General features: G+C 41.0%; 3 protein-coding genes across 3 annotated transcripts; 1 reads left to right on the top strand and 2 right to left on the bottom strand.

Annotated features, from left to right (window-relative positions):
- Positions 1-15612: 15612 nt before the first annotated feature.
- LOC124283407 lies at positions 15613-17474 on the bottom strand. Its single transcript, XM_046719458.1, has 2 exons — positions 17206-17474; positions 15613-16322 (listed from the first exon to the last, which is right to left on the bottom strand). Exons 1-2 carry the CDS (start codon positions 17381-17383, stop codon positions 15613-15615), a joined length of 888 nt encoding a protein of 295 aa, XP_046575414.1. The 5' UTR covers positions 17384-17474.
- Positions 17475-38089: 20615 nt separating this feature from the next.
- Positions 38090-53233, top strand: LOC124283387 (L-lactate transporter-like). Its single transcript, XM_046719438.1, has 11 exons — positions 38090-38475; positions 39700-39889; positions 40610-40736; positions 41492-41631; positions 42879-43002; positions 44058-44185; positions 47754-47871; positions 47982-48104; positions 49772-49981; positions 50731-50830; positions 51339-53233. Exons 1-11 carry the CDS (start codon positions 38187-38189, stop codon positions 51392-51394), a joined length of 1605 nt encoding a protein of 534 aa, XP_046575394.1. The 5' UTR covers positions 38090-38186; the 3' UTR covers positions 51395-53233.
- Positions 53234-53326: 93 nt separating this feature from the next.
- On the bottom strand, positions 53327-66795 carry LOC124283388 (carbonic anhydrase 7-like). Its single transcript, XM_046719439.1, has 7 exons — positions 66303-66795; positions 62976-63131; positions 58650-58813; positions 58050-58142; positions 55995-56064; positions 54524-54675; positions 53327-53621 (listed from the first exon to the last, which is right to left on the bottom strand). The coding sequence occupies exons 1-7, from the start codon at positions 66538-66540 to the stop codon at positions 53469-53471; spliced, it is 1026 nt and encodes a 341-aa protein (XP_046575395.1). The 5' UTR covers positions 66541-66795; the 3' UTR covers positions 53327-53468.
- Positions 66796-72089: the final 5294 nt, after the last annotated feature.

Raw genomic sequence — 72089 nt, 5'->3', positions numbered from 1 at the left:
TTCATATTTGACGATGCCGGTTGATATCTCGACATACCGACAGACAATAGGGTTTTTTGAAATGATTTCACAGTTAAATTCCTATGCAAAATTTAAAAAAACTTCATATGCCATAATGACGTTATGTTTATACAATCCGCAAGTGCAGCTGATTATGTTACTTATTCTTCTATGCTGTGGTGATGTGCACCCAAATCCAGGCCCACTTGCTTATCCTGACTTATAAATAGTTCATCTGAATGTGCGTAGCTTAAGAGAAAAAGTTGATTTAATCCAGGCAGAATTAAGTGACTATGATGTTATATGTTTAACAGAAACATGGTTGAATGTCACAATTGATAACAATAATATTCTTATCCCCGGTTACCACGCCCCTTTTAGGAAAGATAGACCATCAAAAGGTGGAGGTGTTGCTATCTATGTGAGAGAGAACCTGCATGTTATACATGCTGATGAGTTGTCTCCCTTAGGTTTAGAAGCGATCTGGGTTAAGTTGTGTGTAAAAACAAGAGCTATTTGATTGGAAACTTTTACAGAGCAGATAAAAGTGATCTTTATTGGGAACTAGTCCTCCAATCAATTGGTAATGGCACTGACATGGGCATAGATACTATTATTGCTGGTGACTTTAACATCAATATACATAACCAGACTAATAACATGATTGACAATCTTCTTGATACATATGATTTACAGCAACTTATCACAGAACCAACAAGGATCACCCAAACGACTAGTACTTTAATTGATTTAATCTTTGTTTCAAACCCTAATTGTATTCGCACTTCGGGTGTGCTGGTTCTTTTTTTTGTAGTGATCATTGTCCAGTTTATGTCTCTGTTGGGGGCTCTGATTCAACGCCTTTAAAATTTAAAAGGAAAGTATTTTATTATGATTTAGCTAATACTGAGGGAATGAATCGCGGCCTTAACAACGTTGACTGGGATTCCATCTTTAGATGTAATGATATTGATTTACTAACACATGAATTTGTTGATGTTTTGAGAAATATATGTGATATTTATGTCCCAAACAATGTGGTAACAATAAGACCTCGGGACAATCCATGGATGAATAGTGCTATAAGAATACTTATCAGGAAAAGAAATAGACAGCATAAGAAAGCAAAGACTCGAAATTATGATAAAGACTGGCAAAAATTTAGGCTTTTACGGAACAAAGTAACGGCAGCCGTGAGAGCAGCCAAATTGAAATATATTTCTGATTTAGATGATAAGATCAATCAGGGGAGTAATTCTAAATTTTGGTGGGCTTTAGTGAATAAGTATATAAAATCCAAAAAATGGAGATTATAAGAAATTTCCTTCGATTATTCATAACGATAATATGTTTAATGATAGTAAAGATAAAGCAAATATATTTAATGAATATTTTGCTGACCACGCACAAGTTGACTATCCTGATAAGGAGACTCCTACACTTGAATGTAAAGTAAAGACTCCACTTGCGTCTATTGTATTGACTACACAAGAAGTAAGAGACATCCTATTATCAGTTGATATTTCCAAAGCGAGTGGACCAGACAAAATAGGTAACAGATTTATCAAAATGATCGTGCCATCCCTTTGTACTCCTCTTACAAATCTATTCAATTTATCCCTAGAATATTGTAAATTCCCAACAATATGGAAGGAAGCTATTGTCATTCCTATTCATAAAAAAAGGTAGTTTTAATGAATGTAAAAACTATAGACCAGTTGCTCTTACCAGCTGTTTATCAAAGGTATTTGAGAAATGTATTTTTAAACATGTGTTTAACTTTTTTGTAGATAATAACGTATTAACGAATTTGCAGTCGGGATTCATGCCTGGGGATGGAACTGTATACCAACTGACATACTTGTATGATTTTATACTACATGCATTAGACAATGGCAAAGAAGTCAGGGCAGTTTTCTGTGACATTAGCAAGGCTTTTGACAAGGTTTGGCATAAGGGAATCATAGCGAAATTAGAAGCTTATGGTATTAAGGGTAAGTTACTTGATTGGTTTTCCAGTTATCTTGACAGTAGATTACAGAGAGTAGTTATAGACAATTCCAATTCAGATCTAAGGAAAGTCACTGCTGGGGTGCCACAAGGATCTGTCCTTGGGCCATTACTGTTTTTAGTCTACATAAATGATATCATTGAGGGTATCAGTAGTAACATTCGTCTTTTTGCCAATGATACTTCGGTATCTGTTATTGTTGATAATCATGTTGTTACTGTCGCTTCCTTAAATAATGACCTAAACAGGATCTCTCACTGGGCTGAACTATGGCAGGTTAGCTTTAATCCTGGTAAGACTGAAGCTGTTTTATTCACTCGCAATTCCTAAGCTTAAAATGCATGGAGTAGACATTACTGAAGCCGGCTACCATAAACACCTAGGAGTAACCTTGCAATCAGACTGTAAATGGAATTTCCACATTGGTGAATTAGTTAAAAAGGTTCGTCCATTGGTAAATTGTCTTCGTAGTTTTAAATATAGATTATCTAGAAAATCATTAGAGCAAATGTACAAGTCATATATATTACCAACGTTCGATTACTGTTCGCACCTTTGGGATAACTGTACTAAAGAACAAGAAAAACTTGTCGAAAATCTACATTTAGACGCACTGCGGACGATTTGCGGGGCAGTTAGAGGAACAAATCATGACTTAATATATAAGGAAACTAACTCTATGCCCCTAGTTGACAGTAGACAAATTAGCAAGTTATCATTATTTTACAAAATGGTTCATCATATGACACCAGTTTATTTAACTGATCTACTGCCCGAAAAGGTATCACAGTTAAGTGACCATAGATTAAGAAACAGAAATAACATTCAAACTATAAGGTGTCGTAGTGACTTGTATAGCAACTCGTTTTTACCTGATACAATACGACAATGGAATGATTTGCCTGAGAATATGTACGATATTGAAACCATAGGCCAATTCAAAAATGCATTCCAATCATCTAAACCACCCAATTTAAATATATTCGATAAAAACTTTGGTACACGTTTCTGCCAAATTATCCACTCACGCCTCAGACTTGGGTGCAGTAATTTGAAAGCGCACATGTTTGAACGGCACATTTCAGTTGATCCATTCTGTTCCTGTGGTCACCCCTATGAGGATACTTTACATTACTTCTTTACTTGTCCTAATTATTCTAACATCAGACATCGCATGTATTTTTACGAACATGGATATAACTTAAATTCTGTCCTAAATGGTAATCCAAACAAAAATGTACTTGTAAATTCTTTCATACTACAATCTGTCCATTCTTTTATAATAAAATCGCATAGGTTTGATAAATGATTAATAATGTTTAATACGCAGGTTGCTTGCTTTCCTATCATGCTGCATATTATTTAATATTTGTTTTATTCATGTATCAATGAAATGGAGAGGTATTCAAATAAGCCATTACGGCTTGTTTACCAATCCTTGTTCAATATATTTTGAATAAAATATGTTTACACTAGATAATTAGTTATATTGTCCACACACGGGCGAACTGGGGCAAAAAGAACCCAAATGAATTCCTTCTTAAAAACTTCATAGTGTAACTAATTAATTTGGTCATCTACAATAAAAGGTGACTAAATGTTTAATTTTAGATAACGTTAAATAATTTTTTAGAGTAATCACTACACAAGTTCATATCACAGATGATTCCAGAGACAAATAGTTTATGAGATTCTAGTTTATGAAAAGCATTCAGTTCCAAACAAGCCAATCTGTTCTCGAATGCTCAGGAATTATTTATTACCACTTACATGGCAATATAGTTTGAGATGTCGATTTTTATAAGGCTCAGGACGTTAACAAGGGGTACGCTTTGAAGTTTGGGTGTTATTTTAGCACATGGTGGTAGATGGAAGTGAACACATCGCACACGGAAGCCGACCGTGTAACAACATGAATAAAACAATCATATGGTGAACACATTTAAAAGGTCACTGATCCAAAGCAATTTCCGCGCACTGGTTGTTGCTTTTGTTATTGTTTTTCTCCCCTGAGTACCTGGATGATATCCCAGTATTTTCGATGGGTTCGTGACCTTTGCTGCGCCACCCGCATGCGCAATTGATCGTATAGGTATAGATTGATCAACAAAAATGAAATCTTTTTTAATCGATAATATTTCCATCTTCATTTTTATTATAACAAATGAAAACAGTTTGAAGTTTAATCATCTGCCAGTGGTTAAAAACGTCAGGACTGAAAAAAACGAATTCAATGTATGTCTTTATAGTTTGTCTTATAATCGTAATTATTTTATTGTCATATTTGTATGCATTTTGAAACTTAATAAAACGCATACGATCTGCTTATAGTTATAGCGTATTTATAACATGACTGTAATATCTAGACATTTTATAGAATGCCAACATGAATCATATTTCACACACGCCCAAGGTATGACCTAGTGTATGTTGTCTGTCTCATTACGCTACACGGCGAAAACAAATGATTCTGTTGAATGCTACCACAAATGAATAAAAACAAAATGCAAATATTAGAAATAAAACAGACTAAAGTCTGCAACAATGTCAGGTTATTACCTTGTTCGAGGAATGTATCCATCAATATCCACATAGGTTTAGTCCCGATTTTGACAGCCTCAAATTTGACAGTGAAATTTCTCACTTCTGTAATTGATCTAGCCAGTTGTCCCAATTTTGACAATGAACTTTGGTACACTTGTCAGCTCTTCTCGTGCCCGTTTTTTTACATTACTGGTAAGGATATAGGAACCAATAGAGCTTTGGTCTGGATGTGTATGCTGTTTGCACCCTCTTCTGACAACAGTCCCATCTGCTGTTGTAGTGACTGAGGTTGTTTTCAGGCACTGACATCTCCGTATAATGGTACCATTCCTGTTGGCAGTTCGTCTCAGATACCTATATCCATCCAGCAACAATTCTCCACCTGGTCTCCTACCATCTAACTTTGTACCTTTCTCAGCCATGATGAAATACGATAAGAAAATGTGATGTATATGTGGGCATATATACTTTGCAAGTAATTGGTAAAGCTACTTCTCCCATCCTGCTCATGTCGTAAACTTTTCTTAAATATTGCATTCATACATCTCAACGGATAATTCTGCTTCTCGCATCCTTTTCTCTCAGTTGATTGTGGTATTAGTGTTCCAGAATGTTACTTGTTCTGTACTTCTCTCAGGTGATTGCATTTACATAACTATCCTTAATTGGTGCAGCTAGTTATCCCAGGTTTGAGAGCGAATCAGTGACCAAGACGCTGTCAAAAATGGGACGCTACCTCCACATAAAGGAACAATATATGCCATTGATCTGCAGCTGACAAAGAATCCTGTTCCATGTCAAGTGTCTTGTAACAGTCTAGTATGCGAAAAAGGGATACATCGATTCAGTTTTTTTCACATTGGTGTATAATCTCATTGGTCATCCAAGATCGCACACATGGCAACTAATTGCATGATGTCCGCCATTCTTTTTTAAAAGAAAATTTAAAAAGGAAATTTAATTAGCCAATAATGAGCAATCAATCCACTTGTGTTTGGTCATCTCCTCCTCCACCCTCCCCACCCACCCGTACCATTGTCTTGCTAATTAACATGGTCTGGTGATCCTCTTACGCCTTAAAAAAACAACTTGCCCGACTGGCAAAAGAGGAACACCCCTATCAACTTACTGGCGGTTAATACATTGAAGGAAAGATTTGTTTTTACACAGGTACTTTACAACACGGTGTTATCAGTATAGATTAGTAAATCTACATACATAAACACTACCTTTTGACAAATCCGCTGTGCAAGATAAAAGTAATTAATCAATCAGCGTGTTATCGGTTAATCCTTTGATCAATGTTTGTTTTGTATCTCAGCTGATAATCCGTCTTGCTGCACTTCCATGAGCATATTACATAACATGTAATACATTTGTCACATCAGACCTTAATTCATAATGCTGAGTATTTACTCCAGACACAAGAATTGCGAAATGGGAACCTTTGTCGGGTAATCTGACTGGTATCACCATCATACCTGTTATAAATTCATTAATTGACCATCAAGTGAATGATGACAAATAACATGTGTAGGTTTATACCACCAAACACTGGTTACAGCAAAGAGGGTAGTAATCGCTGAATTGCATGCAATGTTAATTGCCTGAACAAATTATGGGCCGACACTGTTTGGGGGATACGAACGGAACTTCATTGTTGCATAAGAAATACATATAAGCATTGGATGTATACTGAAGTTAAAAATGTATATACCTAAGTAAATTTTCATTTGGAAAAAAACGTATGGGCCGACACTGTTTGGGGGATACGAACGGAACTTCATTGTTGCATAAGAAATACATATAAGCATTTGATGTGTACTGAAGTTAAAATTGTATATACCTAAGTAAATTTTCATTTGGAAAATAACTTATGGGCCGACACTGTTTGGGGGATACGTACGGAACTTCATTGTTGCATAAGAAATACATATAAGCATTTGATGTGTACTGAAGTTAAAATTGTATATACCTAAGTAAATTTTCATTTGGAAAAAAACTTATGGGCCGACACTGTTTGGGGATACGAACGGAACTTCATTGTTGCATAAGAAATACATATAAGCATTTGATGTGTACTGAAGTTAAAATTGTATATACCTAAGTAAATTTTCATTTGGAAAAAAACTTATGGGCCGACACTGTTTGGGGGATACAGACGGAACTTCATTGTTGCATAAGAAATACATATAAGCATTTGATGTGTACTGAAGTTAAAATTGTATATACCTAAGTAAATTTTCATTTGGAAAAAAAACTTATGGGCCGACACTGTTTGGGGGATACGAACGGAACTTCGTTGTTGCATAAGAAATACATATAAGCATTTGATGTGTACTGAAGTTAAAATTGTATATACCTAAGTAAATTTTCATTTGTCATAAATATAATATGTAATAGACATCATATGTTTACATGGCATGATTAAATATCGAGGTAAAAAAACACAGAAATAAGATTAAATTGGATCAGTCACTTTGCCATCTATGCATTAGAAAATCCGAAAAGCATACACTGCTGGTATACTTTATTGCAATCAGACAGGAACTTCCGGGGGTATTCTCAAATAACAGAATCTGATGAGTATCCACCCTTCCTAATGTCCCGCTGTTTGGGTGGGGTCTTCCCACTTACCCAACTCCTATTGTTTCAGTAGAAGAAATTACTGGGTGTGATAATCCCCTTTAATCCCTTATTTTGTTCCCTGTGAAAAAGTATCCGGGACCAAATGAGATAAAATACTACTACTTTTGACTCAATGTTTGGCTATATTTATGAAATATATACACAAGTTATCCAGTTATACAAGTTATCCAGTTATACAACTTAATACAAATCATCAAATCAAATATTACATCTATATTTCACAGCACAGCTTTCACACTTAAAACCAGTTAAATGTGATACTGAGTCAATGTATGACAGTTCTGGCACCAGTTGTTAGTTCGCTCTTGTACATTTCCAAGGCATGGTTCAGTTCAACATATCTTCTCTTCCTAGGTGAAGGTCTGGCACCGTTTCTTTGCTGTAGAACATATGCCTTTACCCAGGCTTGTCCCTTCTTAAAAAAAGCTGGAGTGACTTTCGGCAAACACATCACTCACTTTACGATGCCACCATTCTACATGATTTGTTGTCCTAGGACCTTCCATTCTGAAATGGTTCCACATTTCGCGGCCATGATCACTTTCCACCCTCCTGTTCTTGATACTAAACTTACAGCCCCTGTAGACCAAGTACTGACTGCCACGTCCATTAGAAATGAAACGAGTGTTTACTTAAACGTTTGCCATAGTGCAATGGAGAAACAAGGAAATCACCATACTTTATAATACTTGTCATTGGCATAGTTCACTCAATTAAAATTCAATTTGTAACAAATGGATACCGACAAGCTTGCAGTTTGGTTTGGTAATTAGACTCTTGGCGAGAAACATCAATCGCTCTGGATCAGTTCCCATCTAATTACATGGGGATATATAATGAGAAGAAGCATGAAAGTGTACATTCGATTTCGAAATGGCTAATGCTCAACTTGAACATAAGTTTATTCCTACACCTCGTTGGTGCAATATGACGAAGGCCAAAGACAACCCACGAAGAAGAAATACCGATACCTGGAACGTCGTCTTCAAGAACTGAGACACCAGTTTCAAAATGGAATGTTAACTGTTAGACAGTTTGCTGATTCAGCGTCTCTTCTTTCACATCTTTAATATATTTATAATGTACTTATAAATGTGTATGTATATTTAAAATTTTGTTATATTTTGAAACATTTCATAATATGATGTAATATAATTATTTATAATTCCTGTCAAATGTAGCATGTTGTAACATGGTTAAATAAAATCTGTCTCCCGTTACCACTTGTGGCTTACGCCTTCTGTGTTTTTTATGTGTTTTATATTTCAATGTATATATGCTAAGTGAACTGAGACTGAAATAAAACACTATCTTTATACATATATTTGGCTCGTTTTCTCATTAGGTGTGCTCTCATTCGCATAATCCGGAATATCCTCTTCTATCAACACGTAGGCCTATCATTGTCTCTATAATCCAATGTTAATTTGCTAACGGACGGGACATCAACATTTCTCCTAACTCATCTGTTTGGACCAAAGGTCGATAGAGGGGAGTTTCCATGTATATTCTCACGCCGTTATCAAGATAAAAGTTACTACAACCAGGTGAATAGAAGTATATATGCATAGTGACAAGCAGCAAATTATCAACAGGTCATTCAGCTAGTAGCACATCGTTGGGGCCAACCGGAGAGTAAAATCAACAAGTCTAAATCAATCAACATTCAGTCAGCTTGTTTATCCTGAACGTTGTACATCGAAATGCCGCTCTATGCAATAAACATGGAGTTGTTATCACGTTAGTGGTATTTCGTTGTGTATCCCCCATACTATTTACTGCAGTATAACTGAGATCTGCTTCACTTTGCGAATGACCAATCTTTTGAAGTTGATTTAAGTTCTACTTTAGTAAACTGCTACCTAACAGATTGATCTCAGATTAAAACATCTCATTCCAAATTCGTGTTTTCTATTTCAGGTACTGAGAAATACTGAATTTTTACGTATTAGATATAAATCTATCGATACCAGTTTGACGTGTCTGGTCATGAGTTAACTAACATAGTGATTATATATTTTTGACCATTACATGTGTCATTCACACGTCATTTATGCCATTGTAATGTTCTCTGATCCATTTCATCATACAGCATTTATTTCATTCAATGTTTTGAAGCTCATATGAAAACATGAAAAATGTTACTTTTCCAGTTCCTTTTGAAGAGTGAAATTATTTTTGTTCCTCAAGTGTTCCAACCAATATAGTCATTATGGTTACAAACGGCCTGATCTTAATACCTATCAAATTAGATGTTATACACGCGTGCCTGCACACCCACCCACACAAAACATCCGTAATTTGTGAATTCTGTTCGGACGATAAAGAAATATCTAATTTGATAAGAATCACTATATAAATTATCTTCCCTTACTCTGAGAGAAGCATGGCATTATTAGTTCATTTTTGAATAATTTTATCTGCATAAAAGAAGGTAATATGAAAAATGTGAAACAAACTTCCTTATACTACCATTTCACTAACATTGCGATATTGACCATGGAATAATGTTAAGTTTAGTTTGTTTTCAATGTCATAATATGTGAGGTTCCTCATTCACACATACATACAAACTGACAGCATAACACAAAACAATATGCTACCAACCCAATGTAATACAATACAAGTTTCACCGCCTGTGCACACCACACTGTTGACGAATCTCTCAGGTGTGTTAGAGCGATAATAACATCGCGACATGATTAACAAACCTACAGCTGAGCAGATTTTAATAACTTACCTTTTTAATAAGAAAAGCAAGATTTATGGATGTCAACTTCGTTATTGTGAATAACACGAAGTTTCGGAGCATATACTTGCTTCTTTAAGAGGCATAAAAACTTGTTAATTAACAAGGCAGTAGGCCTTGTTAATTGGTGACTCTTAACTGCCTTGACTCACTCATCAATCAACAAGGGATCAGGTCCTGGGGCGTGCAAAGAACAATAATTTACCATCACCCACCAGTTATCTCCCCTTGTGGACATTTCCACAGTTGTAAATTTTTGGAAATCTCATATTTCCAAAATTGGACTGACTGACTGACTGAGTTTGGTTTTACGCCGCTTTTAGCAATATTCCAGCAACATCACGGCGGGGGACACCAGAAATGGGCTTCACACATTGTACCAATGTGGGGATTCGAACCCGGGTCTTCGGCGTGACGAGCCAACGGTTTAACCATTAGGCTACCCCACCGCCCCTCCAAAATTGGAAATGTCTTGGAAACATAATCTCTCCGAAAATTGGAAATGTCTTGCAAACATCATCTTTCAAAGACATTTCCAAGCTTTTAAATGTGGACTTTTTTTCCAGTGGATATTGCTGGAATATTGCTAAAAGCAGCGTAAAACTATACTCTGAACTTTAAACCAACATTCAAGCTCCATTAGGATTTTTTGTTAGAATTTAGCAGCCAATGCTTATCATTTGAGTTGTACCCTGGCTTTGTGGGAGACTGACCTTGATGTCTGTCAAGGTTTATATTTTGCAGACCTGATTAATAGCGAGTGACTGAGTTTAGTTGTATGCCGTTTTAGCAATATTCCAGCAAATATCACGGGTACACCAGAAATGGGCTTCACATATAGTACCCTTGTGGGGAGTCGAATCCAGGTCTTCGGCGTGACGAGCGACCACTTTAACCACTAAGCTGAAATATTGCTAAAAGCGGCATAAAACTAAATCCACTCACTGTGGGTGAGTCAGGTCAAGTCGAAGATATTTATTGAATGGTTTCCGATCCACATACAAATGAGTTACACTGAGGTAGTTTTACATAATCGGATACAAGCAAATATTTATTAGTTTATTTCTAAGAACAAATTCATTTCTATCATATGCAGCCACTATTAATATGACATCATCATCTCTTGAATTGAGGAGATAAATAAAAGCAGATACAGAATAATTTAACAGATGGCGCTCCAGTGTTTCAAAAATAAGAAGAAAGAAACATCCTTGCCCCTTAGCCTTCTATACTTAGGACCAGAAATGGCATTGGTTGTGTCATAGTGCACTGACACTTACCTAGTATTTCTCCCGAGTCGGACTCCGCCAAAAACCAGGCCCTAGAGTCCATGTCAAACGAACAGTACATGACGTCTGTGGGAATTTCCCATTATTCAATGTCTGTAAATTTCTTTATGGCGGCTACATCAGCTCGTGTTGCCGTCCTCACAGAGTACTTCGGAATGACAGCAGTCGTTGTGATAGACCCTGAAGGCTCTGTTAGCAGATATTGAATGAAGTGAATGAAGTGAATGAAGTGAATGAAGTGAAGTGAATGAATTGCTAATTAACGTGTCACGCATAAAATTACAAGGTATACACACAATAAATATACAAAGATAAAAGATATTCACCTTTGAAATTACCACAAGGTGATAAGACCCTGGAGGGTTGTGATAGACCCTAGAGGCTCTGTTACCGGATATTCACCTTTGAAGTTACCACAAGGTACGAGGTCACGCCAGCGTGTGTGTGTTACAGTGGAGCTTGAAGTACTTAAATACAAACGCCTTATGCAGGTCACCCACACTTTCATCATGCAGTGACGTGATTGGAGCAGAAGATGACATGGCTAGAAAGCGTAACACTAGGTCAATGTAACTCAGATCACTTGGAGAAAATGTGTTGTGGATACGGACGCTATATTTTCGTTATTTTATATTCTGGTGAACCTCACTATTCCAATTCAAAGTTCCCCAATGAGAACGGATGCGCTTTGGTAGTTTCACAATTTATAAGAAAAGATGACAACGTATTACATTTGAAAGCACGTAATAGCGATTTGAATGGCCCTATCCGATATATAAGTTAGTTCTTAGATTCCCATATTCTCCTGTTTGTGTAGATGTAATTTGACTAATTTTGCATCGTTATTACCAGAGTACTAGCCATATCTTCAAATGTAACGAAATTGCTGAAAATAATACAACATTTTACTTGACGTCATCGCTTGTTTTATGTATAAAAGGTCTAGACTTCTATGTCAGAATTTTTCACTCTTTAGACAAAACATAAAATGACTGATTTTTCCATTTAAATAGTGTCCTGAATATATCAACAATTAGACAGTTTGACAGCGTATCTTATTGTGACCAACACGCGCACCTATTTGGCATCAATTTAACGTAAATAAAAATAATATTTCACAACACCCGAACATTTTGTTTGGGATAAGAATTTTGTTTGTTTATGATTATGAAGCTATTTCTCTTCATACGTATGCAATGACAGATGCATAAAGATAGCTTTTGATATATGGAACTATATATTAGAATATGGATATAAGATTTGTCCGAATTAACACATGAGATGGTATATATATTTTTCAACAATTTTCCTATGAGTAGTTAGAGTTTGATATCCTGTCATCACAATATTATTTAATCGAATATGAATTGAATATATTATCGAAAACAATGATAGAGAATCATAAAACGTTGCCAACAAACGCGCACCTTGCCGATCTATATGCATCATTCTTTTGTCTATAAAACGACACAAAATTATGCAATGAGCAAGACAATTCCTTTAAATATGTGTGCATGTACATTTCATACCATATATAAATAATTGTCAATAATATTATCAGTTTTGCGTATAAGGTTGAATCATATCACCGTTCATTAACCTGTTCATATGAAACTGCAATATTAGTCCAAATAAATTGAATATTGTACATCATAGGAACTAAAGTAATTGCAGTTATGGCTACGTTTGATCTTCTAACACTTGTGTAAAGGTTTAAAATATGGTGTATTGCAATAAATATGTCACTTTCTTATGTAAATATGATTCAAACAATCAAAAACTTTCAAAGAATAAAACACCGTAAACCCTGTATGCATGTATGATATGATATTGAACAAGGCTAAATGTAGATACTGAAGTCAGTTTCATGAAAAAGTATCTGAACTTTGCGCAAAATATACATCATAATACTGACAGTGTAATCGGAAGGATATGACGATTGTGTTTACTCTTGTTCAACCGACCTTCACCTCAAAGAAATTGCCTAATATGTACAACAATGTTGACGTATGACATCACTACCGCTGACCGATTTCTTACAAAATGGCGGCTTTGCTGACAAGGGTACACAGGATTTTGCGAGGACCCTTCCACTGATTCAGGGATCGTTTGTACATAAATATGAGATGTAAGTAATCAGAATGATTCTGACTATCTGTGTATTGTTATATGTTTTTATCTTTTTCACTATACGTAAGAGAAAAGGACAGAAATGCAGATAATTACCGTTGTCGTTCTGCGTGATTTGGCGTCAGTCATGGCGTCACGCTGCACGGAAACTTTGACAATTTCTTATGAATTATCAAATCATTGCATTGTATCTATTTATAATTTCCTATTTCTTGCTACGATACTCTTTCCATGTATATTCTAAAGGTATTGAGCCAATCGCAAGCAATGAATAGACGGATGAATGTTGAAAAATTTCAGAAAATGCTACGCAGTGTAAAATCGGAATTTGTCTTTGTTTACATTTCACACAAACGCAGTCTTTCAAGCACAGCGTTCGTTTTCACACCCAATATGTTTCGTCTCATTTTATCTAGACAGTTATTATTGGTGACACAGACCAGTTTCAAATTGATTCTTAAATGTATGGGGAATTCAATGATGCATTTTTCGAAGCTGAATATGAAATATACGTGATGTAATAGGCGTCTCAATACCGGCCTTCGCGAAACGTGATTTTGTAAACACTATCCAATATGGCGGAAAGCGCTCTACGGCGTTCGTGTAAGTGCATTTTCGAAAACATCCCAACCGATTCTAGATTCATCGGCAACGTTTCAGAATTATAATTAGCGATTTCATGTAAAACTGATATCAGTGATCATAAATATGTTATTTTTGAAATTCAATACTTCCAGTAATTATCCGATTTTCACATTTCAAAACATACAGCAAATAACGCTGTGAATCGCGATTTCATACTGTGTAAAAAATGTCGCCATTTTCGATGAAGCCTATTTTGTAAGGTCATTTTCAGCACTTGAGCTTTGTTTAAAATAATAGTGGATGGTATCAAGAAACAGGGAATTTCCCGCAGAATTCGAAACTGTGAAGTGTATTTGTGTGCGTGGGATATTTTGATTTTTATTCGACTTGAAATTGAGGGTTGAAGGGGGAAGGACATATATGTCCCTGTGGCATCCAGGGGGTTAAGTAAATCAGTGGTAAGGGGAACTCTCAATTCTCTCCTGTATCACATTGATATACCTGAAGATGAATTTACATTGCCTGATCCTATTCCCTCGGTTCGCTTTTGCCAGTCATTATGTGTACAAGTAAAGAAGTGTTGACAGTCACCAGATGACATTTGCTACATGCCATCCTTATGGTGGTGTTAAGATTTTCAGTTACCTTCATGGAAAGTCAGCTGGAGTGGAATGATTAATAGTGAGATAGGTTTACTTTCAACCATACTCATGCAAGCCTTTGTGTTGGTATGGCATATTTTGTTTCGTGATGAGGCGCACCTTTTCTTATCAAGATTTGTAGAGGAGGATAAAGTTGACGGTTATTCAACCAGAAGGAGAAAATGGGTTGAGAGTAACCTTCTACATTGGGCTGATAAATGTAGCCGCTTCTTATGACAAGCATTGGCTAGAAACAAAGCAACATATACGAACAAGTCGTTTCAAAGGCTCACCCCTTTACTGCAGAGAGTCCAAGGGTATTGCCTGTTTAAGTGAACAACGAATGAGCAACCGTTGTTACGAACCAGAGTGATGTAGTTGCTCTTCCATGTTATCAGTTTTTAACTCTTTCAAATGACAAACCTTCGACAATTCTGTAAAACAACAACACAATACACTATATTTCGTGGGTTAGAATTTATTTCAGTCATGCAACATGTGCCTGTTTATAAGCCTTACGTAAGGTCAAGCTAAAAACATAAGGTTTACATATGTCCATTCGAATAAATGTCATTGAGAATATTTTGACGTAAACACCAAGAAGAGCTATTATTCAACCACCATATAGTTGGAATATTGCTGAGTTTGGCTTGTATATCGTTTCTAACATAGTGAAGCACATAGTGTGTATGTGCGTCTGCTTGTACTAGCCCCGACGGAAGCTGGTTTTATAGTGCTAGCCCACTGAGATACCATTCCTCAGTGAAGCATGAATACCCCACTCAGACACATTATACTGACTCCGAGCCGACCAGTCCTTGTCGTACCCATTAATGCCGAGCGCCAGGCAGGGACCAACAAGTACCATATTTTAATGTCTTTTGGGGCGACGCGGTCGGGGATCGAACCCGCGACCTTCCGCTCTCTGGGCAGACACTGTAATCATGAAATTGCCGCATAAATAACACGCTTAACGCTAAAATCTGTAGCGATACAGTGGAGTGTGGGAGTGCATTAGGCGGTGGATAACCCCATGGCAGATAAGGAATACAACCGCTCAGGTGTGTGGGGCACTTGCTTTTTAGTGTACATTTTATGAAGCGTAACAACATTTGTTAGAGAAACTTTGCGATTAATCTCCATCATTGCTTTGGATTCGGAAGTGATAAACATAGTGACAGAATCCTTCGGATTCACCTGATGTAAGAGTCTTTTCAACAGTGTCATCGCTATGACGTCACTATTAGCATACAACGGTGCAATCTCATGGCCGTATTCTGTCACAGCCAATCGTCCATATCCTAATACACGTCCGGTGTTGGAGCGAGCAATGAGAATATATTTTGCATGGCGGATGATCCAGTTTTTGAAGTAGTAACACCTCTCGGTTTCACATACAGCTTCGTCGTATGCCCTCAGCTCAGTGAACATGGCACTTTCGTATAGGATTATTCTGATATCCGGACTCACTTCCGCTTCCGGAATTGCTCCCAGTATTACTTCCGCTGATCCTCGTTTCTGGTGTATGTCATAGTAGAAAGTGAAGCCATGGGTTTCGTACAGATTAACGGAGGTGGCTGATATGGTGATGTTGGCGTCACCCACTGCCTTGAGGGATTGCGCGTTCACATCACGTCCGATTCCTTTGCCTCTGAGGTCTTTCCTGACGATATAGATGCCGCCAGCTACTGTCTCTTCCGTATAATACACCAAGACACGACAAGCTGTTAAAGTAATCACAATGCATACATATAGATAGGCATTAGAATTATTGAAAAGTCTGAACTTTTTAGGTTGGTTTGTAGCTTAGTGGGTAAAGCGTTCGCTCTTCACGCCGAAGTCCCTGGTTCGATTTCCCACATGTAGGAAACCCATTTCTGGTTTCCCCCGCCGTGATATGGCTGGAATATTGCTAAAAGCGGCGTAAAACTATACTCTGAACTTTAAACCAACATTCAACCAACCTTCAAGCTTAATTTTGTTAGAATTTAGCAGCCAATGCTTATCATTTGAGATGTACCCTGGCTTTGTGGGAGACTTATCTTGATGTCTGTCAAGGTTTTATGTTGCAGACCTGATTAATAGTGAGTGACTGAGTTTAGTTGTATTCCGTTTTAGCAATATTCCAGCAAATATCACGGGTACACCAGAAATGGGCTTCACATATAGTACCCATGTGGGGAGTCAAACCCAGGTCTTCGTCGTGGCGAGCGACCACTTTAACCACTAGGCTACAATTTTGCTAAAAGCGGCATAAAACTAAACCCACTCACTGTGGGTGAGTCAGGTCAAGTCGAGATATTTATTGAATGGTTTCCGATCCACATACAAATGAGTTACACTGAGGTAGTTTTACATAACCGGATACATGTAAATATTTATTAGTTTATTTCTAAGAACAAATTCATTTCTATCATATGCAGCCACTATTAATATGACATCATCGACTCTTGAATTGAGGAGATAAATAAAAGCAGATACAGAATAATTTAACAGATGGCGCTCCAGTGTTTCAAAAATAAGAAGAAAGAAACATCCATGCCCCTTAGCCTGCTATACTTAGGACCAGAAATGGCATTGGTTGTGTCATAGTGCACCGACACTTACCTAGTATTTCTCCCGAGTCGGACTCCGCCACAAACCAGGCCCTAGAGTCCATGTCAAACGAACAGTACATGAAGTCTGTGGGAATTCCCCATTCCTCAATGTCTGTTAATTTCTTTATGGCGGCTACATCAGCTCGTGTTGCCGTCCTCACAGAGTACTTCGGAACGACAGCAGCCATGATTTAGTTGTTATAGACCCTGGAGGCTCTGTTATCAGATATTCACCATTGAAGTTACCACAAGGTACGAGGTCGCGCCAGCGTGTGTGTGTTACAGTGGAGCTTGAAGTACTTAAATACAAACGCTTTATGCAGGTCACCCAATGCACTTTTATCATGCAGTGACGTGATTGGAGCAGAAGATGACATGGCTAAGTATTTATCTGTAAGCAGGGTTGAGGCAATGGCCTAGATGTATGCACACAAACATCCTTACCCATCTAAACTCCCCTGCATCCAATGTGACGTATAGTCTGTACTAGCAACTGTCTGATCATAAGTGGCTTCCAGGAGTGGTGGACTAGTCTAATGGTTAAAGTGTCTGCTCGTCACGCTGAAGGCCCAGGTTCGATTCCTCACATGGGTACAATGTGTGAAGCCTGTTTCTGGTGTCCCCCACCGGGATATTGCTGGAATATTGCTAAAATCAGCGTAAAACCAAACTCACTCATCACTAATAGCTTCCAACATGCTCGGTTCATCTTGTTGAACTGAGACAATTCGTTAACCCAAAACTATAATCCTCAGGGGTAATACGTCTTGCGAAAGGAGTTAAATTTCTGTTGTTGGTTAATGCCAAAGTCACATTGAACAAGGTTTATGGGATAGACCACACCTGCATGCGTGCACTTCTATCCCCAATACAAACAATGCTGTTGCTACCCAATGGAAAGATAAGCACAATATGCATGTCTTCATCACCTAGTAGTTGCCTACAACTATTTACCTCCGGGTAGGTCAGTAAGTCTGTACAGTTAATGAAAGATCAGTTGTTTGATCGGCTGTTTTGGGTATTGATGAGAAGAAAATACAGAGGTATTTCCGTGTGCTTGATGTAGAGCAAGTGTTTTCAGACTTTAAGCCACAGCATGAATATATTTATCCAGTACGCTTCGTCCCACATACTGACCCGTCAGTAGATAAGCTTCAAGACGGTAGGGGACAATACGGCCAGGCTTATGTTTGACCCATCTGTGTTTGCACTGTATTCGGTTATGCTGCAGATATGTCGGTGATGTGTTGTGGGGCAATTCGTGGTGCAGAGTTGCGGCCTTGTTCGTTCTAGAAAGCGAGACTCGTGAAGATCCGGGTTAGAATTGATCTTCAGTAACCCATGCTGGTTGTAAGAGGCGACTAATGGTATCGGGTGGTCAGGCTCGCTGACTTGGTTGACATGTCACCGTATCCCACTTGAGTAGATCGATGCTCATGTTAGAGGTGGGATATCTGTACAGTAGACGGGGACCCATGTCGACTACTGAAAGTGTTAAAGGTGGGATATCTGTACAGTTGATTGGAACCAATGTCAACTACTGAAAGTGTTAAAGGTGGGATATCTGTACAGTAGACTGGAACCAATGTCCTCCACTGAAAGTGTTAAAGGTGGGATATCTGTACAGTTGACTGGAACCCATGTCCGCCACTGAAAGTGTTAAAGGTTTGATATCTGTATAGTAGACTGGAATACATGTCGACTACTGAAAGTGTTAAAGGTTTGATATCTGTACAGTTGACTGCAATACATGTCGACTACTCAAAGTGTAAAGGGTTTGGTGTCTGTATAGTAGACTGGAATACATGTCGACTACTGAAAGTGTTAAAGGTTTGATATCTGTACAGTTGACTGGAATACATGTCGACTACTGAAAGTGTTGAAGGTGGGATATCTGTACAGTTGACTGGAATACATGTCGACTACTGAAAGTGTTAAAGGTGGGATATCTGTACAGTTGACTGGAATACATGTCGACTACTGAAAGTGTTAAAGGTGGGATATCTGTACAGTAGACTGGAACCCATGTCCGCCACTGAAAGTGTTAAAGCTGGGATATCTGTAGAGTTGACTGGAATACATGTCGACTACTCAAAGTGTTAAAGGTGGGACATCTGTATAGTAGACTGGAATACATGTCGACTACTGAAAGTGTTAAAGGTTTGATATCTGTACAGTTGACTGGAATACATGTCGACTACTGAAAGTGTTGAAGGTGGGATATCTGTAGAGTTGACTGGAATACATGTCGAATGCTGAAAGTGTTAAAGGTGGGATATCTGTACAGATGACTGGAATACATGTCGACTACTGAAAGTGTTAAAGGTTTGATATCTGTACAGTTGACTGGAATACATGTCGACTACTGAAAGTGTTGAAGGTGGGATATCTGTACAGATCACTGGAATACATGTCGAATGCTAAAAGTGTTAAAGGTGGGATATCTGTATAGTAGACTGGAATACATGTCGACTACTCAAAGTGTTAAAGGTTGGATATCTGTACAGTAGACTGGAACCCCTGTCAACTACTGAAAGTGTTAAAGGTGGGATATCTGTACAGTAGACTGGAACCCATGTCCGCCACTGAAAGTGTTAAAGGTTTGATATCTGTATAGTAGACTGGAACACATGTCGACTACTGAAAGTGTTAAAGATGGAATATCTGTACAGTTGACTGGATTCAATGTTGACTACTGAAAGTTTTAAAGGTGTGGGATATCTGTACAGTAGACTGGAACCTATGTCGACTTCTGAAAGTGTTAAAGGCGGCATATCTGTACAGTAGACTGGAACCCATGTCCGCCACTGAAAGTGTTAAAGGTGGGATATCTGTAGAGTTGACTGGAATACATGTCGACTACTGAAAGTGTTGAAGGTGGGATATCTGTACAGTTGACTGGAATACATGTCGACTACTGAAAGTGTTAAAGGTGGGATATCTGTACAGTTGACTGGAATACATGTCGACTACTGAAAGTGTTAAAGGTGGGATATCTGTACAGTTGACTGCAATACATGTCGACTACTGAAAGTGTAAAGGGTTTGGTATCTGTATAGTAGACTGGAATACATGTCGACTACTGAAAGTGTTAAAGGTTTGATATCTGTACAGTTGACTGGAATACATGTCGTCTACTGAAAGTGTTGAAGGTGGGATATCTGTACAGTTGACTGGAATACATGTCGAATGCTGAAAGTGTTAAAGGTGGGATATCTGTACAGTTGACTGGAATACATGTCGACTACTCAAAGTGTTAAAGGTTTGATATCTGTACAGTTGACTGGAATACATGTCGACTACTGAAAGTGTTGAAGGTGGGATATCTGTACAGATGACTGGAATACATGTCGAATGCTGAAAGTGTTAAAGGTGGGATATCTGTATAGTAGACTGGAATACATGTCGACTACTCAAAGTGTTAAAGGTTGGATATCTGTACAGTAGACTGGAACCCCTGTCAACTACTGAAAGTGTTAAAGGTGGGATATCTGTACAGTACACTGGAACCCATGTCCGCCACTGAAAGTGTTAAAGGTTTGATATCTGTATAGTAGACTGGAATACATGTCGACTACTGAAAGTGTTAAAGATGGAATATCTGTACAGTTGACTGGATTCAATGTTGACTACTGAAAGTTTTAAAGGTGGGATATCTGTACAGTAGACTGGAACCTATGTCGACTTCTGAAAGTGTTAAAGGTGGGATATCTGTACAGTAGACTGGAATACATGTCCGCCACTGAAAGTGTTAAAGGTGGGATATCTGTAGAGTTGACTGGAATACATGTCGACTACTGAAAGTGTTAAAGGTGGGACATCTGTATAGTAGACTGGAATACATGTCGACTACTGAAAGTGTTAAAGGTTTGATATCTGTACAGTTGACTGGAATACATGTCGACTACTGAAAGTGTTGAAGGTGGGATATCTGTACAGTTGACTGGAATACATGTCGAATGCTGAAAGTGTTAAAGGTGGGATATCTGTACAGTTGACTGGAATACATGTCGACTACTGAAAGTGTTAAAGGTTTGATATCTGTACAGTTGACTGGAATACATGTCGACTACTGAAAGTGTTAAAGGTGGGATATCTGTACAGATGACTGGAATACATGTCGAATGCTGAAAGTGTTAAAGGTGGGATATCTGTATAGTAGACTGGAATACATGTCGACTACTCAAAGTGTTAAAGGTTGGATATCTGTACAGTAGACTGGAACCCTGTCAACTACTGAAAGTGTTAAAGGTGGGATATCTGTACAGTAGACTGGAACCCATGTCCGCCACTGAAAGTGTTAAAGGTTTGATATCTGTATAGTAGACTGGAACACATGTCGACTACTGAAAGTGTTAAAGATGGAATATCTGTACAGTTGACTGGATTCAATGTTGACTACTGAAAGTTTTAAAGGTGGGATATCTGTACAGTAGACTGGAACCTATGTCGACTTCTGAAAGTGTTAAAGGCGGCATATCTGTACAGTAGACTGGAACCCATGTCCGCCACTGAAAGTGTTAAAGGTGGGATATCTGTAGAGTTGACTGGAATACATGTCGACTACTGAAAGTGTTAAAGGTGGGACATCTGTATAGTAGACTGGAATACATGTCGACTACTCAGTGTGTTAAAGGTGGGATATCTGTACAGTAGACTGGAACCCATGTCAACTTCTGAAAGTGTTAAAAGGGGGATATCTGTACAGTAGACTGGAACCCATGTCAACTACTGAAAGTGTTAAAGGTGGGATATCTGTACAGTAGACTGGAACCCATGTCTGCCACTGAAAGTGTTAAAGGTGGGATATCCGTACAGTAGACTGGAACCCATGTCAACTACTGAAAGTGTTAAAGGTTGGATATCTGTACAGTAGACTGGAACCCCTGTCAACTACTGAAAGTGTTAAAGGTGGGATATCTGTACAGTAGACTGGAACCCATGTCCGCCACTGAAAGTGTTAAAGGTTTGATATCTGTATAGTAGACTGGAACACATGTCGACTACTGAAAGTGTTAAAGATGGAATATCTGTACAGTTGACTGGATTCAATGTTGACTACTGAAAGTTTTAAAGGTGGGATATCTGTACAGTAGACTGGAACCTATGTCGACTTCTGAAAGTGTTAAAGGCGGCATATCTGTACAGTAGACTGGAACCCATGTCCGCCACTGAAAGTGTTAAAGGTGGGATATCTGTAGAGTTGACTGGAATACATGTCGACTACTGAAAGTGTTGAAGGTGGGATATCTGTACAGTTGACTGGAATACATGTCGACTACTGAAAGTGTTAAAGGTGGGATATCTGTACAGTTGACTGGAATACATGTCGACTACTGAAAGTGTTAAAGCTGGGATATCTGTACAGTTGACTGCAATACATGTCGACTACTGAAAGTGTAAAGGGTTTGGTATCTGTATAGTAGACTGGAATACATGTCGACTACTGAAAGTGTTAAAGGTTTGATATCTGTACAGTTGACTGGAATACATGTCGACTACTGAAAGTGTTGAAGGTGGGATATCTGTACAGTTGACTGGAATACATGTCGAATGCTGAAAGTGTTAAAGGTGGGATATCTGTACAGTTGACTGGAATACATGTCGACTACTCAAAGTGTTAAAGGTTTGATATCTGTACAGTTGACTGGAATACATGTCGACTACTGAAAGAAAGTGTTGAAGGTGGGATATCTGTACAGATGACTGGAATACATGTCGAATGCTGAAAGTGTTAAAGGTGGGATATCTGTATAGTAGACTGGAATACATGTCGACTACTCAAAGTGTTAAAGGTTGGATATCTGTATAGTAGACTGGAACCCCTGTCAACTACTGAAAGTGTTAAAGGTGGGATATCTGTACAGTAGACTGGAACCCATGTCCGCCACTGAAAGTGTTAAAGGTTTGATATCTGTATAGTAGACTGGAATACATGTCGACTACTGAAAGTGTTAAAGATGGAATATCTGTACAGTTGACTGGATTCAATGTTGACTACTGAAAGTTTTAAAGGTGGGATATCTGTACAGTAGACTGGAACCTATGTCGACTTCTGAAAGTGTTAAAGGTGGGATATCTGTACAGTAGACTGGAATACATGTCCGCCACTGAAAGTGTTAAAGGTGGGATATCTGTAGAGTTGACTGGAATACATGTCGACTACTGAAAGTGTTAAAGGTGGGACATCTGTATAGTAGACTGGAATACATGTCGACTACTGAAAGTGTTAAAGGTTTGATATCTGTACAGTTGACTGGAATACATGTCGACTACTGAAAGTGTTGAAGGTGGGATATCTGTACAGTTGACTGGAATACATGTCGAATGCTGAAAGTGTTAAAGGTGGGATATCTGTACAGTTGACTGGAATACATGTCGACTACTGAAAGTGTTAAAGGTTTGATATCTGTACAGTTGACTGGAATACATGTCGACTACTGAAAGTGTTAAAGGTGGGATATCTGTACAGATGACTGGAATACATGTCGAATGCTGAAAGTGTTAAAGGTGGGATATCTGTATAGTAGACTGGAATACATGTCGACTACTCAAAGTGTTAAAGGTTGGATATCTGTACAGTAGACTGGAACCCCTGTCAACTACTGAAAGTGTTAAAGGTGGGATATCTGTACAGTAGACTGGAACCCATGTCCGCCACTGAAAGTGTTAAAGGTTTGATATCTGTATAGTAGACTGGAACACATGTCGACTACTGAAAGTGTTAAAGATGGAATATCTGTACAGTTGACTGGATTCAATGTTGACTACTGAAAGTTTTAAAGGTGGGATATCTGTACAGTAGACTGGAACCTATGTCGACTTCTGAAAGTGTTAAAGGCGGCATATCTGTACAGTAGACTGGAACCCATGTCCGCCACTGAAAGTGTTAAAGGTGGGATATCTGTAGAGTTGACTGGAATACATGTCGACTACTGAAAGTGTTAAAGGTGGGACATCTGTATAGTAGACTGGAATACATGTCGACTACTCAGTGTGTTAAAGGTGGGATATCTGTACAGTAGACTGGAACCCATGTCAACTTCTGAAAGTGTTAAAAGGGGGATATCTGTACAGTAGACTGGAACCCATGTCAACTACTGAAAGTGTTAAAGGTGGGATATCTGTACAGTAGACTGGAACCCATGTCTGCCACTGAAAGTGTTAAAGGTGGGATATCCGTACAGTAGACTGGAACCCATGTCAACTACTGAAAGTGTTAAAGGTGGGATATCTGTACAGTAGACTGGAACCCATGTCCGCCACTGAAAGTGTTAAAGGTGGGATATCTGTTTAGTAGACTTGAATACATGTCGACTACTCAAAGTGTTAAAGGTGGGATATCTGTACAGTAGACTGGAATCCATGTCCGCCACTGAAAGTGTTAAAGGTGGGATATATGTACAGTAGACTGGAACCCACGTCCGCAACTGAAAGTGTTAGAGGTGGGATATCTGTACAGTAGACTGGAACCCATGTCCGCCACTGAAAGTGTTAAAGGTTGAATATCTGTACAGTTGACTGGAACCCAAGTCCGCCAATGAAAGTGTTAGAGATGGGATATCTGTACAGTAGACTGGAATACATGTCCGCCACTGGAAGTGTTAGAGGTGGGATATCTGTACAGTAGATTGGAACCCATGTCCGCCACTGAAAGTTTTAAAGGTTTGATATCTGTACAGTTGACTGGAACCCATGTCCGCCACTGAAAGTGTTAGAGGTGGGATATCTGTACAGTAGACTGGAACCCATGTCCGCCACTGAAAGTGTTAAAGGTGGGATATATGTACAGTAGACTGGAACCCATGTCCGCCACTGAAAGTGTTAGAAGTGGGATATCTGTACAGTAGACTGGAACCCATGTCCGCCACTGAAAGTTTTAAAGGTGGAATATCTGTACAGTTGACTGGAACCCATGTCCGCCACTGAAAGTGTTAGAGGTAGGATATCTGTACAGTAGACTGGAACCCATGTCCGCCACTGAAAGTGTTAGAGGTGGGATATCTGTACAGTTGTCTGGAACCCATGTCCGCCACTGAAAGTGTTAGAGGTGGGATATCTGTATAGTAGACTGGAAAACGTATGTCGGCCAGCGAAACAATAAAGCTACAATATCTGTATATTTGATATTGCTCATGTTATTCATCACTGGATTGTCTAGTCCAGACTCGATTATGTACAGACCCCCGCCATATACCTGGGATGTTGCTGAGTGCAGCGTTAAACAACAAACCAACCAGCCAGTTTCCTGTATGTTATAACTGTTTTAATTCCCGATTGGACAGTTGTGTAAAGACATTATATTGCTGTATTGGTTCAAACCATATTTGGGGTGAGAGAGAGAGAGAGAGAGAGTCTTTATTTCCTCCAGACGATCATCCGAAGATCAAACATATTATATACATGTAGATACAAGAAAGGGGGCAAAGTTACAAAATTGAGATAGATGTATATACAATTATATTTATCATTTCTGGTGTCCCCCGCCGTGATATTACTGGAATACTGATAAAAGCGGCGTAAAAATCTAAACTCACTCACTTAACTCAAACCATAACTAATAAGATCCTTAAATTTGATTTCTCTCTTGTTTTGCTTCAGGTGAGGCTTAAACATACACGCATAACATACACGCATAACTTCATGACACTGAAACCACAAAACATCCCTCAGTGATTCAATTGATCGTTCCGCGACTGATCGATGAGAGAATATAAAAATAAAATCTTCGCTTTCTTCTAAACAATATATCTGGCGGACGTTCACCTCGTCGAGTACTGTTTAACGGAAATACGCTGTGGTCGATGTAAAGTTTCAAATAATGATGGTACATGTAGCAAACGTAAGCGACTGATAACCACCATGGCGAGTACTCTATATGGTTTATCAACTCTATATGGTTTATCATCCGCAATTGTTAGATAAGAGTATACTGTTTTCAACAACAACAGCAACAACAACATCAATAGCAGCAACAACAACAACAACACTACACTGAAACAGCAAATGCCTTGCTTAAAATTTCAATGTATATAGCAGCAGTCTATATTGGCCCTTAATTTTATTATCTATTTCAATGATTCGTATATTATGATTTTTAACGTATGCTTGTTTTGTCAGGATATAAAATAGTTCAATGTTGAAGTGTTTTTTTTCAACTTCAACATTGGTATATCTATACCTCTGCTGAGAAACACCTTGTTGGCCGAAATTAGTTTTTGGCATTGTGTTCTCATGTTAACAGGTCTTCCTGTAATGCAGTTATATACACATAACTATTTGTGATTTAGACAATATTTAACGAGTGACGGGGAATGACATATTATCTTTCCCGAGTTATATTAATTACGTAATTCACGAGTTGGTTATTTTATTACCCATATCAGTTTTCGATCTAAAAAACGCTAAAATGAAAGGTGGGCGAGCTGTCTAAGGCACCGCGCTAATAAGCGAAATATGCCTTGATCGTACTCCACTTGCAACCGGGAGTAAAAACCTTGGAGCTAACATTAATTGCAGACTCTTTCGGTGTTTTTCCTTCAGTGTTCAGGGAGATGAGTTGGTTAAAAGAATGAAAAGAAAAGATGAAGAAAGAAAAAAAGACATCCGTTGATCAAGGGAACACTCAAGCGCCTTGAGCATGTACTAGTTACGTGGATATGTGCGCAATATAAAATCATATCATATCATATCATCATAGTTCGATTGGAAGCGAGACGTGACAGTCGCAACACGAATGCGAAACTTGGGAACTTGCATCTCACCTTGTTCAGTCTTCACAACAGATACTAGGCACATAAAGAAACTGTGCATACAAAAATTTAAAATCTAAATTTATCAAACCTGTGTAGACACATAAGGATTTAAACTCAGAGATTAGTGACATGTATCCAACATGCATGCACGTGCCACGTTCAGTGACGTCAGTGGGTTCGTCCTTGAGACGTGAAATACGTTGTTGCACGTGCATTCCGGGAAAGAGAAACAGAGCAAATGAATGCCACACAATACTGTCACTTTGGAAAGCTCAACCCCTGCCCTTGCCATCTTTCCAGAAATTAAACGGCTATTGAAACGCATAGCATGCCAAAGCTCACGTCTGCACAACGTCATGAGGCCATTGGGATGGTCCGTGGGGGGGAATGCCTCAACGAGAAGTGGCTGCACATTTCCACTGCCACCGGAACACCATTTCTGCACTGGTGAGACGCCACCAGAAGACAAATGACATCATCGATCGGCAACGTTCTGGACGTCCACGTGTAACAACGCCAAGACAGGACATATGGATAAGGGTGACCCATCTTCGCCACAGGTTTCAGACTGCAGTGATGACTGCCCGAACAGTAGTATAGGGGCCTTTATAGGGTCAAAATCTATTTTTAGCTATGGGGCTTTATAGGGTCAAAATCTATATTTAGACTATGAGTCATGTCAACACCTGCTGTGTCTATTTTTAGAAGAGTCTATATTTAGACCATGACTCATGTTGGACATGGGTTTTCCCACAACCTATTTTTTTAGACTCTGGTATATAAGCCTCACCAAACAGCTTCATGTCATACTCAGTCTCTGAAGTCACTAGTGGATATACATTCAAGTGATTTCACACATTGTGGATATACCAGTGTATTTCTCATTGGATTATACTGTGTGCACTGGATTACTAATCAACCTTGGATTATACTGTCTACTGGGTTTATATTTTCATCAGCCTCTCAACTACACATCTCTGGAGTAATTAAACATTGTGTATATTTCTCACTGGATTACAAAACATCTTATACAATAGAGTCACTACACATTATACTACCAGTGTATTTCTCTTTAATCTCAAAGCGAGCGCCCATTATCGCAGTATCAATTCCCGTCTGACTAACTATAACTATTAAAAATGTGAAATTCAAATGCATACAACGTCCTACCTTCAGTCCTTACATTGTAACACAGAATACATCGTAACACAGATTAAGATTTACATCATCATCAGATTGAACGAGTGTTGGTGATAAAGTGTACATGAAGTCAACTCACCTCTGTTCATCATATCCATTGTTGAGGCAAACAGTGGTGGTAAATCTAGATGTTTAGAGGGGTTGGAACAAGTAACCCATTCATGTGAAGAAACAGATTGATTCATACTGTACTCCAACAATGAATGACTCATTTGCCCACCCGTAAGTCCGACCTACAGCCATTCAAAGCTATGTTTACGGGAAGGGAATCCCCCTCTCCCAACCAAGCATGAAGATTAAGAAAACAAGCGTATAATGGAGTGAAAAATAAAATAACTTCAAATACATGTTACCGAGTGTCCATGTTAATACTTTCTTTTAATTTGCCACAGCCTCCGAGTGAGGTGTGCCATGTTCATTCTGCCATAACATTGCCTCTCCCTACGTTCAATGAACCGAGAAGCATGACGGCCTTCACGCCCATTGAAGAAACCAGGTCATAGATCGCGTCCCCCCGCCGCCATTTTGAAACAAAATGATAAATATATAGATTTAAACAAATAACAAAGTCCTAGCCATGCCCGCCGATGAAAAAAACTGAGTATAATGTTGAAACTCATCGCGAAATCACTCACAGCATGCTTCTCACCAAAATATCCCATGAAGAACGAGTCACCATGAACTTACTTTAAAAATCCCACATAATCATATGAATAAATACAGCCCACACAGAATACAACCTATAGAAAATTGATTACACATGACTCACATATGCCATGAGCCTACTTTAAAACTCACACACAATCACATGAATAAACACAGCCCGATACACACACAGGATACGATCGATAGAAAGTTGACATGACTCCCATATGCCATGAATCTTTAAATCCCAACACAATAAACACAGTCCAATCATAATCAGAACCTTTCCCTAGATTCATCGTTTTTCTAAACTACAGCTTACATAAAACCAATGTTAGTGTGTAGATGTACTCGCATTGTTAACATGTGTACTCACGATACTGTCGTCAACAACATTATTCACACAATACGTTTTATACGCAAAAATACTCACAAATTAGAATAGAGAATGATCCATCACATAAATTCCACACCTACTGTGCTGTTTTAAACGGTCATGAAACCGCCAGAATACCTAAACACGCACAGCACAACATGCCGGCTGCACATGGCAGTGAACAAAGAGCATTCAAGATTGGCGCCAACAGCCCCTACCTAAAACCGGTTCTGTCAAACTGGATCGCAAACGGGTCTATCAAACCGGTTCGCAAACGGTTCTGACTCAAATTGGCTACATGTCCAAACCGGCTACATGTCCAAACCGGCTTACAACACTAGTGACCTTTTGTAATAGCTTATGTATTTATAAACCGTTTATATATATATGTATATATATAAATATATTCATTACAGATCATTAAAATTGTTGTTGTATTCAATACAATGAACTGTAACAGTTGTTATCTTCAATACCATGAACTGAAACAGTTGTTATCTTGTATTCAATCAACAAGAATGACGATTAAACTGAAACTTGTATGTCTGATAATAGTATGAGGAGGTTAAACATTTTCGTGGATTCAGTGAAATAGGGTTGAAATTGGTATTATAAAAAACCAAGAATTGTACAACAGTTGTTTTATGTCAATCCTACAGCAATACATTCAGTGAGTTTAGTACACTCTCATCAGCTCTATGGCGGTGGTCTGTACACAATTGCCCAGACAATCCAGTGATCAACAGCATGAGCGTCATTCTACACCACGTGCCATGTGTCAACCAGCGAGCCTGACCACTCGATCCCCTTAGTCGCCTCTTATGACAAGCATGGGTTACTGAAGGGTAACCCAGAGGTACAATACATTAAGAAACAAGAGAGATATACAGATTTCATTGTTTATTAGCTTCGTTTCAAATGAGTAGACATTAGGATAGGAGCTCTCCCAAATGCCTACTTTACATCTGTTGTCTTATTACCCTTCAGCATCATCCACCTGTCCTTCACTCTCTTCATCAGATGTTATGTCTTCATCTTCGGTCATGCCTTCGACCCAAGACTTATATTGGTACAATTTTGAAATCACTTCATGATACATATTATTTGTGTCTTTTACTCGTTTCAGTATTCCTTGTGTCTTTGGACCATCCTGCATATGGTACAGATAAGTAATAAATCGGGCATACGTCTCTTTAAACGTGCTCCAGATCAATTTGTTCAGTTTGGCTTGAATCATGTCTTCGTTTAAACCTCTTTTTATGTACAGCTGTCGTTTCTCATCCAAAAAGTCTTTATTCAGCTCACGCGTACGTGAATACATTTGTCTTATACCTTGCTCTTCGAGATCAACCATCTTATTTTTCCTGTTGTGTGTGACATCGCTTAGTGATTCAACATCATCGTCCTCATTTTCCATTTCAGGACATTGTTTATCGTGTAAATGTCTTTGTAAGTTATGGTTAGTGCTAAACACTTGACCACAATAGTCACAATCCACCAGAGGACGTGGTCTCTTCACAGGTGAGAAGTTGTTGTCTTCCTCCCACTGCCTTTTCACTTGGGGTATCCCAGGAGGACCCACTGAAGACTTTTCGGGACACCAGTTTCTTCTGTGTTTTTGCAAATCTTGCACATCTTGAAACACGAGTCCACAGGCATCACAAGTTGGCATGGTTGAGAGGTTTTCTTCACACGTCTGCTCACGCTGAACATCTAACTCGGACTGATTTGTCCTGGCTTGGAGGTGTCCTTTTAAACTGAATGCATTGGGACAAAGTCGTCTATGGGGAGGTGTTTGGGGTTTTAGATCAACCAACAAGTAGCCATAAGGCTTCTGGGTAGCCCTTTGAAACGGCTCCATGAAATGGTCTGCGTTACCTGGATACATTTGCCTCGCCAAAGTCATGATGGGTTGTTGATCGATAGGGTTGTTGAACAGAAGCAGATAATGACAGTTTCTTCGTTGTGTGGGATCCTTACTGAAATACAAATTCTGGTTCAAGGCGATCACTGAGAGATTACGATGATGACTTCCTTCCGTAAACAGATCTGTAATGCGTGGATCTTTGCTGGCAGTCGACATTAAGTCATCGAGGATAACCACGTTCACCACACAGGGGTCCAGAAATGCATCCTTTTCGAGATCAGAAGGAATGCCTTGATGAAATTCCACATAGGGATAAACATGGGTTTGAATGGCATTATACAAGGGCTGCCATCGTTTGTAGAGCCATATAATACGTTCAGGATAAGGTTTAATGTTCATCCTTTCTAGAATCTGTTTCACTAAGTAGGTTTTCCCACAGGAGGTTGGCCCTGAGACGATCATGGTGAAGGGGTGAATCAGTCTACATTCTTCCAATGACTTTGTAATACTTTCTGATGAATGTGGTTGTTGCTGCTGCTGCTGCTGCTGCTGCTGCTGCTGCTGCTGCTGCTGCTGCTGCTGCTGCTGCTGCTGCTGCTGCTGTGGAGGAGGAGGAGGAGGAGGAGAGGGTGGTGACGGCTGCTGCTGCTGCTGCTGCTGCTGCTTGATATCTTTTGGATGTTTTGTTCGAATATGACGGGACAAGTCATGAGCCCAAACATATTGTTTGGAGCATATGGGACAGGGATGCATAATGATGTTCACACGTCAACAGTCCTACTACAAATGATACATTTAGCCTTTCGTCTCTATTTAAAAATATGTTTTCATTCGCTTTGTGTTTTCCGTATTGATGGCACTTTCCCTTTCTCTCTTCAACCTGGCTTTAGCTTGTTCAACCACTTGTTGAGTAGGGGTAACGAAATTAATCTTAGGTTGCTCTGTGGTTTCTGGTTTTTGTTTGTCTTTCTTCCACTCTGGATCATACAGTTCCAAATATCGATCGACAGACAACATGGCAGATTTTTCTCCTCCACGTGTTATAGAATGATAAGGGTCTCCTTTCCCTTCAGCCCTGAGCATGTAAAATCGTGTCCATTTTTCAGCATCCGGTACGAAGAGTTTGTATCGTGGATTATTCATGATGAAAACGGGAGCGGTCTGAGGTGATGCGTCACTGTCACTGGTCCACGGCTAAATGAAGCTAGATAGCCCTTGTGGCCTGTTATATAGATATCTTCATTGACCTTGGTATAGCTTTCAACATCGCTGCCAGGATGGTTCGGATGCACTACTATGACAAACTAAACCGGGTGTACCAAACATACTAACCCAATGCTCTGTCAAACAACCAGGCATTTTGAATGGCCTCATCTCTAAGTGCATTGACAAACTGTGGTTTCAAAACAAATGCTACGATTGGCATGTTACTGGCAAAAAGCCTCTTCCACCTACTGTCTGTCGTCCACAGGGGGTGAACTAATCTTCGTAACACCACTAGATAGTTATTTCTATCATTTTTCCTCAGGAAACGACGCCTTTCATATCGAGTTACTGGTAATCTTCCCTTTAATAACCTATTGATAATACCATTGATGGCAAGAATCTGTTCTCTGTTCATTTCTAAGATGTCTTGTCGAATCTCCTCAATGTCTTGAAACATTAACATGAACCTTAAAAATTCGTAATGTTTTAACACGTACCTAGCCATACTATTTCTAGCAAACAAACTCTTATCGTGGTTGGGATCTCAGTGAGATTAGTATTTGAGTCAACCTCTATTTATACTATCCATAGACAACCAAGGCAGACATACTCTTAACATTGATTTATTTCCAATAGTCACACATTTTACATCACACTCTTGGTTGCAAATCCACATGACTACCCCAACGGGTCACCTCTTTCTGAGGTACTCCCACCAGGGCCAAATACGGACAATCAGGAGACCATTTTTCATGTTCGGCCCAGGGATCATCATCTACTTCCCAGTTCTTGAGAACGAGACCACATTGAAAACACTTGCAAGCGTCCCCTCTGATTAAGTACACAAATCCTGCCTGAGCCATTTGACTAGGACTCTGTTTCATCTGCACTGGCCAGTCTTTAAACGAATCGAGTCTTTTCTGGAATGAAGTCCATTCAGTCTTGATTGCACAGCAATCGGCAACGACAGTCTTGTCGAATGGGTAATGTCCACACACATCCATGATATCCCAGACCAATGGTAACACGTCAGCACAGTACAGCGTCTAAACCAAGAATGGCTTTACACCCAGTAACTGTAGTCACTAGGGTTGCAAAAGGAACACTGGAAGTATCCCATCTGGTTTTGATGATCGTCCTGAAGCATACAGGGTACCATGTCCTTCAGTTCTGGCACAAAGTCTGACATGACTCTTACACAATCTACCAGCTTTTCCCACTGATCTAGGGACAACAGAATACATTGGTTGGTAGGTATCACTCTACCACTTTTCTGATCATTCTCCCACTGTCGCACATCAATACCATTGTCGTCCCAGGAAGCGTACATGTTCCCTCCAACATGGACGTGTGAGTACCTTCCCTGCTGTTTCAGCTGCACGTGAACACTAGACACTTCCAGCCAGTGTTTCAAGGTAAGCACGATGCCTCGTTTGGTTGGGTAGGTCTTGCCACTTGGGTATACTTCGTACTTCCTCACATGAATTTCTAGTTTTCCATTCCATGTCTTGGCTGTCACATAGACGTCGTCCCCCAGATGTAAATGGCATCTGGGATTTGGAAGTGTTACCAGGACCTCGTTATCACAACTCTCACGGTGAACGGCTTCCATTTTCACGGCCAATAGAACCAGTAGAGTCAAGAACATAAGATCCGCACGTAGCCCGACTGAAGTCAGAATGATATGGAGGACTGTTCAGGGGACTTTATATTATTCTAAAAATAGAAACACCAGATGTTGATATGAGTCATGGTCTAAATATAGACTTTTCTAAAAATAGAAACAGCAGGTGTTGACATGACTCATAGTCTAAATATAACCTGTTACCAGGGGCCTATTCTAAAAATAGATTTTGACCCTATAAAGGCCCTTATACTACTCCGAACCATCCCAGAACCATCGCCGTATCCACCCCAACACAGTTCGACAACGTTTACGTCATCACGGGATCAGACCACGACGTCCCGCCATATGGCCTATCCTGACACAACGTCATCGACAAGTTCGCCGAATGTGGCGCCGAAATCATGTCCGCAGACCCTTGTTTTGGTGGAGAAATGTTGTTTTTACAGATGAGTCCAGGTTTAACATTTCCCATAGTGATGGACGTCAACGTGCCTATAGACGCGTGGGAGAACGTTATGCACAGGCCTGTGTCAAATTCACCGGATCTCTCCCCGATAGAGCATGTTTGGGACGAGATGGATCGACGTCTACGCCGTCTTCCTCATCCGCCAGATAACGTCCTTGACCTTGCAACAGAACTTGAGAGAATCTGGTGTGACATCCCACAAGCCTTCCTTGAAATTCTCCCGACTTGTTATGGTCTCATGATCCCTCCATTAAAGTTTATATGTACCTTTGACATTGTTATCGTACTTATCAACCGGGATAATATTTTGACAATGCACAGTTTCTTTATGTGGCTAGTATACATTGAACGTGTTCAGTGACTGAACAATATCTACAACTCTTCCCAATATGCTGCCATCAACCTTCACTTTGTCATTCACTATTAATGGAGATAGGGAAGGTGCCATGTTTGTTTACAGCAACAACAGAGCAAGCATGGTTCGTGACGTCACCAAGGTATGACGTCACCCATAACGTTGACTTCCTAGGCTTCACCTGATTTCTAGCAGACGTATTGTATTACCATTTGCGACATTGTGTTTGAGTGTAGAATGATTGAAGTAGTTCCGGCATCATGTTTTTAAACAATGAAATCGTTTATTTTCTGAAACAGCCAATCAACGTTCACCAAAAGGTGTAATAACCTCCCTAGCTGTAGGGACTTACAGGAAACATACTACCCTGTGTCCTCTTTCCCACATGGATAATAAAAATACTATCGTCTACTGGTACGACAAGGATCTATACCCTACCCCCAACAATTATAACGTCATCCCAGGGTCGGTCGTCAACCCAGAACAAAAACCAACCCCCATATAGGGGCACACAAAGCCACTGTTGTGAACTTCGCCAAAATACCAAGACAGACAAACTGGTGTAGTTGACCTTTTAGATTGGTTTATATACGGAATGCGATTGCGCTCTACTGAATATGAGTATAACGAGGCGCACGTAAAATGCTGAACGTTTTAATTGTTGACACAATGTTCAGCCACCAGCCAATATGAATGTCGATCCTGAAGTCACACCACACGCCCAGCACGGACAACACCAGCCACAACACAAGAAACGACATTTGGTACGTTTGTTTGATGAACTTTACACTGTGAGAGCGAGAGTACACTCATGTGCAAAAGAAACGTCCCCAAGTATTTTTCAACTACCAAACAACACAAGCACAAACACGAATAGATATGAACGTTTAATATGCATTACGAAGGTGTATGTAAAGCATGTCTGACATAAAGAAAGAGAACGTGGTAAACCTAACAGTGGTACAGGGAATGCTGTCACATGGGGTCGATTGTCCAGTATTCGAGCGCAAGCCCAAACAACAAATGACAAAACAGAGGTTGAAATGGGAAGGCAGATACCGCGCATGTCCACCCCTTACACCGGTGCTCGTCAGAACACGTCGTCGGGCCGAGTGTGTAAGTCTCCTGATCACGTGACTGGGGAGCCGACGCATTTCTGTCTCTTGTGCCTCAACCAGTGCATTTCTCGTCAGTGGAGGGTGTGGAAGCTGTAGAATCCGACGTCCAAGATGGCCCAACAAGTGCTCTGTCGGAGGCATGTCAGGGTATCTTCTTGGCCAAGGCTGGACGGGCACGTTGTTGACGTTGAGAAAGGCCGTTCTGGCAAAAGCGGTGTGAGGTGTTCTATTGTCTTCTTGAAACAAGGTTCCTGGATATTGCGGGAAGAAAGGCAGGGCATGGGGCCACAGAACGTCATCAATATACCAACGGGCTGTCAAGCTGGCATCGATGATAACAAGGTCGGTCTTGGTGTTCCCACATGCCACCCCAAACCGTCACGCTCCCTCTACCATATGGTTCCGTTTTCTGAACGCAACAACGTGCCGTCCGTTCCCCACGCCGGTGGTAGACACGTCTTCAGTCTTCAGTTCTGTTCAAATGGAACCTACTCTCGACGCTGAAAAGGACCCGTTGCCGGTTCCGTTGCTGCCACTGATTCTGGCAAAAACCAATCTTCGCCGTCGATATTCCGGCGGTAAGGTCATGCCCCCTCAACGGTCTATAGGCTCTGATTTCCATGTTGACGTCGCCTGGACACTGTCCACCTTGTGACGCGATGACCGAGGCTAAGCACCGATGATGACGTCACGGCGAGGAATCTGTTGATTAAATTAAGCGTCCGTATATAACGGTCCTCTTGTGGGGTAGTGACTTCCGGTCGATCGCTCCTCGGCTTATGTGCTGTCCGGCCAGCTTGTCTGTAACGTGTGACCAATGTCCCAATCGTTCTTTTTGCACAACCCAGGATTCTTCCAACATGGTCGTGAGTTGTCCCCAGCATGCCAATCGCTCTTTCTATCTTTTCTGCTGTTAATCGAGGCATGTTCTGCTGGTTTTTCATATGATTGTGATTGCAAAGAACAGTTTCCAACGTGTTTTATAACCAATCTCAATACGGGTGATTTCCTGCCGATGCAGGAAATCACCCTGAATAAATCAATTTTCCCGCTTCTGGCATGCAACACGTGCATTTCCTTGGCGTGTCATACATTTGTGTGTTTGGGCAATGTGTTCCGAACAGTTTTTCATGTTTTTGGCCATATCCAGCAAATATAATACAATTTATATTTTGGGGATGTTTCTTTTGCACGTGAATGTAGCTGTGTGAGAGAGAGTAGCTCTGTGTGTGAATAGCTGTGTGTAGCTGTGTGTGAGAGAGTAACTATGAGTGAAAGTAGCTGTGTGAGAAAGTAGATGTATGTGAGAGTAGCAGTGTGTGAGAGTAGCCGTGTGTGCGAGTAGCTGTGTGTGAGTAGTTGTGTGAGAGAGTAGCTGTGTGAGAGATAGTAGCTGTGTGTGAGGGAGAAGCTATGTGTGTGAGAGAGTAGCTGTGTGAGAGAGCAGCTCTGTTTGTGAGAGAGCAGCTGTGTGTGAGAAAGTTACTGTGTGAGAGAGTAGCTGTGTGAGAAAGAAGCTGTGTGCGCGAGACAGTAGCTGGTGTGTTAGAGTAACTGTGTGAGTAGCTGTGTTTGAGAGAGAGAAAACCTGTGAGAGAGTAGCTGTGTGTAGCTGTGTGAGAGAGCAGCTGTGTGTGCGAGACTAGCTGTATGTGAGAGTAGTTGTGTGTATATGTGAGAGTAGCTATGTGTGTGAGTAGCTGTGTGTGTGAATAGTTGTGTGTATGTGAGAGAGAGAGTAGTTGTGTGTGAATAACTGTGTGTGAGAGTGTCTGTGTGTGAAGAGCTGTGTGTATGGGTTGAAAGAGTAGCTGTGTGAGATAGTAGCTCTGTGTGTGAGAGTAGTTGTGTGTGGCTTTGTGTAAGGGAATAAATGTAGGGAATGTATTTAGCTCTGTGTGAGAGTAGCTTTTCGAGTGTGTGTAGCTAGCTGCGTGAAAGCGTATGAATGGTTGTGTGTGGTGGGGGTAGTTCGTGGTTGTTGCAAAGGTTGACATTTTCAAGAATGGACCTGGACAACAATGGCGTGTTTATAGTGTGTCAGTATACCATGAATGTACGATCGTCGCTTGTGCTGCCGACAACACTAGAATAAACTGTAACAATATCAATTAACGACCTCACTCAAACTCGGCCTGACCAACAGGTTTGAAAAGACGCTGTATGTATTCACAAGCCAAGTACATACATACACAAACCATCGAAGCTGCGCGGATTGTTCATACGTGTCAACCACAACGAATAAAAATATAGCCACAACACTACGTGATGGTATAAATAGCACGGTGGTACATTTGTCAAACATAATCCTACTCCGTCAGCTGCCTGTTCTGTCACCAGACCGAGTGTAAACAACGTTCCACCCCGTAAGATAAAATGTCGGTGGAAGAAAAAAGAAGTGATGCATTAAGTCATACTGATATGAAAACCTTTACCGATATGCAGACAATTAAAGAAAAAGACGCGGACGTCAGGGAGGACAGTACAGTGCACGTGCTGGAAGAAAGCAGCGCGGACGTTGGAGTAAACAACCAAGGCGTGTTTGTCGAGCCAAGCAACAACCCCGCCACCATAGTTCGGAAAAGACAGTGTAGCCTGCGAGGATGTGTTATTATTGTTGCAGGGTGTTTAATACACCTCACACTTGGCACGCTATATTCATACGGTGAGTACAAAGAAAAATATTCTTTTATAATAATAAGAAGAAGAATATCCCGGCTTTCCATTTTTCTTATCCTGCTCAAAGCGCACAAACTAATTATTATTACCCCGGATAACCCAAGCGCAAGAAGGTTAATAGTCACATAACTTATCCCACCGGGCAACCATTTTCCGCTGGGCGAACAGAGGCAGTTTAGAACAAACTCACTTGCCTGAGGTGAGACCACATGTATCACGTGTGCTTCGTTGCGGGGCAGGACTCAAGTCCTAGAAACTCTCAGAAGTCAAGCTGCCAAACACGGTCGCCCATATAAGGACTATCCGCGTCCAACGTTGCTTAACTTACCTGATTTGTGACATGAGCTCTAGAAACAGAACCACGCACCACCATGTAAACAGACATATGTTTTTTAAATCGCTATATTGAATATCCTAGTTCAGTTATCAGTGTCTGTGACCTAGATGTATGTACACATGCATACCTGCTGGGTGTCACGAACAACAGGTAACACATGTTCAATGATATACGGCCCATGTATGAGCATGTTACTGGATTTATGGTCTCACATAAATGTCACTTGTTCGGGGATACACATTCATCACCCACAACACACAATGGCAATTAGGCTTTTTGGTTTGTTTGTTGTTTAACGCCGCACTCAGCAATAGTCCAGCTATATGGTGGCGGTCTGTAAATAATCGACTCTAGGCCTGACAATCCAGTGATCAACAGCATGAGCATCCAACTCAGCTAGCCTGACCACCCGATCCCGTTAGTTGCCTGTTACGACAAGCACGGGTTGCAATTCTAACCCGAATCTTCACGTGTGCACAACGGGTCAACCAACTCAGCTAGCCTGACCACCCGATCCCGTTAGTTGCCTGTTACGACAAGCACGGGTTGCAATTCTAACCCGAATCTTCACGTGTACTCTAGTAGCTAGGTAGAATAGAGTAGGATCATCCATGAATGTAAACGCCCGATGCCATTACAGTTGTTTCTTTAAGATCCTTTACAACCTTATTTAATGCTTAGGCTATTTTTGTAATATATATGTTTTTTATGTCTTCTCAGCCCACATAACTTCAAACGATATCATATTAGCGTACGAACATATTTGTGTATTAAACATCTCAATACAAATCTGGTCGCCATCTCTTTCATTTTTCTCCTCATCATATAAAATCGAAGAATTAGGGACACAATATTTTGTATTTCTGATTCCAGGCAACTTCAGTCCTTATATAATATCGTACATAAGGCGACGGTCCTCCCCAAGTGATCTCCGCTATGTAGATGGGATATGGATACAGGCGTGTATGATGATAGGCCAAGGGATCACGATGTTCGCCGGAGGGCTGCTCGAGAGGAAGCTCGGACCCAGAATAACCACGCTCATTGGATCATGGACCATGAGGTCAATAAAATAATGGGAATATAAACCAACATGAAATGTCGTTACCTGTATATACTTGTCGCGAATAGCTGTAAAATTGCTGATGAGGCGTAAAGCAACTTTCACTCACTCACTCACTCACTCTCTCACTCACTCACTCACTCACCTGTTTCTACACTGTAGCTGCATAAGACTTGCGATCGTCGTTTATGTTTTTAGTTTTACATGGAATAGTTTGTGCCAGTGAAAATATTGCAATGGTGGTTTAAGGACATTCTAAAAGTTGGTAAATATGATCAAAGCAAGACTTGTATGTACAGCAACTTCGCAATCGCCGATGTTTCGATGTGGATTTTTACCTCCTCATCAAGCTGGTGATTAGAACCAAGAGTGAGTGAGTGAATTGGGTTTTACGCCGTTTTAGCAACATACCTGCAATGGACACCAGAAATGGTCTTAACACGTTGTATACAGGTGGAGACTTGATCCCATGCCTTCGGCTTGGCGAGAGATCACTTTAATCACTAGGCTAGCCCACCGCCCCGATTACAACCACGAAATAGGAAGTATACAACATATACTTACACATAGAAGTGTATGCATAAACCATTAAATAAATCATAAACAGCAACAAGTAATGGATAACACGTAACACTCTAATACTGAATGAAGATGAAGGATCACACAAACGTCACTGAGGTGTTAACGGTAATATATACCCCCTCCTGTTCACCCTTGCAGTCTGGGAGTGATGCTCTCCTACTTCGCGATCCAGAGTTCCTACATAGCTACAGTCTTCACGTACGGCGTCATGTTCGGCATGGGTACAGGGATAGCGTACCCTATACCATTAGGCTGCGCCATGAAGGTTGGTCCAATATCATACGTCTATTCACAATCTCAGATGAACCATCGCGAAGTTGAAGTGTAAGTGTACGCAGCTGATCAAATACAATTCATGATGCTAAGATAAATTATTGAAAACAAACGTAAATAATCTTAAAATATTTTGGTGCAGATCGCTTCGTACTAACCATCGTTATGTGCGACCCGACCGTGTGTTGCCCGTTCACCAACAGTATTCCTTGTACACGTTATGATCAGGCAGTACTAGATCGAGTTATGGGACATAGTTTTGGTGGTGGGAGGTCCACCGCCTTGAAAAAGACGTTAAAAAAGGAGACTTATTGTCACCCTGTCAGAAAGAACATTAAATCTATATGAGTTAGTGAGTGAGTTTAGTTTTACGCCGCACTCAGCAATATTCCAGCTATATGGCGGCGGTCTGTAAAATAATCGAGTCTGGACCAGACAATCCAGTGAACCGATGACATGTGTCAACCAATTAGCGAGCCTGACCACCTGATCCCGTCAGTCGCCTCTTACGACAAGCATGGGTTACTGAAGGCCAGTTTTCTAACCCGGACCATCACAGGTCTAAATCTATAGATTATTGTAGTGCAATAATCTTGACAACGACGTTAATCCCTTTTCCACTCACCTCACTTCGCCTCACCCACGCCTTCCCACCCCAGTTCACCTCACCTAACACGACCCTACCTCACTTCTCACCCGATTCCACCTGACCCAACACGACCTCACCTGGATGTATTATGTTGTCAGTGGTTGCCGAACTGGAGGGGACTTGTGAGCGGTTCCATCATTGCAGGGTTCGGAGCTGGGGCTCTGGTGTTCAACCAGGTGATCACTGCCTATGTCAACCCAGAAAACTACAGCCCCGATAACAATGGTGATGGAGAGAAGTGAGAAACATGTGCTGATATAGCTACTGCTGTCTGTCGTTCTCATCATCGTCGTAGTCGTCATAATCATCATCACCATCACCACTATCATCATCATCATCATCACCATCATAATCATCACAAACACGATCATGAGGATGATAATCATCATCACCACCACCACTATCATCATCGTCATCATCATCACTATCATCATCATCATCACAAACACGATCATGAGGATGATAATCATCATCACCACCACCACTATCATCGTCATCATCATCACCACCACCATCATCATCATCACTATCATCATCATCATCATCATCACAAACACGATCATGAGGATGATAATTATCATCACCACCACCACTGTCATCACCATCATCATCACCATCATCATCACAAACACGATCATGAGGATGATAATCATCATCACCACCACCACTATCCTCATCATCACCACCATCATCATCATCATCATCATCATCATCACAAACACGATCATGAGGATGATATTCATCATCACCACCACCACTATCATCATCGTCATCATCACCACCACCATTATCATCATCATCACTATCATCATCATCACAAACACGATCATGAGGATGATAATCATCATCACCACCACCACTGTCATCACCATCATCATCACCATCATCATCACAAACACGATCATGAGGATGATAATCATCATCACCACCACCACTTTCATCATCATCATCATCACCATCATCATCATCATCATCACAAACACGATCATGAGGATGATGATCATCATCACCACCACCACTATCATCGTCATCATCATCACCACCACCATCACCACCACCACTATCATCATCATCATCATCATCACCATCATCATCATCATCACAAACACGATCATGAGGATGATCATCATCACCACCACCACTATCATCATCATCATCATCTCATCATCATCATCACCATCAGTAATTACACCACCACCATCATGATCATGGTTAAGAATGTATATATTTATATGTATTCATTACAAAGCGCTAAAATCTTTTTGAGATGGTTAAAGGCTCTCTATTTTATTCTCTAATGTTTATCAATAAAATTAAAAAACATGTAACTATAACTCTCTCCCAATTCACGCACTGCGTGACACCATTATAAACACCTATGCATTATAGGCGCATGTCTCCCATAGCGTAGTGCGTGTCACGACATATAGACGATGTTTTGTACCAATGACAGATCTGTGATTACAGCGTGTACCTTCTCTTCAGCTACTTCTCCCAGGATGTGGTGTTAGACCGGGTCCCCTACTGCTTCCTGGTGCTCGGGGGAACATATGCCGTGGTACAGCTACTATCCTGTCTGCTGTTGGTTGACCCTCCTGGGGAGGCTCAGGTACATAGCAACAGTTTGGTTTTTCTTGTTCTTGATGTTTTTTTGTTTAACGCCGGACCCAGCAATATTCCTGCTATATGACGGCGGTGTGTAAGTAATCGAGTTTGGACCTGACAATCCGGTGATCAAGAGCGAGTGAGTGAGTGAGTGAGTTATTATTTAACGTCACATCGGCAATATTTCAGCCATATCGTGACGAGAACATTTGACAGTAAGAAATAGAATATATATATAGATATTATAAAAACCTGCCGACGAAGGACAGTAAAAATACTAGATAATCACAGATATGAAAATATAAAACTAGCAAACAAAGCTAAAATATTCCAATGAAGACAATACAATGTAAAAATGGGCTATAGATCGCCAACAACTGAAGGTAGATCACCATACTAAGGCCCATGGGGGCAAGAGCGATCGAGGTAAGTGGAATACGATGACATGTGTCAACCAAGTCAGTTAGCCTGATCACACGATTCCCTTAGTCGCCTATTACTACAGGTATGGGTTGATGAAGATCAGTTTTTACCCGGATCTTCACGGGGAACAGAGAAACATTATCTTCAGCTCATGTAACACTGGGGCGGTGGGGTAGCCGAATGGTTCGCGCGCCTCGCTAAAGTCCCGGTTTCGATCCCCGACATAGGTACAACGTGTACATTTTCGTGTCCCCTGATATTGCCGACAATGCTAAATGCGGCAATGATGTCAGTCATGGATTGTCAGGTAGAAATTCCATATTTACAGACGCAGTCACATGGCTGGAATATTGATGAGTTCGAAGGTAGAGTGAGTGAGGTTTTATGCCGCTTTTTGCAATATTCCAGCAATATCACAGCGGGGACAGAAACGGGCTTCATACGTTGGCCCATGTGGGAATCGAACCATGGTCTTCAGCGCGACGATCGGACGCTTTAACCATTATGCTACCCCCACCCCACCACCCCTTCGAAGGTACACAAGAACCAAACACACCCATCACCAACCTTTCACTTGTTAAATATTTAAACAAAACTGTTGATTGACCATTCGTTAAACAACATCTATTGTTTAAGGGTGAGGTCGAAGTAAGAAGCTACAAAACTGCGGATGAAATGTGTAACATCAACGAAGGATTCTCTGGCGACGTGGAGATGACAAAGTCAACTTCTGAACCCGCTGTTGGTCAAGCCAAAGACACTGAGTGAGTTTACTCTGAAGCCAATAAAATTCAGATTTGATCATCGCTTTTAGTTTCAACAAAAACATTTAACACATATAATCTATCACTTAATTGGCTGGATGTATACAGACGTCACATGGCAGAAATACTGCCACACGGCATCAAACAATCACGTCGGGGGGGGCGGTCGAGGGGGGGGGGGGGCAAGACTTGCTTACAATATTCACGTATAGCTGGTGTCATCACTGATTTTCAGTTGTCGGTTCACATAACTTTCACTGTCCCTTCATCCTGAATGGAGTTTGTTTCGGCGGATAACTGAGAATTTATTCTGTGGTGTACACGTTTCTTATTATTTTTAAACACACAAATCTCACGCTTCTTCAAATCAGTTTCATATACTATTTTCCTGTATCCACATAGACAACCATTTCTTGTTCAGTTTTCACTGGGGTTTCACTGCTGATTTGATCTGTTGATTGCTAAACTGATCTGCATACAATGTATTGTACAATTGGGGACTTCACTCCTGAATGGATCGGTTCAATGTACAATTCGTGGTTTCACTGCTGAGTTGATCTGTTTACAGTACAGTGTAGGGTTTCAATACTTAATTGATCTGTTTACAGTACAGTGTAGGGTTTCAATACTTAATTGATCTGTTTACAGTACAGTGTAGGGTTTCACTGCTGAGTTGATCTGTTTACAGTACAGTGTAGGGTTTCAATACTTAATTGATCTGTTTACAGTACAGTGTAGGGTTTCAATACTTAATTGATCTGTTTACAGTACAGTGTAGGTTTCACTGCTGAGTTGATCTGTTTACAGTACAGTGTAGGGTTTCAATACTTAATTGATCTGTTTACAGTACAGTGTAGGGTTTCAATCCTTAATTGATCTGTTTACAGTACAGTGTAGGGTTTCAATCCTTAATTGATCTGTTTACAGTACAGTGTAGGGTTTCAATCCTTAATTGATCTGTTTACAGTACAGTGTAGGGTTTCAATACTTAATTGATCTGTTTACAGTACAGTGTAGGGTTTCAATACTTAATTGATCTGTTTACAGTACAGTGTAGGGTTTCAATCCTTAATTGATCTGTTTACAGTACAGTGTAGGGTTTCAATACTTAATTGATCTGTTTACAGTACAGTGTAGGGTTTCAATCCTTAATTGATCTGTTTACAGTACAGTGTAGGGTTTCAATCCTTAATTTATCTGTTTAGAGTACAGTGTAGGGTTTCAATACTTAATTGATCTGTTTACAGTACAGTGTAGGGTTTCAATACTTAATTGATCTGTTTACAGTACAGTGTAGGGTTTCAATCCCTAATTGATCTGTTTACAGTACAGTGTAGGGTTTCAATCCTTAACTGATCTGTTCAGTGTACCATATTTGCTTTCACTGCCGAAATAGTATGTTAATTGTACAATTCGGGGGCTCACTGTTGATTTGTTTCCTTGTTGATACATATTTATGTCCCCCCGTACATTCTGTAGTTGCAATTTATATCCCAGGGTTATCATTGTTCAAGTATATACACTAACCAAACGTACTACATTGACAAGTACGTACCATGTACCCAATCCAGTTGAGCATATGTTGTCCCGGCTCTTGACAAGTGAATGACATGTCACTCTGACCTCACGCAGTGTTTATGCCATCCTACAACCATGCGTTGTTGTACTACAGGTTTACCCCGTTGTCCCGGCTCTTGACAAGTGGATGACATGTCACTCTGACCTCAAGCAGTGTTTATGCGATCCTACAACCATGCGCACGGTTGAACATTGTCGTGCGTAAAGTCACCACCATTCACAGCAGCCGTAACCACTAACACCCTGCTCTATTGTAACCCTTCTTACATAACGCCCCTAGCATGTATAAACATATTCTATATGTAGAGAGACCTACTTCAAACCGGTCTCAGTGATACACCTGCCTTTGGCGTATACTGTAGGGTCCTCATACAAAGACGTGACACCTGTAACCCAGTGTGTTTTGCTGTTGAACAGGTTATTACCCTTTACATGAACAGCTAAGCCGGGACAGGCGTGTCTGTCACACAACAGATGAGTCGTGTTCACAATGGTTACGTGAAACGATGGCAAATATGTTACGACAATACATCAGATTCACTGTGTGAATGAGTATGGTTTTAAGCCGCACTTAGCAATATCCGCGTTCCGCGAGTTCAAACATATTGAGGAAAAACGAAAGAAAGTGAGTGAGTGAGTTTAGTTTTACGCCACTCTTATTCCAGCAATAAGGGGGACTCCAGAAATGGACTTCACACATTGTACCCATGTGGGGAATCGAACCCGGGCCTTCAGCGTGACGAGCGGACGCTTTAACCGCTTGGCTACCTCACCGCCCCAGATTCACTGTGAAGCAGCACCAACATAATTGTTCTATAAACTCATCGAAAATAATTTTATAATAATAACGACGGCGATTAACAGTGTGGACATGATTCCCGCCCTTTACCTATTCGAGGACACTCCTCAGAGCTGCACTATGGCGTCAGAATCTACCAAACCGAAAACACCGGGGAGTTGCAAACGAACCATTTCAAAAGTCCGTTATGCTTTGTTCTCCATACAGCCCTTCAATTGGTCGATTTGGTTAAGCAGAGCACTGCAGTGTTGGGGAGTATTCATAACTGTAAAGTTCTTGGTGGGTTCGAATAGTGGACTTGTTTGTTGTTACTTACCGCATGCACTCAGCAATATCGCTGTCATATCACAGCGGATTGCAAATAAGAGTCTTGACCAGGCAATCAAGGGATTGACATCATGTGCATCGATCCCGCAGTTGGGAGTCAACCATGTCAATGAACCTGACCACCCTATGCCGTTAGTTGCCTCTTACAACGAGCATTTCATGAAAGCCAGTTCTAAACCCGACCTTCACGGGTGGCTTGGAACAGAAAAGCCTAATCTTCCTTAAAGTAGCAGTCCCTTTATGGACAGACTGTTGCTCAGTCTCTAAATGTGTATAATTTTGGTGGAAAGAAATAATTTCATTTAATTTGAAAAGGGGCCTCGTAAGTTGGGAGATTCTGACCCTGGGGAAATATAGACTTCCTTCATTTAGGACTTTAGCATTGCAGAGAGGGCTGTACGGAAGGGAAAATAATGTGGTTCAGGGACCATTGGCGGATCCAGAGGGGGGTGCAGGGGTGTGAACCCCCTCCCCCTTTGGTGCTGAAAGTTTGTTAAATGACCATTGAAACGTGGGTGACATTGAAGTGTGCACCCCTCCTTTTCTCAATAGTGTGCAACCACCACCCCACCCCCTTCTCAAAAAGCTGTATCCATCCCTGGGGACTGTGAGACTATGGACTGCGCGTAGACAGGGCAACGACCCTGAGGTGATTGTGTGCTAAACCAGACTGACAGTCCTGAAACCGTTTTCTGCTATTTGCTTATTTTAATATGTAAGGTACAGTTATAACAACCGAATTAATTCGAATATCATTTATGGAAATTGATCAACAATCGTTAAGTATCCCCATTGTTTAATAGATGTGACTAGAATACTACTGACCCAGCGTTACTGTGTAACTCTCTCAATATTTCTGGACAGTGGCGCTGCTGGAGATGTTCCACCACAGAGGGTCCTCAAGTCCAAGAACTTCTACCTCCTGTGGCTTATATTCCTGTTTGGCGGAGAAGGGATTGTATTTGTTTCTTCACAATATAAGGTACATTTATTGCATGACGAAAGGGTATAACGTCATAGACCTTGAAGTGTTGATAATTCCGTCTTGTGTTATATCGTTCAAAGTGATACAAATCATATTCTCTTTTCCAGAATTACGGACAGACATTCATTTCTGATGACCACTATCTGGCAACTGTTGGGTCTGTGTCTTCAGTTTTCAATGCAGGAGGCAGCATTTTCTGGGGATTCATCATGGATCGCTTCTCCTTTAAGGTACTACTACTACTACAACTACCACCACCACCACCACCACCACCACCACCACTACTACTACTACTACTACTACTACTACTACTACTACTACTACTACTACTACTACTACTACTACTACTACTACCTCCACCACCACCATTACTACTACTACTACTACTACTACTACCACTACTACCTCGACTACTACCACTACTACTACTACTACTACTACCGATACTACTACTTCTACTACCTCTACTACAACTACCATTTCTACTTCCACCACCACTACTACTACAACCACTACTTCTACTAACTACTACTACTACTACTTCTACTACTATTACTTCTACTACCACTAACACGACTACCTCTACTACCACTACTACAACTACCACTTCTACAACCACTACTACTACAACTACGACTTCTACTACTATTAATTCTACTACCACTAACACGACTACCTCTACTACCACTACATGTACTACTCCTACTACCACTACTACTAACTACTATCACTACTCATTTTGTGTTAGTGACAGTGTAATGTTAAAACGCAATTTTGAACTAATTCTCTAAGGAACTATTCATATAAAGTTAATAGGAAATGGGCGAACTCAACTAATTTGAAAGCGATGTATAATGTAACATATACTCCTCACAAAATCTTAAGCAACAAGTTTGTCCAGTGGTATATCTTTATCAATCTCGACAGCGATCTTTGCCGACATGTTACTGAAAGGTAAATATTCAAAGAATATATAACCTTTAGCGACTGTCAAATTGATTTATCTGATAACATTGACAACATCACCCGAACACAACAACCTCAGAAACAACATGCAAAATGTGTGGCATGAATGTACTCCACTCTTCACACATGCACCCTGATCGGTGTAAACCTACCTGTAATCATTCCTCTGGCACAACAAGCGGGCCCTAACTTCATTTTTATGGATGATAATGCCCGTCCATGGATGATAATGCCCGCGAAAGAGTTGTTAACGATGTTGTTTAGATCATCACACATATGGACTGGCCTGCAATGTCACTTGATCTGAATCCCATTGAACATGCTTGGGACATTACCTTAAGTCGTGTTTACGGTCTCCATGTTCACCCCCAGACTCTGGATGACTTTAAGCAGGCGTTACAGAGATAATGGCAGAACATTCCACAACAGCAACTTTAACGGCCCATTTAGTAAATGCGTAGAAGCTTGCATTTGTGCTCATGGTGGTCATTCGCGTTACTGAACACTGTTTCACTGTCCAAAACTGACTTGAACCTTAATGTTAACATTTTGTTCCATCAGTGCAGCACATTTTTCACGACTGTTTCGCGGGTACATGCTTTTGGTGATTTGTAAGTCTATTATTGCTCAATACCATTTCATTTCATTTTGGTAATCGTGTGTACATATGTTTCACCTTTCTATGGCATCATTCCATGATTTGCAATTTCAATAAATGAACATGTAATGAGACTAAGAAATTTGTGTTGCTTAACTTTTTGTGAAGAGTATATGTTATATTTGGGATTACACTTTCTAAATGAAGTACTAGAATCTGAGTGCGGCGTTAAACAACAAGCAAACAAACTCGAATGGCATTACCTTTAGTCTGTCTTTATCCATTTCTGTCGCATATATTATCGCATGGTCTGCTCATGGCCTCTTTCCTCAGATTGCAGCCCGGTGTATCTATATTGCATTCGCCTGCCTCATTGCCTCGTTCCTGGGGTGTGAATACACTGACAGGGCGATGTTCTTCGTCTGGGTGTGCCTCATCTTCTTTGCCTTCTCCGGCGTCTTCTCCATCATGCCACCTGCAATAGCCCGGATGTATGGGAACACGTATGTCGGCGTCAACTTTGGCCTTCTTTTCACATCCCAGGTAAGACAATGTATGGACTGGTACACTGTTCCCTGCATACTATTAATGTTTTGTAATTCAGGTATTTTAAATCGTTTAGCGAAGTTTTCCTTGCATTCAAACAACGTAACAATTACCTTAACAAAACTGGCACAACCCATTAAGTGTATGTTTATTGACCTTGTACAGTGTTATGGCGCTCCAGATTTCAACTTTCATGATATGACTTATGTAACTGTATAATGGGTCTGTGGCCCCTTTATTGAATAAACCAATTATTAATAATGTTTTGTAGCCCTTGTAAAGAAGATCACATAGTTTCTTGACACAATAGATCCACAGTACCCCAAGGCAAGAGTTGATTCTGACAGATGCCTGAAAAGATTTAATTCTCTGTTTCTGATCAACAAGAAGCCCCCATGATTAAAGTCAAACAATGCTCATTCCTGGATTTTGTATCTTTTAATGCCTGCATGAATGCGGATGGATTTTATAGATGCATGTTCTTCTGGCATTGGCTTTATACACCAACCAGTGTTATTATTGAACAGTTCCTACAAGAAAGTTGGATGGAGTTCGTAATTCACTCATCTGTGTGAATCTGAAAAGTACACACTTCCTTACCCTGTCGTAATATGGTAATGCTAGGCGCCGATACATCTAGTTGTAAGATTTGTTCTTTATTCAATAGTTGAAAAACTTCATCAGGTGAAGTTGTAAAACTTCATCGTGATCAGTGTTTCTACTAATTTGGCTTGATGTCACATCAGATCATTACTGGTGCTACCAGTGCCTTCCTCGGGCAAATCCTCAAAGATTCCATTGGTTGGCATGGCCTGTTCTTCCTGTCCACTGGTTTCACTGCAGCCGGTAAGACGTCGACAATTTGAATTGCATACGGAAATAGTATCTGCCAACACCGTTCCAAGTCATACTTCCAGTTTTTTGTGGAAGCCGAGGTGGCTGAGTGGGTTAGATCGCTGACTTTGTGTGCTGGAGATTAGGTGCCCGACTCTGAGAGTCTGGGTTGAGAAAAAACAAAACAACAACAACAAAAGTACTGGAATCTGTACTTCACTGAGAAAGTGTAATCTCAAATATGTAACATTTGACCACTTTCTAAACGACATTGTGTATTTAAAACATAAAGTTAACTCCCTTCAGTTCAATGTATAATTGGGGCGGTTGGGTAGCCGGGTGGTTACGCCATTGCTAAAAGAGGCGTAAAACTACTCTCACTCACTCACTGTATATTTTTGCGTCATCTCCACAATAAACCTTAAACAGTAAAGGTTATTACGTTCTAATTATACAATGATTCGTTATGGCTAAAAGGTCTTCAAGTGTGAGTTGTAACCTGTACATCTATTCTTTTCAGGTTTTATCGTTATATTTTTCCTGAAAACGAAAACAACATCGGGGGATGATTTCTGAAACAGATGAGATTTCCACATTTTGCATCAACCACAAGGTGGATCTGTATAGAGGTATACCTACACACACAGCGGATGACCACGCCCAGCTGAACACTGTCGTTCATTTGCCGATATCACGTGATGACCTTGTCAACGGAGCGGAGAGATACAGAACTACTTTAGGGTGCTTTCCCAGTGTCCAACCTTACGTGAAACAGGGACGGTATCTTCACATGAAAGTATCTTTATATTGCGCACATCCCAACAATAATCCAAGTGGTTTCAAATAGATAGCTAATTTCGATCGCTTTACATATTTTACTACAGGTACCGCTCTACTTAACAAATGATATCCCTCATGTGCCACACTGTCATGTATTCCGTCGGGAAATCCATCCGCCCTGTCACCAACGGTTTATCTTGCATTAGTGTACCCCAAACCCACATCCAGAATACACAAAACGTTCACATTAATCCATTCTCAGCAGCAAACGTGTCCGTTCTAAATTTCTGTTTCTTGTCAGACAGTGTTTCATCAGGTGATGAACGTGACGGAATACAACTTCAGCCTTAATATCTTCATACACACCGAAATTAATTATAGACCACTCTTAAACAACATAACTATCTATATCTTTACAAACCGTCTGGGTGATGGAGGTAGCCTAGTGGATAAGCGTTCGCTCGTATGTGAAGCCCACTTCTGTGTCCCCCACCGTTATATTGCTGGAATATTCCTAAAAGCGGCGTAAAACTAAACTCACTCTCTCACTTACAAAATGTCTGCACACAACAGCTTTCATGATACGGGACAGGGAGTGAGTGAGAGAATGAGTAAGTGAATATAGCTTTACGCCGTTTCTATCAATATTCTGGGGAGACTTTGTCTTGAAATACACTTCACATGCTGTACCCGCGTGGGGAATGAATCTGGGTGTTTGGCGTCATGGTAGGAAGAAAACAGAACAGTGCAAGTTGTAAGGATTGTTCCTTTGACTCCACAAAAGCATCATATAAGTTTTACAGCATTCGTCACCGAAAACACTGGACAACCTTACAACGACTAACACTGGTTCATCACACAAAGATTATACTTTGTTCGTAATGGTGCCATTGTATAAATCACATGTATATTGGGGTTTTATTCACCACAGCTATAAAATTGGAAGTTCAAAAACTATATAAGGATTTCCTTACAGGCATGTAAACATACAATGTAAATAACAATTAAACCACAAAGTCCTGATATACCAGATATAAATCAGCGACGTTCTGAACACCACAGTCTTCGTGTCGTTGCCATGATGTCACTAGGAATGGCGCAGACTGAAGTTGTTGGACATGCTGATGTTCATCGAAACACAATATCATCTCTTTGGATATGTTATCTATAGCAGAGCAACGCACATAAAATGTCATGGTCCGTTCGTCCTCTTGTGGCACCATCGACAACCATATTTTGTTGGTGCAGCTGCTGAGTCGATATTATATTCGCCGCTGCCTTGCCTGTATCAGCGCAAATGGTGGTCAGATCCGATATTGAGATAATTAAATGAGTTATTACACTACCCCTTTTCTGTGCTTGTCGCTGAATCTACAGTTTTGTTTTGTCAATGATTATGTTTTGAAAAAAAGCATTGATCAGCTGAATCATCAAATATCATGTTGTTATTTTAACTAGTATGTTGTTATCTTTAATAACATTGACACCCCTGTATATGAAGCAGAGTTATTTCCCCGCTTGTATATATTAATATATATATATATATATACTTTGTATCTTATACACTTACATATATCTACACGATATAATGTCATGTACATGATCCATTTCTTATAAATAAAAGCGAAAAACTGATTTCCATGGTGTTCGTGAGGTGGGCGTGTGCTGCCTCGCAGGTGGTACCCGTCAAAACACACGCAAAGGCAAATCAGTTTATCCCTTGAAGACATATAGGCAATACTGTACTAGTAGGGAATTGCATCACTGGCATGTATGCTTAAACATAAACGGCAAACGTCTTTGACATAACACATGTCCATGTCATGTCATATCAAGAATGACCTTCGATTTTTTTTCAAACACACTTCCGTTAAATGTGCGGGGAGTTAAAGATACCGAGACGATCCAAACAAGGGAAATTGGTTTCAACAAGCCTGTTGTTGAGTTCTTGTCCGGGGCGGACGTTTGTATACGTCGCCAACACTTGCCCATTTTTCAGTGGAAGGTTCCTCAACATCTCCAACTGCAAAGAAAATGGGGAGGGTTTATGCAGAAAATCCAAAGGCTTGGTAACATCTACAACTGCACCACTGTCTAATATGAATATGATAACGCGTTGCCAATCACACCATTACTGAGACACCCTCAACGTCTAACGTCAAAGGCATGAAAACGCTCATTCCGTCAACGCCACACTCAGTCAACGTTGCGTCAGTCAAGGAAGTCTAAAGTGAACCTTGATTCATCCGAAAACATAACGTTTGCCCAACGACGATTGGTCCAGAGCTCCGCTGTTGTTATTTATCTGTCGATATAGTAATTGCCATCTCCTAATCACTGAGGGGCGGTGGGGTAGCCTAGTGGTTAAAGCGTTGGCTCGTCACGCCGAAGACCCGGGTTCGAATCCCCACATGGGTACAATTTGTGAAGCCCATTTCTGGTGTCCCCCGCCGTGATGTTGCTGGAATATTGCTAAAAGCGGCGTAAAACCAAACTCAGTCAGTCAGTCAGTCCTAATCACTGACAAGATTTCGTGCCACAATGCTCTGTCTTTTTCCAACTTCCCACATGCCAAGTGCACATGGCCGCCCATGACCTGACACGCGGCGTCACCAAATCCCGTTTGCTTGATTTAAAAAAAATGTCAGAACCACTATTAAACTGTTTTTATCATTTAAATGTACAGCAACACACTGACATGTTTCACAGCAGTTTTCGAATTTTACCTCGACGATATTCTAGTCTATGTCATTAACAAACTCTTGCACGAAATTGGCGTGTTCATTACAAGTTGTAAATGGAATTATCATTTTCTATATGCAAAAATGCCAAGTGATTTACAAATGATGTCAACCCAAACTGAAATGTTCCCTAAAGTTTAAATAGTATATACTATATATAAGCAAGCGGACTTTCATTACGTACCCCTCTTGCACTCAGCTGTAATGGGTACCTCATAACGAGCCACAGTACTGACTCCGAACATGGCGGAGACGTGAGCGAACCCTCATACATGAAGAACTCCTTACTGCGCGGGAGTAGCCGGAGAGGCCTCATTGATGCCTTGAGTTTCGCATCTGTAGGAATACATGTGTCATAATGAAGATACATGACGCGTTTCGCAGTGTGCTTGTTGGAAATAATTCATATTTTCTTTTCGTTTTTGTTTCGAGTTCAGATTTTTTGCATACATCATTTATATTTAAATATGTGAATCAGATTTCGTTTTTGTTTACACCATAAAAATGGCTATACCCGATGGTCAAGGTCAACGAGGTAAATTTGAAAGTGAAAGTATACTTAGATGGAGAGAGTTAAGGGGGAGTGGGAACCTTTAAGGCAGAGTAAAAGTTTCATTAACAATACCAGGGATGGTGCGGAAATATGGGGACTTTTACTTTGATTACACAGCAAAGGTACATTTATTTGCGTGCAAGAAATTCCTCGGGGTAAAGATGAGCACATCAAATGTTAAGGTATATGGGGAATGTGGCAGATACTCGCTCATCATATCTTCACAAATCAGGGCGATTCAGTATTGGATAAGGTTATTCAGTATGCTATCCTACCGGTTACCGAAAAAATGCTATAATATGATGTTACTATGACAAAGAAGGTAAAAAGAATTGGATAACAGATGTTAAACACCTACTTTTTTCAACTGGATTTAATCATTTATGGTATGAACAAAACGTTGAATGTTCGTCATTGTTTTTGCATACATTCACGCAAAGATTAAAAGATATTTACCAGCAAAAATGGTTGGAACAATTTCAGTAGCTACAAAAATATTTAAAACACACATTTATACTGAACGTTATTTATCATGTGTTAACGTTGAGAAATATAGAATAGCCTTAGTTCGTTTCCGTTGCTCATCAAGTATCAAAAGAGAGGATAGAATATGTAGATGTTGTATCAATACTGCTATAGAAGACAAATATCATTTTCTTCTACTATGCCCAGCTTATAATACTATTCGTAAAAAAAATATTAAAGAACTCTATTTTGTTCATCCATCAATCAATAAATTTTCTTCTCTATTGAATTCTCCAAATGAATTTGTGATTAAAAATGTTGCGGTTTTCATTTATCAAGCCATGTTGATTAGAAAATTGTATATATGAAATATACTATAGGATTGTGGCCTCCTCAGTACTGAAGTAAAGATTGATTGGTTAATACAGTGATGTGTGCGAATGAATAAAGGATAGCAGCTGTGTGTTATTCAACAGTGGTAAAGGTCACTAAATGACACAATAAAGTTTACTTACTGTAAATTGTGCACAACAATGATAGAATATCTTCTTGGAAACACATACGGAAAGTCGGATGTACTGACAATGGTAGTTTATGTTTTGCATGAGTTTGGTTCGTGTGTAAAGGAACACTGTACCGTTTGCTTTTAACCTTGACACCAGTCGGACATATCGTCTTAACTGGCTGTTTGGGGTTGTTCTGGCTTCCTGAAGCAAAAACGTGATAACTCACCACCTGTTTTAAATGAGATTTGAGAAGATTGCATTTTGATTGGCATCAATATGAAGCACATTATACTTACATTTCAATCTCCTAATTGCAGTTCGTTATCTTCTTGCAGTATCTACAATGAGCCAACATGTTTCCACCTCTTACAGTCCGTTTGGCTCAAAAGCGGACCGATGAATTGCAATCTGACTCGAAAACTAATAAACATAAAATACTCAATGAAACGCTGATCATGATCAAAACATCATACCCACTCTGTGATTTTTTTTTGCAGAATTTTTGTCCTAAAAATAAAAAAGTTGTTTAACAATCTATCATTAAAATATTGACACAGTTCACTATTTGTTACGAGGGAGGAGTGCAGAGAACGGGACAGCCAGGTGTTCGAGAACGGATGGAGACGGCACAGCACAGGTTAATGAATAAATAACTTTGTCTGTGAACGTGCTTCGCGAACACCTGGCTGTCCCCTTTCTCTGCACTCCTCCCTCGTAACAAACAGTGAACTGTGTAATCTTAATGTAATCGTGTGATCTTACGTGTCACACATGATGACATGAAACCGAACCGGTGTAAAATGTTTAAGTACGTGATATGCGTTTCAGTGTTTATTGAAGCAGTGATTAGATATGAAATTATTGTAGTGCGTTTTAAAGGTAACATAGATGTAAGTAATAGGCCTTGCTAATGTGAATATGAATTACATCCCTACATTTCCCTTGGTCACATGCAAGCGTGGTATTCTAAAACGTCAAATTGTTGTGCTTTATCGTTCGTTTCTTAAATTTCGTAGACTTTTGCCAAAAAGAGTCCTTGCCCTTTTATGTACTTTACCGCAAAGTGGGTTAATCTTTGCCTGGGAGCCTTTGAGCAATTTATTGGAACAGGCGCTATATAAATAATAACTTTAGTTTATTTTTTTGTATTTAATCTTTACAATTAGGGATGTCGCGATACGCGAATGTATCGATGCATCGATACATTTTTACTGACGATACGATACGCGATACATGCTTGCGTGTATCGATTCCTATTTTAAAACTTTATCAATTCAAATTTTTATGCTATATCCATCTCCTTCAAAGTCTTGATAGTAAAATTATACGAGACAGCTCCGATAAATAGATGTAGCTAGCTTTACTTGAAAAATAGGTTGGAAACTAACATCTTTTGTGATTGGCTAGACTATTTTGATGGACCAATCAGCGAGCGCGTACGTTGCCGGTAAGGTAATGCTATGAAAAGGTGCGAAAATTATGTATCGCGATACGTATCGTATCATGACCTTAAAATCGTGATACGTATCGTATCGTGAGATTGGTGTATCGTGACACCCCTATTTACAATCATCAGGGGGGCGGTGGGGTAGCCTAGTGGTTAAAGCGTTGGCTCGTCACGCCGAAGACCCGGGTTCGATTCCCCACATGGGCACAATGTGTTAAGCCCATTTCTGGTGTCCCCCCGCCGTGATATTGCTGGAATATTGCTAAAAGCGGCGTAAAACTAAACTCAGTCAGTCAGTCAGTACAATCATCAGGGATGCTATTGTCATTAACGTGGACACAGGTACAACTTCGACTGTAACGTTAAAAGTGCGTAAACAATACAAGATGAAATGTGTCACTCACCTGTATAGGTGAGGTGAGGTGAAATTGGGGTTTAACGTCGCTCATATGACGACGTGCATGTGTGTGTATGTGTATGTGTGGCTGCTTGTACTAGTCCAGACTGAAGCTGGTTTTATAGTGCTAGCCCGCTGAGACACCATGCCGCAGTGAAGCATGAATACCCCACAATGCACTCAGACACATTATACTGACTCCGAGCCGAGCAGTCCTTGTTGTACCCATTAATGCCGAGCGCCAGACAGGGACCAACAAGTACCATATTTTAACGTCTTTTGGTATGACGCGGTCGGGGATCGAACCCGCGACCGTCCGCTCTCTGGGCGGACGCTACTCACCTGTATAAGGACTGCAATGACCACAAGTCCATCCCGTTTGGCCGTCGCCTCCGTTATACCGCTATACTTCCTGTTATAGTGCACAAGATGAATCTGGGACAGAAAGATCACGTGGGGTTATTGCGAAGATAAAGAATGATAAATCCTTTCGCATAACAACATGAGAATTTGTTTTAGTTATTTTACACAATTACTAGACTTTGAATACTGCCGTCATTAGCCTAGTGGGTAAGCATTCGCTAGTCACGCCGAGGACCCGGGTTCGATTCCCCACATGGATACAATGTGTAAAGCCCATTTCTGGTCCTCCTACCGGTTCTTGGCAGGTTCTTGGAGTTTATGAACTTAAAGTTCATCCTCATTCCAGGATCCCCCTCGACATTCCGACATTCTATCTCGAGGTGCGCAGGAATGTGCAGCTAGTGACATCGGAAAAGTTGATTTAATAAAGTATCAGCAAATGTCCCACATGACTCGTTCTATCTGTCCGTTTCGTTTCACCGCTCAGATTCAAACTCGAATAGATGCACAATTGCATATGCGGCGTTGAGAACTATTCACTCACTCACTCTGATTCCAGCATTCACTCACTCTACCCACCTCTGCCCCGTACCCTGTGTCCTCCACCCAGTGCTCGGAGCCTGTGTCCTCTGTGATGCCGGCATGGTAGTGTATCTCCCCCAGGGTGAACCTGCTGCCCTCACGGTGGGGCACGTCATATAGAGACAGTCTCCCTTTGGGAAAGGTCATTGAAGCTGTTTGCCCTGTGGATATACAGAAGACGTGGTTCACACAGGCAAGTAAAGTCAACATGGATTGCCCTTACGGTGCATTCCATCATTGGGTTAGTACCTATGCCATGTTATATACACGGCATTGTAAAATATACACATGGAAAAAAGTATTGCAACACCTATGATTTTTAAACCGCATATAGGCATTTATGTTCATGTCATAATTATGTTTGTTTGCATCATTATTTTGAATCTTCGAGCACAATATACAATGAGTCTCGAAATGCACATGCTACGATCAAAATTAATGCAGCCCACTGGCCAAAAACATGAACAAACGTCAGCGTTCAAGTCACCACTTGACCACGATTGACAACTGGAGAGGATATAGCCCTTCCCAGAACCATAAGACTTCATCCGTTCATGTCAAGTGGTTTGGTAAAAACAGAGTGGCTTGCACATCGTCGTTTGTCCAACAGAAATAACCACACATTTTAACGTCGTGTGGCCATATCAGCACTACAAAATGAGTCAATTCTTGCCAGACTTGCATCTACGAATAAACTTTTTTTTTTCTTTTTGCGTTTAGAATTACCATTTAATTATTCCTTGAGGGTTGGGTTATCCAGATAGTGAGTCTAATTAAGCTTTGGATACGTTCCTAGGCTATGGTTCATGGTAACATATTGATGCTATGAAAAATATTGGGTGTTGCGTTACTTTATTCCATGTGTATGTTACATAGTGTTAAACTATGTACGCTCTCTGTGCAAGATCAGCCGAACCAGCGCCAGAACATTTCTAGAAGCTCCTAAAAAATCTATATAAAGGGACAAGCACATGCCTCTATAATACCACAATATACTTCAAGACACGGGGTTGGGTGAAGATCATCTTTTCACCATCGATGTTCACTTATAGGTCTATATTGGAAGCTCGTCACTTGCGGCTAGGTGAAGATCATCTTTTCACACTCGATGTCCACTTATAGGTCTATATTGGAAGCTCGGCACTTGCGGCTAGGTGAAGATCATCTTTTCACACTCGATGTCCACTTATAGGTCTATATTGGAAGCTCGGCACTTGCAGCTAGGTGAAGATCATCTTTTCACACTCGATGTCCACTTATAGGTCTATATTGGAAGCTCGGCACTTGCAGCAAGGTGAAGATCATCTTTTCACACTCGATGTCCACTTATAGGTCTATATTGGAAGCTCGGCACTTGCGGCTAGGTTAAGATCATCTTTCACATTCGATGTCCACTTATAGGTCTATATTGGAAGCTCGGCACTTGCAGCTAGGTGAAGATCATCTTTTCACATATTGGAACCTCGATGTCCACTTATAGGTCTATATTGGAAGCTCGGCACTCGGCTAGGTGAATATTAGTATCACTGGCCTTGTCGCTATTGCCACTGTGTTGTTAAAAAGAAACATTATACTGTCATTGTATTGGTACTGCAACTTGACTGTGTACCGCCCAGTGATAAATATACCTCAACTTAACATTAGGATGTGGTTATTGTTGAGTAAATGATGGCTAAATCATCTGATATTCGTGAAAATTATCTGATCTCAAATATCATATCCTAAGTAAGCCGTTGGTCAAACTGGTACTTTGTGTTACTTGACACACATCTATGTCATGTGGTCGGTGCATCTGCATGTGCATCTGTATGTTTCAAAGTAGCGAGCACTGTTCAACTCCTTCAACGTAGAGAGCACTGTTCAACTGCTTCAACGTAGCGAGCACTGTTCAACTCCTTCAACGGAGCCAGCACTGTTCAACTGCTTCAACGTAGCCAGCACTGTTCAACTCCTTCAACGTAGAGAGCACTGTTCAACTGCTTCAACGGAGCCAGCACTGTTCAACTCCTTCAACGTAGAGAGCACTGTTCAACTGCTTCAACGTAGCGAGCACTGTTCAACTCCTTCAACGGAGCCAGCACTGTTCAACTCCTTCAACGTAGAGAGCACTGTTCAACTGCTTCAACGGAGCCAGCACTGTTCAACTCCTTCAACGTAGAGAGCACTGTTCAACTGCTTCAACGTAGCGAGCACTGTTCAACTCCTTCAACGGAGCCAGCACTGTTCAACTGCTTCAACGTAGCGAGCACTGTTCAACTCCTTCAACGGAGCCAGCACTGTTCAACTGCTTCAACGTAGCGAGCACTGTTCAACTCCTTCAACGGAGCCAGCACTGTTCAACTGCTTCAACGGAGCGAGCACTGTTCAACTGCTTCAACGTAGCGAGCACTGTTCAACTGCTTCAACGTAGCGAGCACTATTCAACTCCTTCAACGAGTGTTCAACTCCTTCAACGTAGCGAGCACTGTTCAACTCCTTCAACGGAGAGAGCACTGTTCAACTCCTTCAACGTAGCGAGCACTGTTCAACTGCTTCAACGGAGAGAGCACTGTTCAACTGCTTCAACGTAGCGAGCACTGTTCAACTCCTTCAACGTAGCGAGCACTGTTCAACTCCTTCAACGTAGCGAGCACTGTTCAACTCCTTCAACGTAGCGAGCACTGTTCAACTGCTTCAACGGAGCGAGCACTGTTCAACTGCTTCAACGTAGCGAGCACTGTTCAACTGCTTCAACGGAGCGAGCACTGTTCAACTCCTTCAACGTAGCCAGCACTGTTCAACTGCTTCAACGTAGCCAGCACTGTTCAACTCCTTCAACGTAGCGAGCACTGTTCAACTCCTTCAACGTAGAGAGCACTGTTCAACTCCTTCAACGGAGAGAGCACTGTTCAACTGCTTCAACGTAGAGAGCACTGTTCAACTCCTTCAACGTAGCGAGCACTGTTCAACTGCTTCAACGTAGAGAGCACTGTTCAACTGCTTCAACGTAGAGAGCACTGTTCAACTCCTTCAACGTAGAGAGCACTGTTCAACTGCTTCAACGTAGCGAGCACTGTTCAACTCCTTCAACGTAGAGAGCACTGTTCAACTGCTTCAACGGAGCGAGCACTGTTCAACTCCTTCAACGGAGCCAGCACTGTTCAACTGCTTCAACGTAGCGAGCACTGTTCAACTGCTTCAACGTAGCGAGCACTGTTCAACTGCTTCAACGTAGCGAGCACTGTTCAACTGCTTCAACGGAGCCAGCACTGTTCAACTGCTTCAACGGAGCGAGCACTGTTCAACTCCTTCAACGTAGAGAGCACTGTTCAACTGCTTCAACGTAGCGAGCACTGTTCAACTGCTTCAACGTAGCGAGCACTGTTCAACTCCTTCAACGGAGCGAGCACTGTTCAACTCCTTCAACGTAGCCAGCACTGTTCAACTGCTTCAACGGAGCGAGCACTGTTCAACTCCTTCAACGGAGCCAGCACTGTTCAACTGCTTCAACGTAGCGAGCACTGTTCAACTCCTTCAACGTAGCGAGCACTGTTCAACTGCTTCAACGGAGCCAGCACTGTTCAACTGCTTCAACGTAGCGAGCACTGTTCAACTCCTTCAACGGAGCCAGCACTGTTCAACTGCTTCAACGTAGCGAGCACTGTTCAACTGCTTCAACGTAGCGAGCACTGTTCAACTGCTTCAACGTAGAGAGCACTGTTCAACTGCTTCAACGTAGCGAGCACTGTTCAACTGCTTCAACGGAGCCAGCACTGTTCAACTGCTTCAACGGAGCGAGCACTGTTCAACTCCTTCAACGGAGCCAGCACTGTTCAACTGCTTCAACGTAGCGAGCACTGTTCAACTCCTTCAACGGAGCGAGCACTGTTCAACTCCTTCAACGTAGAGAGCACTATTCAACTCCTTCAACGGAGCGAGCACTGTTCAACTCCTTCAACGGAGCCAGCACTGTTCAACTGCTTCAACGTAGAGAGCACTGTTCAGCTGCTTCAACGTAGCGAGCACTGTTCAACTGCTTCAACGTAGCGAGCACTGTTCAACTGCTTCAACGTAGCGAGCACTGTTCAACTGCTTCAACGTAGCGAGCACTGTTCAACTCCTTCAACGGAGAGAGCACTGTTCAACTGCTTCAACGTAGAGAGCACTGTTCAACTGCTTCAACGTAGAGAGCACTGTTCAACTGCTTCAACGGAGCGAGCACTGTTCAACTGCTTCAACGTAGCGAGCACCGTAGTCTTAATTCATTGAAGACACGCGGTGAGTGTGTGCTAAGACGCGTGGAAGCCAAAAGTACTTTTTACACAGAGCTACCCTGAAACCTACCATCGTTATATGTGACTGACGACACGCATGTAGCTTGAGGCTGTCTGTATGTGAGAGTGTAGGGCTGACCGCAGGCTGCCCCCAGAGTAGTCAGATGTACGGGAGACTGCTTCCCTCCCCTACAGCAGGGAGAGATCACGTGCCATCGCAGTGGACCTGCAATATAAGCATAACGTAGAACAGGTTGAATGGCCTGAGTTACACTAACATTTAGTCTCTAAAATGAACATGTATACATTTTAAAAAAAACGGCTGCTGAATTATGTTAATAAAATACAATAAAAAGGAGACAGAAGACTTTTTTCATTTGGTAATTTAGACTTGCCACATATTCTAGACTTGCATGGGCTGCATTGAGTATATTTGCTTCACTGTCGGCATGACAGACTAGGCCTGAGTATTCATCTTATAGCCATTCAAGCCGATTCATAATGAAAGCATCACTGAAATATGCTTTCTGGACCATCGTGATCCCTGACACACAAAAGTAATGTTATCAATGAATTGGTCGGCCATTCCTTCTAGGCCAGTCTGAACAGCATCGTCTTAATAATGGGAACAAAAATATCTCTTCAGACTTGATCATAATCCGTCGGTTTGTAATTACTACCCACCTGAGTGCTGTAAGAACAGGTGACAATGCATGCTTACTGAATAACGTGCTTGACTGCCGATATGTAGATTTGGTATTTATTCATTAATGTGAAGAGGACATATATGTGAATAACTCACAGGAATCAGGAGTTAATATAAATGGAATGATTCTTCTATCACACGACACACGTCACATGACACATGTCATCGGTTCCCAGTTGCGTAGATGGATGCTCATGATGTTGGTCACTGGATTGTCTGGTCCAGACTCGATTATTCACAAACCGCCGACATATAGCTGGAATATTGCTGAGTGCGGTGCTAAACAACAAATACACGGGAAATTTTATCTACGTACAGAGGTTAATTTTTAAGCTTCACTCATAGTAGGACAGTACTTCAGTAGAAAGGCATTGGTTGTTTTGAGGGACTGAGGAATATTCATATTGTTCAAGGTCAAATAGTTGCACGGCTTGTTCCCTAGCCTAATCTATGGTTTCAGAATAGAAATTGATGTGTGATTACAATGTTAAGGTGGGGTGAGGTGAAATTGGGTTTAACGTCGTGCTTGAGAATATTTCGCTCATATGACGACGTGCATGCGTGTGTAAGTGTATGTGCGGCTGCTTGTACTAGTTTTATAGTGCTAGCCCACTGAGATACCATGCCGCAATGAAGCATGAATACCCCACTCAGACACATTATACTGACTCCGAGCCGACCAGTCCTTGTTGTACTCATTAATGCCGAGCGCCAGGCAGGAACCAACAAGTACCATATTTTAACGTCTTTTGGTATGACTCGGTCGGGGATCGAACCCGCGACCTTCCGCTCTCCGGGCGGACGCTCTAACCACTACACCACGGAGGCGGTACAATGTTAAGTAAGATAGCACATGAGCTTTGGCATCGTATGTGTTAGCTTCACTATTGTATTTCTATCTAAAGAACTATCGTGTATAACATGATGTCGGTAGAGCATGTGTGTACAGGACTTGTTTAGATCTCGTGTTGGACCGTCACTGACCCGTGTCTGACCACCAAGGGGGTATTTATTCATCAAAGTGACCATGTGGGTGATTAAAACATTGACTGGGGCCTGACAGTCTGCCCCAGCGGCCATGAGTAGGCAATAACAAGTGACAGAGTGATAAAGTTTACATTTAAGAAAGTCGCCTGCATGGACCATCAGCCCGTGAGACAATGACCACCTGACGGTGACCACATCACTACATCTCGACGACTCGCCACCAACTCCGGCCATGCCTGTACAACAAACAGTCTCCACTACGTGTTATGCGTGAAGCCCATTTCTGGTGTTCCCGCCGTGGCGGAATGGCGACGTGGGGTAGTCTAGTGGTTAAAGCGTTGGCTCGTCACGCCGAAGACCCGGGTTCGAATCCCCACATGGGTACAATGAGTGAAGCCCATTTCTGGTGTCCCCCGCCGTGATATTGCTGGAATATTGCTAAAAGCGGCGTAAAACCAAACTCAGTCAGTCCGTTATTGAGAAATGTTCCTCAATTAACTCATCAACATCACCTGACCGTTGACACTTTTCTCAGGAAAATCACAGTGTCAGCTTAACTGATCACTTTTATTCCGGTTCATAATTCGAAACAAAAACATATGCTTATATCAGGACATACTGTAACTGACAACACACTCGTATATTGCTGCAGACAGATCATACGTTTAGAGATTATTTCTATAGTATCCATTGCCATGACTTCAGGTATACTGGCAGTCTACCCAACCACTACGAGCAAAGTCCAACCCAGTTGGGTACGATGACTGAGAATGTTTTGCCCTGCTCACGTAATAGTTCTTACTTACGTATGGGCTTATACACACACTAGTGACTTGAGTGAATGGCTCGCGTGAATGCAATACGCCATTCCTACGTAAATTACTGGTCTGAGGTAAAAGAGACAGTCAGCACGAAAAAGGATGCAAGTCTGGTTTAAATCCTTTAGAATAACCCGTTATTAGATTTTGTTCTTGTTTTGTTTTTGTTGTTTTGTTTGTTTTTTGTTGTTGTCATTATTGTTTCACCGCACTCATCAATATTCCAGCTACATGGCGGTAGTCTGTAAATAATCAAGTCTGGCCCAAACAACCCAGTGATCAACGTCATGAGCATCGATCTACGCAGTTGGGATAAGATGGCATGTGTCAAACAAGTCAGCGAACCTGACAACCCGATCCCTTTAGTCGCCTCTTAGCATGGGCTGCTGAAGACCAATTCTAACCAGGATCTTCATGGGTCTCGTTAATAGAAATATCAGATCTTTCTCACATAACTCTACCAATGTCTACCAATCACTATGATCTTGCTTCATGTTTCTTTAACTTCTCTGAGTGGCATGTTTAGAAGTTGGAGAATCAGATAAGGACAAAACTTTATGGATGAACAACTATATTCGGGTGATGTGACGACTTGACAATGATACAAGAATCTGTATCGAAAACGTCGCATCATCCGAATAAAGAAGTTGTTTATCCAAAAAAAGGTTTTGTCCTTACCTTATGTTTCTTTGTCATTTCTACTTTTTTTGGCCATCTTCGATCACCCTCGTGTGCTTGAATTGATTAAAGCTGTTTAATCTTTTCTACAGAGGTGTATGCCAATATCTACAAGCTGATGCTGCATTTAAACTTCGTCACTTCCAGTGAATAAAATATATGAAAATACACGTAAACAATTGTCGCAAGAACTTGTGCGTCTACGTACCATTTGATGCGAACATCTTGTATCCGAAGGACGACTTCGACACCGACGTACACAGACGCAAACGCTGACCTGCGTTGTACGTATTAAATCTTCGGTACGGTGTATAGCCATGAGAAATTGTGAAGAAAGTCATTAACAAAACGCTTAACGTTTCCATTAGAAAAGAAACACAACAACTGGAACATTTTACGCCGTGCGAGGAGCTCAATGGGAAGGAAGACGCCCCTGCAACATGCATCGTGACGAATGACGTTACTCTTGTGTGACTAATGACGTTACCCTTCCATCAGATGTGGAATGTGTTTGTGTCAACTTTAAATTCTAGATCCTGAAACGTTTCGGGACGTCCGCGGATCAAAGAGCAGGGTGTATATGCTGTTTACAATCTCATTCATCATAAAACTTCACCAACATGACAAGGCGCGACAACGTTTCCGTGTTGATGTACATGCAACCACAAGTTGATGCATGACGCGTGCAGGAGATCAACCAGCGTAGTAACCCCCCATGCATCTTCCTGACCCTACACAGGGTATGCATGTCAGGCACTGTCGGCACGCTACATGCCGGTCGGGATTAACCCGGAACAATGACTTTTTTGTACACATAATCTTATCTGGCAATGTAGACCATGTTGAAATTGTATAACATCGTTTCTATGAAGATAAGTAGAGGGCAGTCGTGTGCTTGATCTTGGTACTACATCAGGGAGGGAGTAAGGTTTTACGCCGTTTTTAGCAACATCGCAGCAATATCATGGAGGACTGACTGACTGACTGAGTTTGGTTTTATGCCGCTTTTAGCAATATTCCAGCAACATCACGGCGGGGGACACCAGAAATGGGCTTCACACATTGTGCCCATGTGGGGATTCGAACCCGAGTCTTCGGCGTGACGAGCGAACGATTTAACCATTAGGCTACCCCACCACGCTGGTAATCTAGACTTGCCACATATTCTCGACTTGTATGAGCTGCATTGGGTTTAATTGTTTCACTGTCTGACAGACTAGGCCTGAGTATTCATCTTATAGCTATTTATACCGACTTACAGTGAAACCATCACGTTCTGAACCATCGTGATCCCTTGCACACAAAAATAATGTTATCAATTAATTGAGACTGACTCTCTTATGTGACAGTACATCAAGCAGAATCTGTACGTACCTGAATGTCCAGTCCACACCCTTCTGGTTCAGGTTATCACCGACTATCTTGGTTTTACTACTTTTACCATTTTATACTGCCACTGGTACTCTTTTCTACCCCATTGTATTTCATTTCCAATAGTTTGTATTGATTAGTAAATCCAATTTATTTTTCATTATTGTTGTTAATTACATATGTTTGTTGTTTTGGACACTGAACCCTACTACGTGCAGCTTCTACTGGTTGCTTACTGTTTAAATTTGGAAATCACCATTTATAATATCTTACAAATTCTCTAAAAAGGGATTACAGGTATTTCCTTTTATTTCACTGTGGGCGTGGGAGTAGTACGGTAGTTAAAGCAGTTGATCGTCACATGCCATATGTGAAGGTGTATGTGTCCTTAGTTTCGTATCACTGAAAACAGTGACTTAATATATAATTTTATTCAATTATTACTACACGTCTACGAAATCACCGTCTACGAACCAGTCTGGGCTACGAATCCACCCCGTCTACGAACTGGTTCAGTCTACGAAATCACCGTCTCCCATGTGAAGTCAATTTCTGTTATTCCCACATACAAAAACTTGAATATTGCCAAGGACGGTTTTAAAACAATTCCGCAAATTTTACTTGTGTCTTTTTGTAAGCAGTGTGGTGAATATCAAAGTGAAATTTAAACTAACTAACGATTGTATCAGGGATACTGTCTGTCTGCAAGTTCTTTATCTTCCTTTCTTTTGAATTTCATGATAAATGCAACAAACAAGTGAAAGCAATAGATCGAGCGCGAGAACGATGAGTGAAGCAGTTTTAACAATATTCCCAAAATACCACAACATGAGTCTCAAACGTTGTTTCACACGTTACATATATCCATTTGGTGAATAAAATATTAAGAGTGAAATTCTTTAAAAACTAGGTGACCTCGCCTGTCGTAAAACGCAATACTATCATAACGATGTCACGATTTATGTTGCAATGTCTCTCGTTTCCTGTCATCATGGTGTTACGTGTAGTGACAGCTTCCTCGTCTGTCAATCTTCACACTCTACATTATTACATCAACACGCAACTACATGTAACAAGTCCGGTATTGCTTCACCAATACAGGATCATCCGATAGTGCTGCCTTGCTGCATTAAAGATGGACTGATGCACTTCAGGTGTCTGTTTCGCAGAGCGATTCCAGCGCTAACATGATCCAAACTCGTATTCTTTGACACAGACTTACGATCGTCGTAATGCTATAATCGTTTTGTCAAAGAGGTCCCTGGTAAATTCATTTCCTAGGCAGTCACAAAGACTGATCCAAGTCTCTCTATACGTCAGTCTTCAAATAATTAACAGTGTAGTGATTATGTCGTCCGCCCGGAGAGCGGAAGGTCGCGGGTTCGATCCCCGACCGCGTCATACCAAAAGACGTTAAAATATGGTACTTGTTGGTCCCTGCCTTGCGCTCGGCATTAATGGGTACAACAAGGACTGGTCGGCTCGGAATCAGTATAATGTGTCTGAGTGGGGCATTCACGCTTCACTGCCGCATGGTATTTCAGTGGGCTAGCACTATAAAACCAGCTTAAGTCTGGGCTAGTACAAGCAGCCGCACATACACACGTTGTCATATGAGCGAAATACTCTCAAGCACAACGTTAAACCCAATTTCACCTCACCTCACCTCACCTCACCTCACCTCACATAATTAAGAAGAACAGGTTGCTGGGAACACATTCTAACCCATAATTACCACCTCATACTTTAATCGCATTGTGACAACCAGTATTGCTAAAAGCGGCGTAAAACCAAACTCAGTCAGTCAGTCAGACAACCAGCACAGGTTGCTGGGAACACATTCTAACCCATAATTACCACCTCATACGTTAATCGCATTGTGACAACCAGTATTGCTAAAAGCGGCGTAAAACCAAACTCAGTCAGTCAGTCAGACAACCAGCACAGGTTGCTGGGAACATATTCTATCCTACCACCTCATATTTTAAGTCGGGTTGTAACAAACAGCAAATGTTGCTGGGAACATATTCTAACCCACTATTAACAACTCATATTTTAAGTTGGGTTGTAACAACCAGCCCAGATTGCTGGGAGCATATTCTAACCAAGAATGACCATCTGACCTATTTGGTTGCGTATGGACAACCAGCCTAGATTGCTGGGAGCATATTCTAACCCAGAAATACCATCTGACCTATTTGGTTGCGTATGGACAACCAGCACAGGTTTTTTGGAACATAATCTAACCCAGAATGACCATCTAACCTATTTCGTTGCGAATGGACAACCAGCACAGGTTTCTGGGAGCATATTCTAACCCAGAATGACCATCTGACCTATTTGGTTGCGTATGGACAACCAGCACAGGTTTGGTGGGAGCATATTCTAACCAAGAATGACCAACTGACCTGTTTGATTGCATATGGACAACCAAAACAGGTTGCTGGGGGCATATTCTAACCAATAATGACCATCTGACCTATTTGGTTGTGTATGGACAACCAGCACAGGTTGCTGGGAGCATATTCTAACCCAGAATGACCATCTGACCTATTTGGTTGCGTATGGACAACCAGCACAGGTTTCTGGGAGCATATTCTAACCCAGAATGACAATCTGACCTATTTGGTTGCGTATGGACAACCAGCACAGGTTTGGTGGGAGCATATTCTAACCAAGAATGACCAACTGACCTGTTTGATTGCATATGGACAACCAAAACAGGTTGCTGGGGGCATATTCTAACCAATAATGACCATCTGACCTATTTGGTTGTGTATGGACAACCAGCACAGGTTGCTGGGAGCATATTCTAACCCAGAATGACCATCTGACCTATTTGGTTGCGTATGGACAACCAGCACAGGTTTGGTGGGAGCATATTCTAACCAAGAATGACCAACTGACCTGTTTGATTGCATATGGACAACCAAAACAGGTTGCTGGGGGCATATTCTAACCAATAATGACCATCTGACCTTTTTGGTTGTGTATGGACAACCAGCACAGGTTGCTGGGAGCATATTCTAACCCAGAATGACCATCTGACATATTTGGTTGTGTATGGACAACCAGCACAGGTTTTTTGGAACATATTCTAACCCAGAATGACCATCTAACCTATTTCGTTGCGAATGGACAACCAGCACAGGTTGCTGGGAGCATATTCTAACCCAGAATGACCATCTGACCTATTTGGTAGCGTATGGACAACCACCACAGGTTTGGTGGGAGCATATTCTAACCAAGAATGACCAACTGACCTGTTTGATTGCATATGGACAACCAAAACAGGTTGCTGGGGGCATATTCTAACCAATAATGACCATCTGACCTATTTGGTTGTGTATGGACAACCAGCACAGGTTGCTGGGAGCATATTCTAACCCAGAATGACCATCTGACATATTTGGTTGTGTATGGACAACCAGCACAGGTTTTTTGGAACATATTCTAACCCAGAATGACCATCTAACCTATTTCGTTGCGAATGGACAACCAGCACAGGTTGCTGGGAGCATATTCTAACCCAGAATGACCATCTGACATATTTGGTTGTGTATGGACAACCAGCACAGGTTTTTTGGAACATATTCTAACCCAGAATGACCATCTAACCTATTTCGTTGTGAATGGACAACCAGCACAGGTTGCTGGGGGCATATTCTAACCAATAATGACCATCTGACCTTTTTGGTTGTGTATGGACAACCAGCACAGGTTGCTGGGAGCATATTCTAACCCAGAATGACCATCTGACATATTTGGTTGTGTATGGACAACCAGCACAGGTTTTTTGGAACATATTCTAACCCAGAATGACCATCTAACCTATTTCGTTGCGAATGGACAACCAGCACAGGTTGCTGGGAGCATATTCTAACCCAGAATGACCATCTGACCTATTTGGTAGCGTATGGACAACCACCACAGGTTTGGTGGGAGCATATTCTAACCAAGAATGACCAACTGACCTGTTTGATTGCATATGGACAACCAAAACAGGTTGCTGGGGGCATATTCTAACCCAGAATGACCATCTGACCTATTTGGTTGCGTATGGACAACCAGCACAGGTTGCTGGGAGCATATTTTAACCAAGAATGACCATCTGACCTATTTGATTGCTTATGGACAACCAGCACAGGTTGCTGGGGGCATATTCTAACCCAGAGTGACCATCTGACCTATTTGGTTGAGTATGGACAACCAGCACAGGTTGCTGGGAGCATATTCTAACCAAGAATGACCATCTGATCTATTTGGTTGCGTATGGACAACCAGCACAGGTTGCTGGGAACATATTCTAACCAATAATGACCATCTGACCTATTTGGTTGCGTATGGACAACCAGCACCGGTTGCTGGGGACATATTCTAACCAAGAATGACCACCTGACATATTTCGTTGCGTATGGACAACCAGCACAGGTTGCTGGGAACATATTCTAACCCAGAATGACCATCTGACCTATTTGGTTGCATAAGGACAACCAGCACAGGTTGCTGGGAGCATATTCTAACCCAGAATGACCATCTGACCTATTTGGTTGCTTATGGACAACCAGCACAGGTTGCTGGGAACATATTCTAACCCAGAATGACCATCTGACCTATTTCGTTG

The sequence above is a fragment of the Haliotis rubra genome, unplaced genomic scaffold, assembly GCF_003918875.1.
Source record: "Haliotis rubra isolate DU_JTF1 unplaced genomic scaffold, ASM391887v1 Scf314, whole genome shotgun sequence".
NCBI classification, from domain to species: Eukaryota; Metazoa; Mollusca; class Gastropoda; order Lepetellida; family Haliotidae; genus Haliotis; species Haliotis rubra.
This window is presented reverse-complemented; position numbering and strand designations above follow the sequence as displayed.

Coding starts and splice junctions, on each gene's coding strand:
- LOC124283407 (XM_046719458.1), bottom strand. CDS start 17,383: ATGGCTGCTGTCGTTCCGAAGTACTCTGTGAGGACGGCAACACGAGCT. Junction 16,323..17,205: donor CGACTCGGGAGAAATACTAG/GTAAGTGTCGGT, acceptor TTACTTTAACAG/CTTGTCGTGTCTTGGTGTAT.
- LOC124283387 (XM_046719438.1), top strand. CDS start 38,187: ATGTCGGTGGAAGAAAAAAGAAGTGATGCATTAAGTCATACTGATATG. Junction 38,476..39,699: donor TGGCACGCTATATTCATACG/GTGAGTACAAAG, acceptor TTCTGATTCCAG/GCAACTTCAGTCCTTATATA. Junction 39,890..40,609: donor ATTGGATCATGGACCATGAG/GTCAATAAAATA, acceptor TCACCCTTGCAG/TCTGGGAGTGATGCTCTCCT.
- LOC124283388 (XM_046719439.1), bottom strand. CDS start 66,540: ATGCATGTTGCAGGGGCGTCTTCCTTCCCATTGAGCTCCTCGCACGGC. Junction 63,132..66,302: donor CAAGATGTTCGCATCAAATG/GTACGTAGACGC, acceptor CTTATATTGCAG/GTCCACTGCGATGGCACGTG. Junction 53,622..54,523: donor TACAGCTGAGTGCAAGAGGG/GTACGTAATGAA, acceptor TTTTCTTTGCAG/TTGGAGATGTTGAGGAACCT.